Source organism: Lagenorhynchus albirostris, chromosome 2 (assembly GCF_949774975.1).
Source record: "Lagenorhynchus albirostris chromosome 2, mLagAlb1.1, whole genome shotgun sequence".
Taxonomy (NCBI): domain Eukaryota; kingdom Metazoa; phylum Chordata; class Mammalia; order Artiodactyla; family Delphinidae; genus Lagenorhynchus; species Lagenorhynchus albirostris.
In genome coordinates, this window is record NC_083096.1 from 127307122 (window position 1) to 127379210 (window position 72089).

Below are 72089 nucleotides of genomic sequence, written 5' to 3' on the forward strand. Positions count from 1 at the left end.
GAGCTGTTTAGTGCAAATTATAACACAAACACCAATCTGCTTCTATGACCTCCTTCAGGAAAGAACTCACTTTCATTAAGAAACGTTCTCTAACTCATCAGCAATCTCCCTCACTCTAGAATTATTCTGTCCTTCTTGTGTGGTTTATTTTATCATGTGCTTATTTATAGTTACAAAACTTTTCACTCAAGTTAAAGGTACAAAAGTAGAAAAGGTTTTAAGTTATATATCAAAGTGAAGTTTCACCTTCCTGTTAGCACCAAACCAAACTAAATGTGTGCCCCCATGTAATTTGTTAACCTCTCCAATAACCTGATTGAATATTTTACATCTAGGATATTCCACAGTGCCATCTCTCACCACCAGCAACAACTGGCCAATACTTTCAGAATCACATTTTTCAGGATGCACAATAGCATTTCCAGGAAGTTGGTTTTGTTTATAGGGAATCAAAACCTCCTGGTTTCAGGAAAAATCCCTGCAAGAGATAAAGCCTCATGAAAGAAAAAAATGGAAACAAATGTCTCCACTTTTGCCCTAAGAAGCCCACTTCCCTCTATCCAACTTTACCTAACACCTGATTAGAGCTGGGCCATGGTGCAACCTTCCAAACACACAAGTCCACCTTGCCTAGAATTCCAGGCCAACTGTGAGCACACCATGCTGGACACTTTTCAGTGCCATCTCCAGACACCCAGTGAGGTAAACTTTGCAGGTTAGAGGATCCAACATCAACAGGTCTTTTTCCTTTGCTGCTGTGGCAGGAGCTTCTTATTTTCTCCAAAACTCTTTTCCCTGTATCTAGGGAGTTCCTCTACATCAGGTACAGGTAAAATGAATTACAAGCATTTCGCAGCTTAAGCAAAACTTAGTTGATTCATATATCATCTCTACTCTTTTTTAAGGTTTTACTCCCAGTTCATTGTCCCAGATTTGCTTTCCCCTGTCTTTTGGTGACTGGTGTGGTGGGAGGAAAGGTGAAGAGGAGACAGTGACACATAGTCCACTAACTCCACAAGGGATCCTACCTCAACAGGAACATTACAGAGATGCTAAATCGCTAGGTTGTTAGCACCGCAGTCCTTCAATTGTAATCACAGTGCCCCATCTTTGAGTTACTTCTCTGGCATGAAGCCATTTGCCAGTGCTTTCAAAGTCATCCAGCCTTCCAGTATAGTCATTCTTACCCCAGAGTACACTAGTCATCTCTTACTATTATTGCAGCTTCTACAGAGTATATAGTCAAGACTCCCCAAAACTGTGCTCTCTTTCAAAAGGCAGGAAGCTATTCCTAGAGAAGACAGCATATTCCAGATAAGTTTAAGTCTCTCTTACGTGCACCTACAGCACACTGTGCATGCCCTTATTAAAGCACCTATCACAGCATTGTATTGAAATTATCCATTTTCACAGTTAAAGTGTAAACTCTTTGAAGACACATACCAGATCTTAGCATTCTTTTTTTAGAGCTATGCATCTGTCTTTTAAACTGAACTAAGTGAGAGCAATGTACTGGGAAGTTGTAAATCTCTGGGTTATCCTTGCTATATTTCATATGATCAAGATAGAAAATGTTCCTAAAACCCTTGTAATGAAAATTTTCAAATATAAAATATGCTCTAGGATATTGAATTTATAAATGTTAAAATCATTTTTATTCTTTAATTTTTCTGTCATTAAGATTTTCAAAAATGTGTATATTTCTTAATATTGATATATATTAAGATTCTAATTCTTTGGCTTTAACTCAATGTTGCATTATTCAACTACCATAATAAGATACTCTCACCAAAACAGAAAATCTAATACTTCCCATTTATAGAATATGATAGTAGTACAAAATTGGATTATAAAAGATTGTGAGTGCTTGGATAAGCAGTGATTAGGAAGTAGAAATGTATCAAATTTTCTATATTAATTATGATTTAAGGAGATAATAAAGTCTTGAAACTAAGCAACTGAGTAATTGCATAACAGATTAGAAATTGCTTTAAGTGAAAAGCTAGTCATCTCATTTTTTGTTTTAGACTATTAATCAAAGGGTATTCTTACTTTTTGCTTTATATTAATAGATGGTATCATAGTAATAAAAACAACATAAATTCAGCTCTGTGATTCCTGTAGGCCCCTTGATTTCAGAGTAGACAAATCTCAGTCTCTGTAAAACTGGCCATGCTCATAGGCACCAAGTGCTATCCAAGTGTATTTCTCTCTCCAACACTGCCCCAAACCACCCACCTAACCACAAATACACATAAAGAACCTCCACAGGTACAACTTTTATTTTATTTCACATAAGAGTAAACCTAGCTCTCTCTAAAGAGACAAAGCTTGGTATTGCAGCATGCCATGTTCCTTGACTCAGTCCACAACATTTACTGAAGAGCCACACTATGTCAGCCAACTCCTTCGTTGAATGTGCAATCCAATAAGCATAATCCAACACTCAAGCTCATCACATCCTTAAGACTCTGGCCATTCAAGCACAACCTAAGCAACTTCAATTATTCTTCTCTACATACTTCACTTAGTAGAAGCCCATCTACTTGTACATTTTGTAATACCCAGGTTCTCCATCAGAGTATCTAGGTCCCCATGTGCTGTCACTCTCCCAGAGGTCTGGAGTTCACTTGAAAATAACCTGGAAATAAATTATCTTGACCTCTCAAAGCCCTCTTGTCCATAAAGATAGAAATACTCATTGCCACCATAACCTTTAAGTCATGCTCTTTCTCTCCTGAAGGCTTTGGATTCTACAGTCTATTCTCCTTTAATTTTATTCAATCATCCATCTTGTCCAGCCAAACAAGATTATTTGTTTTTATCTCACTATGCTGTAGGAAAATATTAAAACACTAACTTGAAGGAATAAACTCAGAAATGAAACTTCCAGTGATAAGAGGAGAAAAAAAAGCAAAAGATATCTGAGAACAAGGTAGCAGAGACATTAAATTAACATATACTATATTGAAAGCCATGCTGATTTTTTTGGAAAACTGAGGATAAACTAGGTAATGAAGCTAACAAAAATGGGATTGACATTTCACAAGGACATTTCTTATCCCTTATCATTAAGGGATAAGAAAGAACGGAAGCCCTCTGGAAACAAAACTGCAAGACAAGCAAATAGATACATGAATCCACTGTCAGGTAAGAAAACAGTAAAGGAAAGCTGCTGACAGATTTCATCAAGAATCATTATAGAATGCTTGGTTTATGACGCTTTACCCATATAGAATTATTTATTAGTAACTGATAATTATGCATGATAACACTTCTTTATGATCAAACATTGTTTCATTCATTTGTATCTGATCAGGATTATATATTAATTAGGTTCATGGCATCATTTAGAGTAGAGAAAAAGTATATGAACTTTTCTACATACTGATTCTTTAGGAGATACAGAATAATATTGAAAGGGAATAATAAAGCATCACTATTTACAGACAGGTGTCAGGAGATCTCCTTGTGCAAAGTTACTCAAAAATCAAAGACAGCTTCAATCATCTCTTCACTTGGCTGATTTGCTCTTGGCCTTGAGTGTTATTCTAGGCCTTCTTTGAGTTAGATGTTCCTCTTATGTACTCCTATAATATCTCATGCTTCTATCACAACACCAGTTAAACTTTATATTATTGGCTTATATTTCATGCTAGATTTCAAATAAGTTTTACTGACTAATATAGCATTATCTAGCAAAGTCCCAGAACACAGTAGGCAGTCAATAAATATTTACTGAAGCAATGTATGAAAGCTTACATAGGAATGATTACTTACCAAAGAGTCAAGAATATGTAGTCTAAAAAAAAGTTTGTCATTTCCTGATAGGTACTCCTGGAGAATCTTAGAGAGAATTAATGTTAACATTAAGGCTATGATTGAAAGCATCATGGTCCCTAGGAAATGAATGCCTATTAGAAGCTTGGGATTTGAGGAAGTAGGCATCCAACCTAATTATAGTCTCATGATGATGACAAGAGAAGGCAGATAAACTAGACTCATTCCTGCCCTAGCCTGATTCTCAGAGTCCTGTAGTTCATTTTACAGTGTTCATGACACCATGTTTCCTATATTTAGAATTCCTTGTAATGACTAAATTCCAATGAGACTAAAGTCTCTGATATGCAGTTGAGATAGAACAATATTAAATGTTCACGAGCTTTAAAGTACCAACTACAATACAATCCCCTTGCAATTGCTTGTAATTCCAACTTACATATGTTTTATAAAGGGACAACCCAGAAATAAATTAGAGTTTTAGTAATTTTGATACAAGTAAACACTTTTTCCTCCTCTATACTCAATAGTTAACATGTGTCCTGAGAAGTGGTTTTGTAATTATAAATCCTTTCATTTAATAAACGATTAAAGAATGATATTTACTCCTATGACCACTTACACAAGAATTTCATTTTAAATTTATTTTTTAAGTTATAATAATGAACCTAATATTTTAATGAAAAGGGAAGCAAGTATAGTAACACAAAATTTCATTTATTGCATCTTAAGTTTTCAAAGAACAAATGCTATTGAAATGGTTGAGACTATTTGATTGATAGGATATTTTGTACTATGGTGGCTGGTTTTATATAGTTTAACATTTTGACTGTTTCTTCAGAAACACTTAGGCCTTTGTTTCATTTTGAATTATTAGAACACATTAAGATCTACAAACACTGTGCACTTTAAAATAGTAATCAGACTGAAGAGACACATAAAACATATTTTTTTGAAAATCAGTAACATACTAAACCTGTAGCAAATACTTTGTGGAGTAAACAATGATGTGAAGAACATTATTTCTTTCAGGATAACAAAAGACAATTTAGTTTAATATCTGAAAGAAGACTTTTACAAGAGAGGAATTAAACTTCCCCTAATAAAAGAAAACAGATTACTTCTAAAAAGTATTTCACTGAAAAATTCCTAAATTGAGAAGCTATGATAACCTCTCATCCATAATGAACCAAACAATTATTTATTAATAATTCACTACTGTACCAAATACAGCTATAAAACCTGAACAGAATGCATAGGGCAGTTACTTGAGGATTCTAAGAATTAAATTGTAGCAAGCAGACTGGGAAAGAAAAAACAGAAATCAGAGTGCCACTAAACCGACATTGAGTTTTAACTTTTATTTTACTCTGGCATCTCGTGTCTGGACTCAATTCAGCCTGAAATTCAGAAATGAAATTTGGTCAAGAACAGCAAATGCCAAGAAAATTCCTGCAGTTCTGGCTCAAGAACTGAGAAAGGCGTCCCCTAACACTCAGAGAGAGAGCAAGAGCTCTATTTTTCTTCCTTTTTCTCCATTCTCTCATGCCCCAGATCCAAGCAAGCCAATGGTGGCTCAGTGACCACGGCAAAGGTGGCAATGAGAGGTATGGGAGCCTAAAACTCTAAGTGAGGAGAATTTTCATCTCCTGTAGATGAGTTGTGGTCCAAAGAGGGTAAGGCAACTCCTCCCCACCCACCCACTTTTGTCTTCTTGCTACTTTGCATCAAATGTCATATTTATAATTCCTCCCTATGATAGAGTCATAGGAAGTATGAGAGTAGAGTAAATAAAGACATATTTCTGGCCAGAGGACCAAAAAGGGGAGTCCCAGGAAACAGGTAAGTACAGTAAATACTGCAGACTAAGGATTGTGGGAAAGTGACATCACAAATTGTTTATGAACTACAGTGCTCAACCCTAGCTACATATGTGTGTACTTGACCTTAAACAGCACACTAACAACTCTGAGAATTGAATCAGTATTTAAACCACTGCCCAGATCCCATACTGGCCATTGTGAGTGGTACACATACAAAAAGGATCCTTTGCACTATAAAAACTTTGAAAACAGAACTGACCTTGAAACCACATTCTGCAGAAAGCTGGTTATAATTCGTGGTCTGAACCCAACTTGACCAACTGCCAGCTAAAACAAAAATATCAATATTTTTCATAGGATTTAAATAAGACCCAGCACCTCATAACATAATATTCAAAATGTCCTAGATATAACCCCAAATTACTTGGGGTTACCAAGAAATCTCTCACAGGGAAAGAAAATCAATAAATGCCAATGCTGTAATGGCAGATTCTGTAATTATCTGACAAAGATTTAAAACCATTATTATAAAAACATTCCAACAAGGTCAAATACCTTGAAATAAATGGAATGGTAGAAAATCTTGAAATAAAACAGCAATTATAAAGAACCACCAAATGGTAATTTTAGAACTAAAAATACAATAACTTAAAAATTTACTGAATGGGATCCATGGAGATGACAAAGGAAAAAGATTAGTGAATTTGAAGATAGAGCAATAGAAACTATGTAATCTGAAAAACAGAAAAATGATTTAAAAAATTAAATGGAACCTCAGGAACCTGTGGTACAATAATAAAAGGTCTGATATTTGTGTCATCTGAGTCCCAGACAGAGTGGAGAAAGAGTACATTAATAAAACATATATATATATATATATATATTTGAAGAAATAATGGTTGAAAACTACCCAAATGTGCAGGGAAATGCACAAACCTGAAAGTTCAAGAAACTCAGTAAACCCAAACAGAATAAACACAAGAAAAATCCATGCCCAGACTCATCATAATTGAACTGCTGAAAACTATAGACAAAGAAAATATCATGATAGCAGCCAGAGAGAAATAATGCATTACGGATAGAGAAACATTTATTCAAATTAACAACTGTCTCATGGAGGCCAGAAGGAAATGGAACATTTAAAAATTGCTGAAGGGCCTCCCTGGTGGCGCAGTGGTTGAGAATCTGCCTGCCAATGCAGGGGACACGGGTTCGAGCCCTGGTCTGGGAAGATCCCACATGCTGCGGAGCAACTGGGCCTGTGAGCCACAACTACTGAGCCTGCGTGTCTGGAGCCTGTGCTCCACAACAAGAGAGACCACGACGGTGAGAGGTCCACGCACAGCAATGAAGAGTGGCCCCCACTCACCACAACTAGAGAAAGCCCTCGCACAGAAACGAAGACCCAACACAGCCAAAAGTTTTTTAAAATAATTAATTTTAAAAAATGCTGAAATAAAATAATTTTTAACCCAGAATTCCATATCCATAGAAAATATCTTTTAGGAATGAAAGTAAAATAGTCTCAGATCAAGGTAAATAAACTAAGAGAATTTTCTTGCCAGCAGATCTGTTCCAAAAGAATTGTTAAAGGAACTTCTTCAGACAGAAGAGAAATAATACCCAAAAGATGCCTGCAGCATTGAAAATGAAGAAAGAGCAACAGAAATGGTAAATATATGGGTAAACATAATAGACTATTCTTATCCCCTGTAGTTCTTTAAAATATGTTTGATATTTGAAAGCAAGAATTATAACACTGAGTTTTAAAATGTGTGTAGATATAATACATAAGATAGTTACAATACAAGGCAAGATAATAAAAACTATATGGTGGAAAAGTAAGTGGGTGCTTTATAAATGATAACCTATAGGAAGACAAAACTAAATATAAAGATTCCAAATGCAGTGTGACTGTCTACAGGAAAATGACTTCAAAAGTCAGAAGCAAGGTTAATCAGAAATAGATTGGGGAGTGGTATAATATGAAATCCTCACACAGCATATAAGTATGCTCATGATCTTGACCCATCATGAGGACTGCTTACCTCTCCAGCTTCATCTCACTCTTCATTTCCTTGTACTATATACCCTAGTCATATAAAAATTATTTGCAATTCCCCAAATATTCCATACTAACAAACCTCCATGACTCTGTATAAGCTACTCCTTCTCACGAGACTTCCTTCATTCCTTTCTTCACCTGGCTAATTCCAATTTATTTGTCAAGATTAGCTCAGGTGTTTCCTTCTCACACAGGACCCAAAATTAGGTTTCATGACTTTCCTATGCAGTCCACATACATATTATTATATGCATATGTATATTATTATATACACATTATATATGTATATATACATATCATATACACATATACATAATACATATTATTATATACATTATTATATACATATTAATTATATAATACATATATAATATGCTAATATATACATAAATATTAATTATTTGGTTTAAAATTTCTAACAAATGCTAGCAAATTAGTACATAATAAAATTATAAAGCAATAAAACTATTTGGGGAAATAACAAAAGTACTCTTAAATCAATACATCAGTAGAATAATTGAAAAATGAACTAATTTAAAATCATTTAGAATCAGTAAAAAATGCATTTAAAATTATCTCTAATACACTCTTATTTAGTTATCATCTTGCTACCATTATTAGAATGATCTTAACTAATGTATTAAACTAAATGCCCTAAGGTAAAATTACTTTTATGAATAATATTTAATGATCCAGAAGAACAATATTAAACCCACAAAAATGTTTTTCAAAACCCATTTTTAAAACTCCATATTAAAATCACTGTTAAATAAATGTGTGTTCTGGCATTTGATAAATTTATTACAAGTTTGCTGGAACTGAATGAATCTAAGAAATCTACTTCAACTTCTCTATTTTACAGACAAGAAAATAAAGAACCAGGGAGGTGACTTGGGGAAGTTACATAGCTAATTAATGGTAGGGCTACATTAGAATCAATATTCTTTGACTCCTTCCTAGAGCAGAGTTCTTTTTTTTTTTTTTAATTTGGGGGTATAGTTGCTTTACAATACTGTGTTAGTTTCTGCTGTACAGCAAAGTGAATCAGCTATATATACACATATATCCCATCTTTTTTGGATTTCCTTCCCATTTAGGTCACCACAGAGCACCAAGTAGAGTTCCCTGTGCTATTCAGTAGATTCTCATTAGTTATCTATTTTATACATGTAGTGTATATATGTCAATCCCAATCTCCCAATTCTTTCTAATACGCTACCAAACCTCTCATAGATACAATAAATTCTAAACTTATGAATGGATTGTATTTTAAAAATTCATTTATGATTCACTTTCAGTTAGAACTGGGAATTAACTTTTCCCCTAGAATAATTTTTTATTTGAGTTGAATTCCTAAATTAGTCCCCAGATATAGGTACTCTGAGGAATTAACAGTCCTTTAATTCAACGATCTGAACAGAGAAAAATTAAGTTTAAAGGAAGGGCTATTTTTATGTGTAGATCTTTGACGCTCATAAATTAAACTCCTTGAACATGCCACTAATGATTATTGCTATAGTTGAAAATGCAACATGACTTTCTAAACAGGTATTACTAGGATTCTAGCACAGCTTCCTGACTTTCATGATCCAACTTTGTAAAATTATATTTGGGGATTTTCCCCCCTTCCTTATGGTATCTGCCAGATGTTTTGTAGTTGCTAGCCATCTTCAGCTGTGTACCTACCTGACTTCACAACCCTCCTATAGGAGCTGGAAGGATTTTTATAGAACATGGCAAATTCAACATACTCATTGGCTTAAATCCAACCAACACTAACTGCATCCAGGAGAACTGAATGTTCTTATTGGTTTAAGGCAATTCAGGGCTACCCCCTGAGCTGGCAGTAGTATATCTCCCTGAACTTATGGGCCATGTACCAAAGGGTTGGATGGTCTAAGAAAAATCTGGGTATTATAAGGAAGGTGGGTAAGGGAAAGAGATGTTATGTAATCAATCAATAAATGTCCACTACACTAGGAGATAATGTTCCTTGTTCTATGAAGTTCCTTCAAGGCAGAGTCATTTATAGTCTTCATGCAGTCTTTAATGACCAAAAAATACACAAACTGCCCCTCCTCTATAAATTCCCTTCTACTAATGTTTTTGTCATACCCTGAGTTTACCAGATTTCCCATGTACATAATATAGTTATGGAGCAGTCCACCAAAGGATTTTTTCTGATTTGGGAATTCATACATACATACATACATTCATACCTTAAACATGTAGAGTTGTACAGCTAAAGACCAATTGATTATTAATGAATCACTTTTAATTGAAAAACACAAAAATTCCATTAAACAAAGGGGAACCCAGATATTTGATGGTTATATATTACATTAGCATTTTCCACATACACTGACTAAAATTCATTATTAATTTTTACTCCCTGCAGGATATTAAAAGCCCCGACTAAGCAGAGTTAAAAGAGAATAAAGAATTAGCACTAAAGTTCAAAGAAAAGTAGAAGTCTATAAAATGACATATGATATGAAGACTAGAGTTCCCTGTAGACTCCTTCCTTACTGCTACCTCACCATCAGATGAGACAAAGGATGAAGGGGAAAAAAGTAGATAGAATAAAAGAAGACATAAGGGAAAACTACTTCATGTGAATGGCTGTAAGGAAAAAACTAAAGTTCTGCATTAATGGCAGAATATAATTTATAAAACTGTATTGCCTATTGTCATGCACTAAACAAACACATAAACACACACACACACACACACACACACACACACACACACAAATTAGAATTATTCAAAGAGAAAAAACCCAGGGAGGGGGACTAAACACTGTAACATTCAAGTATAGTAAAACCCTAACCGAAACAAAATTAAAAATTACTTAAAAATTTTTCCATATAATTTTAATATGCTTTTTTTTTTTTTCTTTTTGCAGTACGCGGGCCTCTCACTGTTGTGGCCTCTCCCGCTGCGGAGCACAGGCTCTGGACGCGCAGGCTCAGTGACAATGGCTCACGGGCCTAGCCGCTCCGCAGCATGTGGGATCTTCCCGGACAGGGGCACGAACCCGTGTCCCCTGCATCGGCAGGTGGACTCTCAACCACTGCGCCACCAGGGAAGCCCTTAATATGCATTTTTAAGCATTAACACGGCATCAAAGGAAAGTGATTTATTTTGGAAAGATGTTCAACAATAATATTGAAACCAATAGTATTCTGATTAAAGAGACAATTCTGATTAGCTAGTATACCCCACATACATTCAAGATTTTTTTATCTGAATTCCAATTTTATATACACACATGCACATTCAACACACGATACCTAAGATATAATTTTCACAGAGATTAGCTTAAATTCTAAAATGCAGAATTTCCCCTTGAAAGCTATTAGATATTGATATTAGTTTTTAAGGAAATGTTCAATTCCTTATCTCTGAAGGCTTCTAAAATCTGTTGTGGTTTAGGAGCCATCAAGCCTAAATCAGTACACTTACGTGCTGCTAAACAGACAACTCCAAGGACAGTCCACTAAACAGCTAATATGCAAATATGTGAAAACATTCACATAAACCACAGGAAGAAATGTAGAAAAGGATTCACCGTCACCTTTTTACTGTGTTCTCCCATATATGAATGAGGTGTCTCAGAATCATCACTGCTATTTTTATTATTATGGCTATTGTTAACCAGCTCAATTGCAAATTCCTGCTTTTCCTTATAGTTTCCATTAAGTCTTGGCTAAGAAGCCTTCCCTGTCTCCCCTCAACAGGCCTGGGTCCTTCTTCCTTCTATGATCCAAAGCACTTTGAACACATCTTGATTATCAACATTAAATTATTGCATTTTAATTACTTAATTGCATGACCATTTCCGAAGTAGGTTTCTCCTAGAGAAAGGTATTCTATCACTTTGCCTAAGTAACTTCTACTTTGTTGGAGTTCAATATATGCCTGTCGAATGAATGGTCAATCAAAATCTGTATCAGAGATTAATTCCTTCAGCTAATTATACAGAGTAGGAGTTGAGATGGCAAGACAGTTTTTCTGACATGTTTTCCCTTCCCACACTCTGTATTACTAAAGAAAAAGCCTAAATTGCCTTCTTAATAGAAGGGAGGGAGTATTTCCTGCTCCCATCAAAGGTCAGCATATCCACTTCTATTCCATTCCCTCTCAGTCTCTCATGGGGTTTGCTCCCACAATTATCCCTTTCCTGCATCATCAATTATTTTCTTGAGCTTAATTATTCCCATCAGCTTACAAACATAGCCTTGTATCCTGTATCTTAAATTTTTTAATTATAAATACATCAAATAGAAACCCCCCTGTTGCCTTCATATCCTCTCCCAGCTATCTTCACATTTCTCACCTCTTCTTCACTGCAAAACTTCGTGAACCTGTTAGTGATGTCTGTCTTAACTTCCTCATTCCCATTCTCTTGTCAAGTCACTCCAATTGTCCTTCATTTTTCCCACACTACACTAAGACCGCTCTCATGAAGGTGCTGCTGATCTCTGTGTCTCCAACTCCCACAGACAACTTCTCTGCCATCATCCTGCTCAGCCTCTCAGGTCATTGGACAGCGTGGATCACTCCCTTCTGGAGAGTTTATTCTCTTGGCTTCCTTAACACACAGGCTAGTTTCTTTTCCTATCTCAATGACTGTGCCTTTTCTGACTTCTCTGCTAGCTCTTCTTCCTCTCCTCAATGTCAGGAGTGACTCAGTGATGAGCTCTATTCTCTTCTCTATCTACATCTCTTCCTATAATTTTAAATAGAATCTATATACAGATGCCTCTCAAATTTCATTCTGTAACTCTGACCTCTCTCTAAGACTCAAAAATCTTATGTCCAACTGCATATTTGACATCTGCACTTGAATTTCTACTTGGCATCTCATAATTAACAAGTCCAATGCAGAAATGTTGGTTTGTATTTGTTCTTCCCCTAATCTTTTCCATCAGGATAAACTCTACTACCATTTATTCAGTTGATTTCTTGAGAACAATGAAGATCTTTATATTAATCATGTATTGATTGCTGTGTAACAATTCTCCCAAAACTTAACTGCTTAAAACAATGAACATTTATTGTGTTGAACAGTTTCTGTAGGTCAGAAATCCAGATATGGCTTAGTAGCTCTGGCTCAGGGACTCTCATAAGACTGCAGTCAAGATGTTGCCTGAGGCTGGTCGTCCAAAGCCTTGACTGGGGCTGAAGGATCCACTCTAGTGGCTCAACAGTGCTGATTGTTAAACAGAGGGTTTCAGCTCCTCTCCACAGGGACCTCTCCAAATGCCTGCCTAAATGGCCTCAGAATATGGCAACTGACTTCCTCCAAAGCCAAAGATCCAAGAGATAGCAAGACTGGAGCAGGAATTTCTTTCTGATCTAGTGTCAAGAGTCACAATGTCATTTCTGCAATATCCTATTGGTTACACAGGTTAGCCATACTTGGTTTGTGATGGGATGACACAAGGACATAAATACCAGGAAGCATGAATCATTAGGGACTCTCTTGGAAGCTGGTTAATACAATTTTGCATAGGGGAAAAAAAATCACATAATTGAATCCTTCACAGTCTTTTCAACCCCAAATGTTTCTTTCCTGTAAATTACTCCATCACACACAAACACAACACAGAAAAATATGGAATACGGCAGCCTGACTATAGGTCCACATCCTCCTCCTTCTCCTCTCAAACCTCAGTAGACTTGGATAGTGCATTTGAAACCATGAGCTTTACTAGAGGCTTTGGAAAAATAAGTTAGGGACTTCCATCTACTCTGTACTAGGTAGGAGATTGAGGTCTCATGAAGTAAAACTCCCCCCAAAAGACAAAACACTATAGGTCACAGAAATAGCTTAGTTGTCAAACACCTGAGAAGCTCTTCAGGAAGACCAGCACCTGATTGTCAGCAATCCGGATAATCTCCCCAATGTAGTCATATGGCTTCTGTTACTATATAGAGTTCTGTAACATAGTGGAATGATACAAAACTTACCAAGGAGTTAAGTGGCATCCTCCCTAAGAAATATCAACATCATTAGTGTTCTTGAAAAATTCTCTTTTACTGGAGATCTTTATGTAACCGAGCAGGACCCTGTGGGTACTTCCTGGGACAGGAACCCCCCTCCAACCCCATGTCCTCTGCCTGCCTCCTGTTTGTAGAAAAGCCATAGTCTCCCAGGACTCCCCCTGAGTCACAAAAGCGTGGCTCAAGAATTAATGATTGAAAGAATGTGAACATGTAGTGACAAAAATATTAGTTGGGCCAGGAGAACTGGTAACAATTTAAACAGTCAATCTGCCATATATCAGTCACAGAATTTTTAGTTCCTCCCTGAAGAACATAGGTAACAGTGTCTGATGCACATTCCTGAGTCATTTTACAGATACTAAAACTCCCACCAAATGGAAGTTAACTACTTGATGATCATGAGCACAGAACCCCCAGATCAGCTGGAGCCTGAGGATTGATGATGTTAACCCCTGTGACACCACACTGTTACCTCACCATCAACCAATTAGAGAATTGTGCATGAGCTGGTCACTCACCCTGCGACTCCCCACCCTCACCTGGCCTTTAAAACTGCTTCCCTGAAACCCATCACTGGAGAGTTAGGGGGTTTTGAGTATTAGCTGTCCATACTCCTTCTCTGGCACCTGCAATAAACACTGCACTTTCCTTCACCACAACCCAGTGTCAGTAGACTGGCTTTACTGCACACAGGCGAGTGGACTCAAGTTTGGTTTGGCAACATTTAGGTGGTGACAAATATCTAAACAAACTGAAAGAAAAAATTATGAATCATGTAATCAAATCATAGGGATATAACTAGCCTCAGAAAGACTAAAACTAGCTCTCTCTAGCTCTTTCTGTTTCTTCTTTGGCATCAGTGCATTTTACCAGACCAGAAGTCTCCATTCAGTTGTAATTATAGCCACCACTGCCTCCTGGCTCATATCTTCTCAGTTCAGTCACAAGAAAGAGAAGGCTCTTCTGACCTCTTGACCCAGTTTGAAAAAAATCTCATAGGACTCTGCTTGACTCAGCTTGGTCACATGACTACCTCATTGAGTCAGGGGAGCAGAATGCTATGACTCAGTTGGACATATTGTTCATTCCTGAGAGCAAGGAATATGGAAGAGTTCATTCAGAATACATGCTACAGTGGGAGAAGTAGTGTTCCAAATGAGGAAGTATGCTATTCTCAAAAGAAATAAGAGTCAGTTGCCAGACAAAACAATGAATGTCAACCATACTTCCAACCCTAAACTATAGCATCTGTCTGCATACCTGAGGATACAGGAATTGAGAAATTAATGGTTGAAAGTAAAAAGTAGTTATTTTTAAATACTTGCATGGACTTATCCAGTCTTCACAGGGACTCATCTCAGTTACCGATGGTAAATATTTTTAAAGTCTCTTATAAGAACACATAAATTAAAGAAAATTAATGTATGCAATGAAAAAAACAGCAGTTCAAAGAAGAGGGTCCTTTTTGAGCATACAGTGAGTTACTATAAAACATAAGAGAGTAAAAGAAATTGGACCAGTGAATTTAAAGTTCAGTTGGAAGAATTCTCTCAGAACTTAAGGAAAAAAAAATAAAATGAAAATTATGGAAGGAAGGACTTTAGAAAAATAAGATAGGGCTTCCCTGGTGGCCCAGTGGTTGAGAGTCCGCCTGCCGACACAGGCGACACGGGTTTGTGCCCCAGTCCAGGAAGATCCCACATGCCGTGGAGCGGCTGGGCCCGTGAGCCATGGCCTCTGAGCCTGCGGGTCCGGAGCCTGTGCTCCGCAACGGGAGAGGCCACAACAGTGAGAGGCCCGCGTACCGCAAAAAAAAAAAAAGTTTCCTAGGAAAGATAACTGAATTACATCACCTATAGATAAGCTTTCTTTTTAGTAATAAGAAACTCATCCATTCACCAGATATTTACTAAATTCCTACTACGTACTGTTTAGCAGCTGGAGATAGAGCAGTGAACAAACTACACAGTCTCTGCCATAGAATCTTCATTCTAGTGGGAAAAAAATTAAACTGCAAGGCAAAGTGGAGAAAGCTTACCAAGATAGATAATCTCTGTCAAGGTGGAAAAATTTTGTTTCATCATATTTTATGTCTCACCATATTTAAGAAGTGATGCATACATTTCATTTTACTTTGAGATATTCATTCTGTCAATTAGGATTAGGTTCAGTCACAAGAGTAAATTAACAGAGGCCCTTATTTCTTTCACATATAAGTCCACAGTTAGGCAGTCTGTGGGCATTTTAGCAGATCAGCTCCATGAAATACACAGAGACTCAAGACTCCTCTATTCCTAAGAATGTACCCTGTACCACCCTACCATGCCCACCCACATACATACACTCCCCCAAAACTGTTTGGGGAATCTAAGGAATCTGCATTTTAACAGGTATCCCAGGTAATCGAAATGCAGGTAGTTTATAACCCACCTGAGGTATCCTGATATAGAAGACTGAGGAAAAAGATGATAAAATGACTCCTAAAACCTTGGTAATGAGAGAAATAAAATTACTTCTAAGAATCAAACTGTGAAATCAATAAATAGTTCCTAAGAGCAGAGATAAGTAAAGTCACCTTAAAGAAAGCCAAACCACCCACATTTGACAAAACCTCAACTTTTAGGTATTTTCTTATCTAAAGAAATTGTCGGAGTGAAGGTGGATGGTGCAGAGTGAGCCCATAAACAATATGGAAGCAACTAAAAGATAGTCTCAGAGGTCTTCTGAGACTACATGCCTACATCTTATTACACACATTTTCAGAACTCCTCCAACCATTCTCTTATGAAAAGTTTGGATTTACTTTTATTGTTACCTTTTAAAATGTTTCACATGAAACTTTATAATTTTAAATTAATTTTGTGCCATTAATAGTATCCCCTGTCAGGTTATGTCTTGGAAACATAGGTAATACTAGGCTGTGGCTACTCATACCAAAGGCTGTATATCAGATAATGTTCAACTACGGAGCTGGGCAAAAATGCAAGATAAATTTTGGCTTCCACGTTCTCATCTTCATTTCATTCTAAAGGGAAATAAGAAATAAAAGAAGAGAGAAGAAAACCCTAGAACAATGTGTCATAAAGCCAGATTTAAAAAAAAGGGTTAACACTATTTTGTAACATCTATCACTGTACTTCTTTTCCATAACACAAATGCAAAACTGAGTTGATTATTCCTGTCCACCAAGAACTTTTTAAAAATTCCTGAAAGAATTTTAGGTCCTGTTCAGAAAATATATGTATCTCCAACGAAATAATCCTAAATTCAATAGGTAAGGTAAACTGCATGCCATTATACTACTCCACCCTAAAAAATTTTCTCTTACCTCTCCTTTTTACTAAAGCCTATCCTTTCAAATTGCTGTTTAATTTCCAAATTAATTCTTCCACAGCTTCACATCACTCAGGTAACCTCTCAGTCTCTGAATTAAGGGACTCCCACCACCAGTTTCCGGCTGGAGATAGAACTTTTATTAAAAGTACGAAGTATGAGGTCAGCCAACAGGACCTGAGATTTGGGGCAAGTTCTTCAACGCTGGGAAACTTAGCTTTTTCACTTGAAAAATGACGTTTGATGCAGATTTCTAAAATTCCCTCAAATGTATAACGGTGATTTAAACATAACCAGAACTCTTGTTTGATATGGCAGTAGATTTTCTTAAGGGAAGCAATTTGGCAAGTTTTGTATCACCTGTCCCAAGCCCCTTATTGTGTGCACTTACGGAAAACTACTTAAGCTCCATTTTACTACCGAATTAACCGGTGGGGAAGTGGAGCGGGGGGCGGGGATGTTAACCTACATTTTAGCACTGGGGAGAATGGAACTGTTGCCCCTGCAAAAATCTACGAAAGGGACAGCACTGCAACATACACCCAGGAAGCTTTCCAGAAGCAAAACCAAGGGATCTGTCAGGTGAAAAGTACGCCCCAGGTTGGTTTCACATGCTAACCACTGCCTGAGATCCCCTAAGGCCAGGCAGAAAACGCTTGTCTGTTCTTTTTTTCTTTGCAAATTTCAAATTCCTTCAACCCAAAGGCTTGGCTCCAAACCATGCTGTGGGGAGCTAAACCGCCTCACCCGTTCTGAATGTGGAAACATGACTCCGCCTCGCCAACGACCGCAAGAGGGAGAAGCAGCTACAGGGAAGCCAGGTTAGGCCGGGCGCCTGTCTCGTCGGCCCCGCCCGGGAGTAGACCAGCCGGCGCAAGCCCCACAGCCCCGCGCGAAAGCCTTAAGAGTCCACAGCCCACGCCGACGGCGGCGGGGTCAGGGCGGCGCGTCACGTGGCCCAACGGCGCAGCCAATCAGCGCAGCCCTCTGAGGTATTCAAATCGATGGCGGGGCCGACGGTTGTGGGAGGCTGCGCTGCCGCCGGCTTCTCGGGGTCTGAGTGTCGCCTTGCGCCGCCATGCCGGGCACCGGGCGCTGACAGACCTTCGGGCCCAGTGGGCGGAATGGAAAATCAGGGTGTGCCTCCCGGGCCTTATCGGGCCACCAGGCTGGTAAGACCGCGCGTGAACGAGACTGGCCAGCCGGGGTGATGGCTGCTTTTACGTGGAACGTTTGTAGCTTTCCCTCGGGCGGAGGGATAGGTCCCAGAACCTCTTGGGTGGCTGAAGAGGAGAATGAGGGGAGTTCACGGATATCGCGGACCCTTGCAGGACACGCCTGTTCCCCTCCTTTGCTCCGGGCACCCCGGGTGGGCGCATCGGAATCAGCTTCTGAAGCTACCCCTGTTCTTGCTGCTGTCGGCGTCCTCTGAAATGTCTTGGAATATTCTGAGTTTAGCCGCTCCGCACGCCTGATTTTCTACCCGCATAAGGATTCGAGAAGAGTTTTGAGTTCCAGTGCTTTGTAGGGTCAGACTGGGGGCAAGCCCGATTGTTTGTGACAGCTTCGTTTAGCCGGTCCTGTAGAATTTAATGCAGGATGTACCGACTGAATGCCACTCAGTAACAGCTATTTCATAACTAAGAATGTTTTAAATACCCATCAGGAACCACTGTTGGTAGTCACTGGATTTGTACTTGCATAGAGTGGCTTGTGTATTTGGATCAGCAATCCAAGAGGATACTGTGCCACTGGTTATGTGACATTAGGACAGTCACTTCTGTGAGCGTCAGTTTCCACCTTGGTAAACTAGAGCTAATGATACATGCCCAGGCTAAAAGATGTCCTAGAGTAGACATACTGTATGTGAAAGTGTGCTGTGATCTGTAGAATAACAAACAACTTATTCTCTGGATAAATTGCAGCTCAATATAAGTTTCTCAAATAATATATGAAATGTGGAAATGTGGAAAGAAAAGAATACAGTTATTGTGTTTTCAGCCCTTAAATTCTGTGTTGTGATGTTGGGACCACATAGGTTAGATAAGTGGTAGCATAGCGAGTAGTAGCATAGTTGGGGTTACAAATCAGATTTCTTAACCTCTAATGTAAGATTTTTTAATTAAAAAGTTATATGTTTATTCTATACCACTCCCCGTAGACCTGCCACGAACCCAAAAGTTTGGGTAATTTGAAAACAGTTTTGGAAAGTGTATCTTTTGAAAATGTAGATATATCACAGCGTCATTAAACAAACAGTAGACTTAAAACTTAACTTACCGCATATGTTCTATGTAAATTATTGGGATCTTCACTAGTAAATATACTAAAGGTATATTAATACTTTAATACTAAAGGTATTTTACCAATAAAACTATTGCCTGCAAAGAGTTTTGTTTGGCCTGCATAGTTAGTTATGAGTACAGGTTCTAGAGTCAATCCAATGCCTGGGTTTTAGCTGTGTGACCTTTGTCAAATTATTAAATATCTCTGTGCTTCATATTCCTTATCTGAAAATGGGATAGTAATAGTACCTGTTCATAGAATTGTGAGAATTAAAGTGAAATAATGAGTGTAATGCATAGTGTCTGACACAAATGCTACTATCATATTATTAATATTAGTTGAGGTTAAAGAAACAGGAAGAAACAGGAATAAATGCTTTCTCTGTTGAGGACTAAAGGCAGGTTCATTGTAGTTCTCCTTTATTCCTAGGTTTCCTAAGTAAGCCAACCAGCCAGTGAAGTGCTTGTAGTCCAAAACTATTACATAAAAATATTATTACAATACTAGAATTAATAAAAAGAAATCAGTATGGGATGTAAAATTTTCTTTAGCACAAATAAGACAAGTGATTTCTTCATGAATTTTAATGATTTAACAAGATGCGAATGAGAGAATTTTCTTTGTCTAATTAAAAAAAATTTTTTTCCTTTCTATTTGCAGTGGAATGAAGTTACCACATCTTTTCGAGCGGGAATGCCTCTAAGGAAACACAGGCAACACTTTAAAAAATATGGCAATTGTTTTACAGCAGGAGAAGCAGTAGACTGGCTTTATGACCTATTAAGAAATAATAGCAATTTTGGTCCTGAGGTTACAAGGCAACAGACTATCCAGCTATTGAGAAAATTTCTGAAGAACCATGTCATTGAAGATATCAAAGGCAAATGGGGATCAGAAAATCTTGATGACAACAGTCAGCTATTCAGGTACTAAACAAAGAAATAACTGCAAAACTGAATTACTTAACAATGAAGTTTCACTCCACTTCTAATACTTTTACTAGAACAGCAGCCTCTTCAGGGGAAGTAATATTTTCTGCAGAAAACTTACTGCTCTTAGTCCAATTAAAACCATTTAAAAGTTAAAGTTAGTTAAAGGTTATTGCTGCACAATTAAAAATTATAATAAAATAAGGAGTTGGGAGGAAAGAATGAGATAGTGTCACTTTTACATATTCTGAAAGCTCTGTAATATGTCAAGGACAGAACATTATCAACCTTTAGTTTCACAGATTTAAGAATTACATGACAAGTTCTCACAGGTCCTTACCTTCAAGTGATATGTAATCTATATAATCTAAGAACACATGTGATGAAATAAATAATAGCAAACTTTATATAATAACTAACAAAAGAAATATACCACAGGTTGAAGAGATTATTTATTAAGAATTTATCATATACCAGAAGCCCTACTTTATGAGTTACATGTTTTCTTTGTTTAATCCCTAGAATAGCTCAGCAAGGAAAATATTAACTCCTTCTTACAGGTGAAGAGCCTGAGACTATGCGTCAACAAATTTTATTCCCTTGGTCTGAAATATGTTCATGTGCACATTCATCAGATTAGTAAACACGTTTCTTCTCATGTCAGCTGTATTGTAGCATCTGTGGGGCCTTTCTGACTCCCTCAGGCCAGCATAATTGATTTTTCTCTCTCGTACCCGGAGTTCTTGATTATATATCCCTTAAATTAGGTCTTTGAATTCTAATACCCATGTGTTTTTTTGTGGGTTTTTTTTGTTTTGTTTTGTTTTGTTTTTTGCGGTACGCGGGCCTCTCACCGTTGTGGCCTCTCCCGTTGCGGAGCACAGGCTCCGGACGCGCAGGCTCAGCGGCCATGGCTCACGGGCCCAGCCGCTCCGTAGCATGTGGGATCTTCCCGGATCGGGGCACAAACCCGTGTTCCCTGCATCGGCAGGCGGACTCTCAACCACTGCGCCACCAGGAAAGCCCCCCATGTTTTTTTACTCTGCAAAATTAGTACTTTTCAAATGAAATGTAGAAATTGATTCTTGCCTATGTGTCAAAGATGATATGTCATACAAGTAAACTGCAATAACAAGCATATGAATATCTTGTATAACACCCTACAAATCTTTCCTCTCTCTACTACTCATCAGTCACCTTTTGAGTTCCTATGCTGCTGCTCATCCTTTAGCTTTTACTGTCCTCAAGGTCCTAGGCTTGTCTACCCTTCACCTCTCTCCCTGGGCAATCTCATACCATGTCTCCACTTACTTTTCTTATGATTTTCAAACCTGCAACCCAAATACCTCTCCTGAGCTTTAGGCCCACTTTTGCCTATTAAACAGGCACTTCAAATATAGTATATGGAAAATCACTAACATCTCTTAACCTAAATTCTGACCTCTTATATCCATATCTGAATGAATGGCACAGTCTTCCCTGTAGTTACCTTCATTCTTTCCCTTCTCCCCTTTAAATATGATGTAATTATCAAACCATGTCTATCATGCTGCCTCAGTATTCTCTGATCTGTCTACTTCTCTTAATGAATGTTCTTTTCGTGAGACTACTATTCTCTCTTACCTGGAATTCTGCATAACTCTTCAACTAGTCTCTCTACCTCTAGTGCTTTTATAGTGGTAACAAAACTATGACGTAGTTAAAAATAAAGTATAACAAAAATGTGTAAGACCTTACTGGAGAAAATTATCAAATTGTATTTAAAATAATAAGTGGAGAAGGATATTCTGTTCATGAATGAAAAGACTTAGTGTCATAAAAATAAGTCACTTCTTCCCAAATTGATGTATAAATTCAGTGCATCTTCATTCAAAACCCCTACATAATTTTTTGTAGGATTTAACAAGCAGATTTTAGAGTTCATTTGATAATGTAAAGGTCCAAGTCAATTTTGAGGAAGAGAATTGCCTTACCTGATTATCTGGGCTTAATTAAATTTAAATTAAGACCATTAAGTGCTGAGAATATAAACCCTTACATATAAAGAAACTTGGTGTGAGTTATACATAAATTAAATACCTAAATATGAAAATAAAACTCTTCTGAAAGAATATAAGAAACTATTTTTAGGACAGAGGAATAAGAAAAAAACTTCTGAGGTGACTAAAAACTTATGCATAAACTTGATGTATGTTAAAAGATACCATAGAGATATTGTTTATGTATATTTATTTAAAGTATGAAAACATGAACAAGAAGGAAATACACTAACTATAGGTTAATGATTTCCCTTAGGAAGAGAGAAATAGAATTAGCAAAGAATTTCTTTCATTAATAAAAAAGATAATGGGGCTTCCCTGGTGGTGCAGTGGTTAAGAATCCACCTGCCAGTGCAGGGGACACAGGTTCGAGCCCTGGTCCAGGAAGATCCCACATGCCGCGGAGCAACTAAGCCTGTGTGCCACAACTACTGAGCCTGCGCTCTAGAGCCTGCAAGCCACAACCACTGAGCCCACACGCTGCAACTACTAAAGCCCACGTGCCTAGAGCCCGTACTCTACAACAAGAGAAGCCACTGCAATGAGAAGTCTGCGCACCCCAATGAAGAGTAGCCTCCACTCGCCACAACTAGAGAAAGCCCACGCGCAGCAATGAAGACCCAACGTAGCCATTAATTAATTAATTAAATTTTAAAAATAATAATAAATTAAAAATTTTTTTTAATTTAAAAAAATTTAAAAAGATAATGAAGTCTTGGTAAAATGTTAATAGTTGCATTGGTTGATGGTTACCTATGTGGATGTTATTTTATATTATTTTCTGTACTTTTTTGTATCTTTGAAATACATACAGTTTACTAAAGAAAGCAGGAAACTATTAAAATTCTTTTAAAGGTTTAATGGGAAAATTAATTTATGTAGAAGATTCATTCCTTGATAATGTAAATAAATCCAGTTTTTTTAAGTTATTTTTAAGATAAATGGCACTAAAAGTTTGTTTATGATCTCACATTATTTAATTGCATATTATTCTTAAACCAGATTTCCTGCAAATTCTCCACTTAAAACTCTTCCACGAAGGCATCCAGAATTGAGAAAATACAGAATAGAGAACTTTTCCAAAGATAAAGATAGTATTTTTAAATTACGAAACTTATCTCGGAGAACTCCTAAAAAGCATGGATTACATTTCTCTCAGGTAAAACATCCTTTACTAGTTTAAATATAATTACTATGTGCTTAATAATAGAATCATTAAAAGTGAATGATTAATATTTGAAGCCAATACTTGGAATCTCTTAACTATATTATATTCTAAAAATGTATGTGTAAATTTGTTTGGAACTCACAGAAACGAAAATAAAAATGGTAGTGGGACGTACTTGAAATAGTATTTGTATAATTTAAGCATGTTTTGTTTTAAATTAATTTGAGGGTGGTGGAGGAAGCTGCAAAACCGAAAGCTCTATTACAATATATTGCATTATTTCTTCAAGTGACACCTTACAGCTCCACAATGGGCTGATACTAATAGAATTACTAAATATTAGAAGTGGTGTCAGTTCATTATCTCCAAAATGTGAGCATACCATATTAAACCAAAGTAATTCTTTTTTCAGGAAAATGCAGAGAAAATGAACTGTGAAATAATCAATGAACATCAAGAAAACTCCATTGATAATAGAGAAATAAGCCAGAAAGATGTTGAAGAAGCTTGGAGATATGTTATTCTGATCTAGTAAGCTATAACTAAGCTATAAGCAAGTTCCTGAGGTGTTTAGAATGTTAATTTGATATTTTCATCAAGATATGCAGTTGAGGAAGAACAAATTAATTCGCAAAGCTTAGAATTTAACCTGTATATGTGTTTCTTAATAAATATTCTTGCGATAGTTCTGGTACAATAGAAGTAGAATGTTTTCAATATAATTTGCTTTTTCTTTGACTCAAAGTTGTAGCTCTAGTTTGGGGTCTATATTGGAATCCTGCAACGGTTATTAAGATATTTTAAAGTAAATACTAATATAAGTCTTAGAGGTTGATTTAAGAAAAATATTCCAAAAGCTTTGTTTGTTTTCCATTCAAACTCTTTCATATTTGTATTCTATTCCACTTATTTTATGGAGGAAAAACAGTTTGTATTCTTTCTCCTATTTAGCCTGCAAACAATTTTAGGTGTGTCATCCCTAGAAGAAGTCATAAATCCCAAGCAAGTAATTCCTCAATGTATAATGTACAACATGACCAATACAAGTAAGCACGGAGTAGTTATACTGCAAGACAAATCAGGTTGGTATCAATAAAAGAAGTTGGAATCATTTTAAACATGCTAACAAAGGTTGCAGCTATTGTGGGGATAAAGAGAGACCAAAATGTAGAAAGTAGAATACTTCAGTTGAGAGAACGTCAGGGAGACTACTGATTTATCAGAGGCGCTTTAGTAATCATAGTGGGCTAATTTTTAAATGAATATTATTCACACTTATTTTAGCTCTTAAGGTGGATTCCTGAATGATTTTTTTTTAATGACAGGGTTAAGCATCCAAAAGATATGCAAATATAATTAAAACTATTGATTAATCACATTTTATTGAGGACCTACAATGTGCCAGGCACTATGCTAAAGATTAGTGATGAGCAAGAGAGAAATGGTCCATGCCTTCCTGGAGCTTACATGAGAAGTTATATACAAATTTAAAGGGGTCAAGACATACATACAAAACCAAAGTAACACCCTATAAAATAAGTCAAAACTCTCATGAACAGTATTCTAAAGAAATCTGGCTTTGTATTATATATGTGTTTATATAATATATTGATTTCAGATATAAGATAGGAAAATTGGGGAAATAATTTAAGCCAGATGTATTGGAAAGCTTATAGGAAATGTATTAATAAATTTACTGAAAATGTTGGCTCATTTTTTTATAATCAATTGCTGTCTGTAGAATTAATTGACATGCATTACTTTGAGTTTCTTTTTGTGGGCAAGAACTTTGAGGGTTTAATTGTAGGAGCAAAAAAGTAAATGTTAAAACTTAAGAACTATGTTGTGTATGCTTGTAGCTTTGGACCAGTTGTATCTTTCATTACCTAAAATAACTTGATTATATGCTCTCCATCTAAGCTTTCTATTCTTTATAACTATTAACTTTTCAAGTCAAATGTATGTGTGGTTTTTGTGTTTGTGTCAAAAAAATGCTACACTTATGTGTCATGTTTCACATAGTGGCAATTGAAAGATTTTAAGCAAGCCTCACTGCGAAAGTACCTTAATATTCAAATATAGCTTGTTTCAATCATAGGTCTCACTCAAATCAGTAATATTCAAATAGCATAGCTAACTTTTTAAACTTGTATTGTAAAATACTGTCTTGGCCCTATGTCTTATTAAATATGTAATCATTTTTAATCCTGCTGGTACACATACGTGTGTGTGTGTGTGTGTGTGTGTGTGTATATACACACATGTATGTATAATTATATAATATAATAAGTGTTAAGTTTTAAATATACTATCATCATAACTGTATGATTGAACACTATTAATTTTTTGTGTAGATGACCTTCCTCACTGGGTATTATCTGCCATGAAGTGCCTAGCAAATTGTAAGTTAAACAAACTGTGTGTGTGTGTGTGTGTGTGTGTGTGTATTATATTGATAAAATATTTAATAAGAAGCAAGGAATTATTTTTAATAATTTATAAAGTCCTGATAAAATTAAATTATATTCTTTCTGTTGATGTTTAAATGAATATCTAGTAGAACTGATTACACTTCTTTGCATGTGGAGTGTGTTATAGAGCCCTTAACTTTTTCTATGCAGATAGTGATTTTATAATCCAAGCCCGTCATTTATGACTCAGTTCTCATAAATCATAAAATCATAGGCTAGAGGATCTCAGAGGATTTTTAGGTATAATCTACATCAATTGCTTTAGTGAGTCCAGAGAGTTCAAATAGCAACTTCTAAGTAATGCAGCTGGTAAGTTGAAAGTTTCCGTCAGAAATGAAGTCTTATAAAACCCACTTCAGTCCCCTTGCCATTGTACACGGCTTCAACATTTGGTGTTTCATGACATGCTTCTACTCCATAGGATATATTAATGGGACTTTTATGTTTATGAAAAAAAATGGTCTGTCATTAATCAGATCATTTTTTAGCATTTCATTCTTCAAGTTTTTTCCATAGTGATCAGTGATAAGTGAGTTTTATAATTTAAGACCCTAGTTCTAGTACAAAACCCTAATTGCTCTCGAAAATCAGTTTTTAAAATATGCAGAGGTGTATGCTTCTAAATCATCAAAAGTTAAATTATATTTTAATAATTTTGTTACAAAAGTATTTTTCTAGTTTTTATAAAATTAGTATTTTATTAATGTTCAGGATAAGTATATATTCCCTTGTTGTCCACTGGGTGTCAATATGACAAAATAACAGGATAACTAGCAATAAGTAAATAATATTAGTTATAGAAAAAAGTTATCAATTCAAGATAAAGATCTTGATCAGAAGCTAAAGAGTTCTGAGATTCTCTTTCTACCTTCTCGCTACGTAACTGTCCTTCTCTCTCATACCTTGGCTCATGATTAGCAACTCAGATAGCATACTTCCAGGGATTTCTCTGATGCCCCATCTTTAGGGATTTGTTTCTTTTTCTTCTCAGTCCACATTACACATAAATGATACCAAGATATAGCTTACTAAATTCCAGTTTAACAACAATATGTCTAGCCAGAGGCAATATTAAGACTTTTACTTAACTTGTTTGTTATTTAATCCCCCACTGTAATCCTGTGACATACAGGAATCAAAGATCAGTATACTATTCATAATTTTTTTTCTAGAAGAGAAAACTAAGGCTTAGAAAATCTTTTTTTCTGATACATAAGGAGCTATGTATTCAAACCTAGATTCTCTAACTGTAAATTCTGTGTTTTTAATTCCAGTAAAGTATTTTCTATCTTAGAAACTTTTAATGATTATCAATTTTTTTATTCTACATATTAAGAATATTTCTTATATCCTCCTCAGAAAAATTGTCTATTTGTTCCACATAAAATCCTTATTAGCCTTTAAGCTATTAAGTGTGTATATGTGTGTTAACTTGAAAGATAACATAGTAACTCTCAAATCTGAGTGCATATCACAGTCGCTAGAGAAACTCAGCAAATATTCAGATTCAGTCGATTCAGTATGTCAGGATTTTTTTTTTTTTTTTTTTAAATCATGTCTCAGAAGATTCTTACAGCAAGATGCCCAGCTCCGTGTTAGGAAACTACTTAATTAGTGAACCAGAAGCAAACATTTCTAGATCAGTAATTCCTAGCTCCATAGGAATTCTGATAGATTCTGGACTGTTTAGAGGAGATTATATATACTTTTAATATGTACACTGGATGATTCTGATTATGTAGTCCATGGACCACACTTTAAATGCTATTAAACCTCAAGATCCTGTGACTTGCTCTCGCTTTATACTGCTCTAGATTCTAATTTTAGCTTTGCCACCAAACCTCTTTTACCTTGAGCAAGTTGCTCTGAGCTTCAGTTTCCTCACCTGTAACATAAGATCAGAATTTATTTCTGAGGAAAATACTAATGAGTAGACATGATTATTTCAATAATGTTAAGCTAATGGAACAGCGATGTAAAGATATTATTTAAACTCATTCAGGGTATATGCTTCACGTCAGGCAAAATTTACTCACAAAAATGTAAATTTACAAAAGACAATTTGAAAGAATTATTTGCATAATCCAAATAATCTTTGCTTTATAAAATGAATTGTGATAAAATCCCATTAAAATAAGCTGTCCTGATGCTTTTAAAATATATTTCAAATTTTGCTTTATATACAATTTTTCAGTCATATAAATATTAAAATTAAACAAAATGCTAATAGTTGCAGTGATTTCTAATGAAAAGATGGTGAGAAGGAATGAGATATGCACAACCCTTTAAATTTTTAAATTGTGACAATTTGTTAAACATAACTCCTTCATGAAATAAGTATATGTTTTATGCTTTTTATAAGTATCTTTAAAAACTATATTTAAAATAAATTATATTTCATCTTTTTTTTTTATTTTTTGCCTCTACTTAGGGCCAAGAAGTAATGATATGAATAATCCAACTTATGTTGGATTTGAACGAGATGTATTCAGAACAATTGCAGATTATTTTCTAGATCTCCCTGAACCTCTACTTACCTTTGAATATTATGAATTATTTGTGAACATTTTGGGTATGTATAGATTTTTATTTATTATTTAAATGTATTTTATTAGTTTCCAAGTCCCCCATAATTTAAAAGATCTAAAAGTATAGGTAAACATGAAGGTGGCAGGCTATAAATTATTTTAAACTTCAGGAATACTCTGGTTGTTGTTATGTTGTTTTCCAGTAATTCAAATATACCATTCCAACACCAATTCTCTACACCAATAGGGTGTCTTACAATTCAGTTCATTTCTGACACTAACTACCCAGCGTTAACCCAGACCCCAAAAAGTTGAGGACAAAGTCTTTCAGCTCTGATACTAACTACCCAGTGCTAGCTCAGACCCCAGAGATCAAGGGCTCAGTTCCACAACGCTGCCCTCACTTCATTCACCAGCTGCAAATGAGGTCCTCAGGTTTACTGACATTTCTGCCTGGCTAACTACCAAGTTAGGGGTTCCCACAACCCCCTGAAGTTTAATAATTCACTGTAACGGCTCACAGAACTCTGGAAAGTGCTTTACTTAATGATTACCAGTTTATTATAAAGGATACAAGTCAGGAACAGCCAAATGGAAGAGATATATAGGGCAAGGAATGGGGGTAAGGGTTGTGCAGAGCTTCTATGTTCTCTCCAGGAATGTCATCCCCCACAAGCGTGTCCATGTATTCACCAACTGGTAAGCTCCCATAGCTGTTTTGTTTCAGAGTTTTAACTGAGGTTTCATTACATAGGCATGGTTGATTAAATCATTGCTCATTGTTGACTAAGTCTGACCTCCACCAACCACCACTACCCCACCACCCCCTCCAGGGAGGTCTGAGGTAAGGCTAAAAGTTCCAACCTTCCAAGAAGGGCTAAGCCTAAGTCACCTCATTAGCATAAACTGAGGCTAGCTCTAATAGGCTCATTGTGAATAACAAAAGACTCTTGTCACTGGAAATTCCATGGGGTTTAGGAGTTCTATACCAGGTACCAGAAACAAAAATGATATATATGTTTTATTAAACTACAGTTGTCTTATAATTAAGAATTTTCTAATACTTGTAGACTGAAAGTAGATATTTTTTCATGTATTTGACTGAATCCATTTAATTAGATTGTTGAAATAAATTTTAAAGTTATTTTCATCACAAGTTGGAAAACCTCGAGTCTTGCACTTTGTAACTGAATGTTGCATGTGTCCTATTTAAGTGGCTTCTGAATTAAGCAACTGCTATTTGTACTATACTAACAATATGTACTATAGTGATGCTTTGTTTTTTTAACGTTACTCTTGTTTTTGTTTTATTTTTGTCCACTGTCATACAGTTGCATCTTAATTTTTGTTTCATTTCCTGGTAGTTGTTTGTGGCTACGTCACAGTTTCAGATAGACCCAGTGGGATACATAAAATCCAAGATGATCCACAGTCTTCAAAAATCCTTCACTTAAACAGTCTGAATTCCTTCAAATCAACTGAGTGTCTTCTTCTCAGTCTGCTTCATAAAGACAAAAACAAAGAAGAATCAGATACTACTGAGAGACTACAGATAAGTGATCAAGGATTTCAAGAAAACTATGCTAAGAAAATGCAGCTAGTTAATTTAAAAAACAGAAGAGCCAGTGTTAATGACATAATGGGAGGAAGTTGTCATAATTTAATAGGCTTAAGTAGTATGCATGTTCTATCCTCTAGCATCAAACCAAGGTGCTATTCATTAGAAGGAATTATAGATTTACCAGGGAGTTCAAGTAAAGAGGTCTCCAGTGTCTTCCATCAATCTGTTCTGAACATAAAAGGACAAAATAATAAACAATTTTTAGAGTCTGAGACCAAACAGGAATCCCTAATGCATCTTCATTCAGAGGAAAGTATTCAAAAACCACTCTGTGTTGGTTTTAAAAGAACCTCTACTTTGACCGTTCAAGACCAAGAGGAGTTATGTAATGGAAAGTGCAAGTCAAAACAGCTTTGTAGATCTCAGAGTTTACTTTTAAGAAGTAGTACAAGAAGGAATAGTTATATTAATATGCCAGTGGCTGAAATTATCATGAAACCAAATCTTGGACAAGGCAGCACAAGTGTGCAAACAGCTATGGAAGGTGAACTCGGAGAGTCTAGTACCACAGTCAATAAAAGACTCTGCAAAAGTACAATAGAACTTTCAGAAAACTCTTTACCTCCAGCTTCCTCTATGTTGACTGGCACACAAAGTAAGGTTGATGCTTTCAACGCATGTAATGTTAACTTTTAGTGTTTACTAACCCTGTTTCACTTACCTGGCTTTTCTTCTCTGAAATTGCTTTACTTTTTCCCTCCAGAAGGAAAGTTTCATATTGTAAAAGACTTGTCATGGCATAACCAAGATTTATTCTACTTACCTAAAGCACTCCTTTTCTTTCCCTTAAATTGCACTTATTCTGAGTCACTTTATTTGTAATAAGTGAAGGATTTTCAATCCTTCATAATCCAATGGGTTATGAAGAAAATAATGAGTATCTTACCATGCTTTTGAAGAATGTGGAAATTTCTGGGAATAGTCAAACGAAATATTAAAATATTATTTTGCCTTCTTTATATAACTATATGCTGGTAGTATGAAAGCAGCTAGTGTCATTGATGATTTTTTTCTGGGGGGTAATTTGCCTTCTAGGTTTGCTACAACCTCATTTAGAGAGGGTTGCCATTGATGCACTACAGTTGTGTTGTTTGTTACTTCCCCCACCAAATCGTAGACGGCTTCAACTTTTAATGCGCATGATTTCGCGAATGAGTCAAAATGTTGATATGCCCCAACTTCATGATGCAATGGGTACAAGGTCACTGGTAAGTTGATTTCTTAAGGAAAGAATAAGTCCAGTTCATAAACTGCACCGCACCCCCCCCCGAAAAAAAAAAGAAAGAAAGAAGACCAAACCATCTAAGCATACTACTCAAGTGATGTCATGGTCTTGAAATCCTAGATTCTTGAGTTAAAAAAAGGCTTTTGAAAGTCTAACCTTTCCTAGCAGCAGAATACTGGTGCATTAATCCTTTGTGCCCAGTCTTTTATACTTTCACATCTTGATCTTTACCTAAGGACTTTGCCTATCCACTCACGCTGTATCACTTCATAGTGGTTAACTGTCAGACCATATTATATTGCCTAGAGCCAATTCTGTTTGGTGGGGAAGGAAGAGGAGATGTAGGCACTGTTGAAAGCCAAAGGGCACTATAACCCTGTGAAATAAAGAATTAATGGGAAATTCATGTGTAGTAAGTCAAAGTGTTTCAGATATTGTAGTAGTGGGAAAATTGTATTTGATGTGTTATGTGAATTAGGATAGCTTGTCATTGTGGGCAGGAAGTTGGGAGAGGTACTGTGAAGCAGTCTTAGGCTCCATATGAAGATGAGGGAAACAAGGCATTTATATGCAGATGTTGACTGGAAATGAACTCTTGAAATAGTATCTCTAATATCTCTTTCCCTCACTCTCTTTATCTCTCTCTTCCTCTCTCTCTCTCTCTCTCTCTGTCTTTCTATAAAGAGCTGCCACTTCCTCAGAGCACAGCTTCAATTTACAGATTGTTCTTGTAGCAAGGAATCTGTAGCTAAGCTCCGTTCTTCCACTTATTAAGGACAGTTTTTTAATAAAACGACATACCTAATATAAAGAGGAAGAATTATTCTTAAGTAACTGTGGCATCATTAAAAAGCATAGGGAAGTTTGTAGGAAAAGATATTTAGAGAGATATGAGTAAGAAGGAGGTAATTTTGATTTTACACTTTTTGAGATTCAGGTTATAGAATATCTAAGTGAAATTTATCCTACAGACAGAAGGTTGGAAATGAATCTGGTGAAGAAATATTAGGGCAGAAAGTATATTTTTTGTAAAAGTGGTAGTTGAGGCTATAGGAGTAAATGAGTTCCATAAAGCTGAGCAAACAAAGAATAAAAGCTGAGGACTGAGCATTGGAAGAAGATAGGAAAACCTGCCAGGCATGTAGGAATAAGACCAAAAATATTTCAATTCAATAAATATGCTCACCATCTATTATGTGCAAAATACTTAAAATACAATTCTGATATTCAAATTATTTTAGAATGAGGTGTGTGAGTGTTTATGTGTGCGTGTGTACATGTGTGTGTCTTATATTTGGTGGGTTATATGGACATGAATGAGAGTAAATTAGTTTTGAAACACAAAATTTACCCCAGGATTTGAAGATTGTCATGATGGAATTGAAAAATACAATGTACTAATTGTTTTTAAAGACTAATAGAATAGCATTAAAAACTGTTTTCCAGTTTCAAAAGATAAATGATGCCAACCTTGTAACCACTTGTGTTTATATATTCTCCTAATCTGTGCTTTTATGGGGTTAATTTAATAAGTCACTGTTCTCTAACAGTCTTTAAGCACCATATTTGTATGGTATTAATGGAACCTAGGTGTTTAGTGATAAAATTGAGACAAAACTGAAGAAAAAGCTAGGCCTTCTGTAATCATTTGGAATTTATATTAAGGAAATACTTAACAAGCACTATAAAAAAATTGGCATTTTATTCTTTCTAATGTAATAAGTTATTGTCCTCATTTTGTAAGCTGAAGTCTGCTTATCACTTTATCTCAATCCTTTAGCATAATACTACCTAGAAATTACTGGTATTCTAATTTATATAAAACCTTAAGTTTTTAAATTCACATCTTTTAACGTTTCTAGATGATACATACTTTCTCTCGGTGTGTGTTACGCTGTGCTGAAGAAGTAGATCTTGATGAGCTTCTTGCTGCACGATTAGTTTCTTTCTTGATGGATCATCAACAGGAAATTCTCCAAGTACCCTCTTACCTACAGACTGCAGTGGAGAAACATCTTGACTACTTAAGAAAGGGCCATGTATGTATTCTAAGTCTTAAAATTCTCTGCATTAGTCAGTTGTAAGTGGCAAACTCATCTTAAACTAGCCTAATCAGAAAGGGAGACTTTATCAGCTCACATAAATAACCTCCAAAAGTCAAGAATGTAGACAGAATATGGATATTCAAATAGCAATAGGACTGTTTCCATCCCTTCATCACTTATTTCCATTTCGGTCCTATATTTGAAAAATGGCTCCTTCACATGATTGGATATGGCTGATTAAAGCTCTTGAGTCATAGACTTATATTTGCCATCCAAAGGCAAAAAAAAACCATTCCTCACCTCCAATTTGAAAAGTTAATGGTATATACATAGAGTGGCCAAATCTAGATTAAATGCACATTCTTTAGGTGGTTGAGGGTGAGTGGGTTGAAGAGAGGGCCCATTCTCTGAGTGGCTCTACATAGATTAGAGAAGAATCTGTTCTTCACGAAAGGTAAGGATAGTTGGAGTAGAATGGGAAGAACTTTTATAAGGAGAGAAGGAATCTAAGCAACCAAAAACAACAGATGTCTGCTATATTCAGTCCTTAGCTGCCCAACACACATATTCATATTTCTTCCTATACATACTATTCTAATATTGCCATGACTTACTGTAATTATAACTATCCCCTACAATTCTTTCTCTTGTCTACATATTTTTTTTTTCCTACAGCAGGTCCTAATTGGTCATCAATTTTATACACATCAGTGTATACATATCAATCCCAATTGCCCAATTCATCACACCACCACTCCACCCCCCCACCGCTTTCCCCCCTTAGTGTCCATACATTTGTTCTCTACATCCATGTCTCAATTTCTTCCCTGAAAACCGGTTCATCTGTACCATTTTTCTAGGTTCCACATATATGTGCTAACATACGATATTTGTTTTTCTCTTTCTGACTTACTTCACTCTGTATGACAGTCTCTAGATCCATCCACATCTCTACAAATGGCCCAATTCCATTCCTTTTTATGGCTGAGTAATGTTCCATTGTATATATGTACCACATATTCTTTATCCATTCATCTGTCAATGGGCATTTACATTGCTTCCATGACCTGGCTATTGTAAATAGTGCTGCAATGAACACTGGGGTGCATGTATCTTTTTGAATTATGCTTTTCTCTGGGTATATGCCCAGTATTGGCATTGCTGGATCATATGGTAATTCAATTTTTAACTTTCTAAGGAACCTCCATACTGTTCTTCATAGTGGCTGTATCAATTTACATTCCCACAAACAGTGCAAGAGGGTTCCCTTTTCTCCACACCTTCACCAGCACTTGTTCTTTGTAGATTTTCTGATGATGCCCATTCTAACTGTTGTGAGGTGATACCTCATTGTAGTTTTGATTTGCATTTCTCTAATAACTAGTGATGTTGAGCAGCTTTACATGTGCTTCTTGGCCATCTGTATCTCTTCTTTGGAGAAATGTCTGTTTAGGTCTTCTGCCCATTTTTGGATTGGGTTGTTTGTTCTTTTTAATATAGAGCTGCATGAGCTGTTTATATACTTTGGAGATTAATCCTTTCTCCGTTGATTCGTTTGCAAATATTTTTGCCCATTCTAAGGGTTGTCTTTTCGTCCTGTTTATGGTTTCCTTTCCTGTGCAAAAGCTTTGAAGTTTCATTAGGTCCCATTTGTTTATTTTTGTTTTTATTTTCATTACTGTAGGAGGTAGATCAAAAAAGATCTTCCTGTGATTTATGTCAAAAAGTGTTCTTCCTATGTTTTCCTCTAAGAGTTTGATAGTATCCAGTCTTACATTTAGGTCTCTAATCCATTTTGACTTTATTTTTGTGTATGGTGTTAGTGAGTATTCTAATTTCATTCTTTTACATGTAGCTGTCCAGTTTTCCCAGCACCACTTATTGAAGAGATTGTCTTTTCTCCATTGCATGTCCTCGCCTCCTTTGTCATAGATTAGTTGACCATAGGTGCGTGGGTTTATCTCTGGGCTTTCTACCCTGTTCCATTGACCTATATTTCTGTTTTTGTGCCAGTACCATATTGTCTTGATTACTGTAGCTTTGTAGTATAGTCTGAAGTCAGGGAGTCTGATTCCTCCAGCTCTGTTTTTTTCCCTCAAGACTGCTCTGGCTATTTGGGGTCTTTTGTGTCTCCAACCAAATTTTAAGATTTTTTGTTCTAGTTCTGTAAAAAATGCCATTGGTAATTTAATAGGGATTGCATTGAATCTGTAGATTGCTTTGGGTGGTATAGTCATTTTCACAATATTGATTCTTCCAATCCAAGAACATGGTATATCTCTCCATCTGTTGGTATCATCTTTAATTTCTTTCATCAGTGTCTTATTATACTTTTCTGCATATAGGTCTTTTGTCTCCCTAGGTAGGTTTATTCCTAGGTATTTTATTCTTTTTGTTGCAATGGTAAATGGGAGTGTTTGCTTAATTTCTCTTTTAGATTTTTCATCATTAGTGTATAGGAATGCAAGAGATTTCTGTGCATTAATTTTGTATCCTGCAACTTTACCTAATTCATTGATTAGCTCTAGTAGTTTTCTGGTGGCATCTTTAGGATTCTCTATGTATAGTATCATGTCATCTGCAAACAGTGACAGTTTTACTTCTTCTTTTCCAGTCTGTATTCCTTTTATTTCTTTTTCTTCTCTGATTGCCATGGCTAGAACTTCCAAAACTATGTTGAATAATAGTGGCGAGAGTGGACATCCTTGTCTTGTTCCTGATCTTAGAGGAAATGCTTTCAGTTTTTCACCATTGAGAATGGTGTTTGCTGTGGGTTTGTTGTACATGGCCTTTATTATGTTGAGGTAGGTTCCCTCTATGCCCACTTTCTGGAGAGTTTTTATCATAAATGGGTTTTGAATTTTGTCAAAAGCTTTTTCTGCATCTATTGAGATGATCATATGGTTTTTATTCTTCAGTTTGTTAATATGGTATATCACATTGATTGATTTGTGTATATTGAAGAATCCTTGCATCCCTGGGATAAATCCCACTTGACCATGGTGTATGATCCTTTTAATGTGCTGTTGGATTCTATTTGCTAGTATTTTGTTGAGGATTTTTGCATCTATATTCATCAGTGATATTGGTCTGTAATTTTCTTTTTTTGTAGTATCTTTGTCTTGTTTGGGTATCCGGGTGATGGTGGCCTCATAGAATGAGTTTGGGAGTGTTTCTTCCTCTGCAATTTTTTGTAAGAGTTTGAGAAGGATGGGTATTAGCTCTTCTCTAAATGTTTGATAGAATTCACCTGTGAAGCCATCCGGTCCTGGACTTTCGTTTGTTGGAAGATTTTTAATCACAATTTCAATTTCATTACTTGTGATTGGTCTGTTCATATTTTCTATTTCTTCCTGTTTCAGTCTTGGAAGATTATACCTATCTAAGAATTTGTCCATTTCTTCCAGGTTGTCCATTTTATTGGCATAGAGTTGCTTGTAGTAGTTTCTTAACGATGCTTTGTATTTCTGTAGTGTCTGTCGTAACTTCTCCTTTTTCATTTCTAATTTTATTGATTTGAGTCCTCTCTCTCTTTTTCTTGAGGAGTCTGGCTAATGGTTTATCAATTTTGTTTATCTTCTCAAAGAACCAGCTTTTAGTTTTATTGATCCTTGCTATTTTTTTCTTTCTTTCTATTTCATTTATTTCTGCTCTGATCTTTATGATTTCTTTCCTTCTGCTAACTTTGGCTTTTGTTTGTTCTTCTTTCTCTAGTTCCTTTAGGTGTAAGGTTAGATTGTTTGAGATTTTTCTTGTTTCTTGAGGTAGGCTTGTATAGCTATAAACTTCCCTCTTAGAACTACTTTTGCTGCATCCCATAGGTTTTGGATCGTCATGTTTTCATTGTCATTTGTCTCTAGGTATTTTTTGACTTCCTCTTTGATTTCTTCAGTGATCTCTTGGTTATTTAGTAATGTAGTGTTTAGCCTCCATATGTTTGTGTTTTTTACGTTTTTTTCCCTGTAATTTATTTGTAATCTCATAGCGTTGTGATCAGAAAAGATGCTTGATATGATTTCAATTTTCTTAAATTTACTGTGCCCTGATTTGTGACCCAAGATGTGATCTATCCTGGAGAATGTTCCGTGCGCACTTGAGAAGAAAGTGTAATCTGCTGTTTCTGGATGGAATGCTTATAAATATCAATTAAATATATCCGGTCTATTGTGTCATTTAAAGCTTCTGTTTCCTTATTTGTTTTCATTTTGGATGATCTGTCCATTGGTGTAAATGGGGTGTTTAAGTCCCCCACTATTATTGTGTTACTGTCGATTTCCTGTTTTATAGCTGTTAGCAGTTGCCTTATGTATTGAGGTGCTCCTATGTTGGGTGCATATGTATTTATAATTGTTATATCTTCTTCTTGGATTGGTCCCTTGATCATTATGTAATGTCCTTCCTTGTCTCTTGCAATAATCTTTATTTTAAAGTCTATTTTATCTGATATGAGTATTGCTACTCCAGCTTTCTTTTGATTTCCATTTGCATGGAATATCTTTTTCCATCCCCTCACTTTCAGTCTGAACGTGTCCCTGGGTCTGAAGTGGGTCTCTTGTATACAGCATATAGATGGGTCTTGTTTTTGTACCCATTCTGCAAGCCTGTGTCTTTTGGTTGGAACATTTAATCCATTCACGTTTAAGGTAGTTATCGACATGTATGTTCCTATGACCATTTTCTTAACTTTGGGAGGTTTGTTTTTGTAGGTCCTTTTCTTTTGTGTTTCCCACTTAGAGAAGTTCCTTTAGCATTTGTTGTAGAGCTGGTTTGGTGGTGCTGAATTCTCTTAGCTTTTGCTTGTCTGTAAAGCTTTTGATTTCTCCATCGAATCTGAATGAGATCATTACCAGGTAGAGTAATCTTGGTTGTAGGTTCTTCCCTTTCATCACTTTTAAGTATATCATGCTACTCCCTTCTGGCTTGTAGTTTCTCTTGAGAAATCAGCTGTTAACCTTATGGGAGTTCCCTTGTATGTTATTTGTCAGTTTTCCCTTGCTGCTTTCAGTAATTTTTCTTTGTCTTTAATTTTTGCCAGTTTGATTACTATGTGTCTCGACGTGTTTCTCCTTGGGTTTATCCTGTATGGGACTCTCTGTGCTTCCTGGACTTGGGTGGCTATTTCCTTTCCCATGTTAGGGAAGTTTTCAACTATGATCTCTTCAAGTATTTTCTCGGGTCCTTTCTCTCTCTCTTCTCCTTCTGGGACCCCTATAATGCGAATGTTGTTGCATTTAATGTTGTCCCCGAGGTCTCTTAGGCTGTCTTCATTTTTTTTTCATTCTTTTTTCTTTATTCTGTTCCGCATCAGTGAATTCCACCATTTTGTCTTCCAGGTCACTTATCCATTCTTCTGCCTCAGTTATTCTGCTATTGATTCCTTCTAGTATAGTTTTCATTTCAGTTATTGTATTGTTCATCTCTGTTTGTTTGTTCTTTAATTCTTCTAGGTCTTTGTTAAACATTTCTTGCATCTTCTCCATTTTTTCCTCCATTCTTTTTCCGAGATCTTGGATCATCTTCACTACCATTATTCTGAATTCTTTTCTGGAAGTTTGCCTATCTCCTCCTCATTTAGTTGTTTTTCTGGGGTTTATCTTGTTCCTTCGTCTGGTACATAGCCGTCTGCCTCTTCATCTTGTCTGTTTTTGTGAATGTGGTTTTTGTTCCACAGGCTGCCAGATTGTAGTTCTTCTTGCTTCAGCTGTCTACCCTCTGGTGGATGAGGCTATCTAAGAGGCTTGTGCAAGCTTCCAATTGGGAAGGACTGGTGGTGGGTAGAGCTGACTGTTGCTCTGGTGGGCAGAGCTCAGTAAAACTTTAATCCACTTGACTGCTGATGGGTGGGGCTGGGTTCCCTCCCTGTTGGTTGTTTGGCCTGAGGAGACCCAACACTGGTGCCTACCTGGGCTCTTTGGTGGGGCTAATTGTGGACTCTGGGAGGGCTCGCACCAAGGAGTACTTCCCAGAACTTCTGCTGCCAGTGTCCTTGTCCCCAGGGTGAGCCACAGCCACCGCCCGCCTCTGCATGAGACCCTCCAACACTAGCAGGTAGGTCTGGTTCAGTCTCCCCTGGGATCACTGCTCCTTCCCCTGGGTCCCAGTGTGCACACTACTTTGTGTGTGCCCTCCAAGAGTGGAGTCTCTGTTTCCCCCAGTCCTGTCGAAGTCCTGCAGTCAAATCCCACTAGCCTTCAAAGTCTGATTCTCTAGGAGTTCCTCCTCCCATTGCCAGACCCCAAGGTTGGGAACCTGACGTGGGGCTCAGAACCTTCACTCCAGTGGGTGGACTTCTGTGGTATAAGTGTTCTCCAGTCTGTGAGTCACCCACCCAGCAGTTATGGGATTTGTTTTTACTGTGATTCTGCCCCTCCTACCATCTCATTGTGGCTTCTCCTTTTTTCTTTGGATGTGGGGTATCTTTTTTGGTGAGTTCCAGTGTCTTCCTGTCAATGATTGTCCAGCAGCTAGTTGTGATTCTCGTGTTCTCTCAAGAGGGAGTTAGAGCACGTCCTTCTACTCTGCCATCTTGGTTCCTAATCACCTTGTCTACAGATGTTATGGGCCCTGCCCATGCTCTTACATCTCAAAAATAGTAGATGAACCCTTTATTACCATTTCAAAACGTTAATGTTTTAAGATGAATTAAAATATCACTTTGTTAATGTTTTGTAGTTAAAAGAATAAAATCCATGGTTATTGGTTCTAATGGTGTTAGCTACCTTTATTTAATACTTGTGTGCTAAGCATTTTATATACATTATCTCACGTACATTCACATTTTACAGGTGAGGAGACAGACCAAGACCAGTTTAAATAACTTTCTGATGGTTATAAAGCTAGTAGGTTGTAGGGCTGGGATTGAGACCCTACTGACTTATTGCTACTCTGCTGCATAATACAGTTTTCTTAAAGTGTTGAATGTTTGGTGGCAAAATAATAGGTATTAAAACCCATCAGAAGAACCCTTTACCAAATAGGAACATGACCAGAATTAATAGATTTGACTGTATGTATTATTTTGTTCATTACAGATTAAAAATCCTGGAGATGGAGTGATTGCTCCTTTGCCAACTTATTCATACTGTAAACAAATTAGTGCTCAGGAGTTTGATGAACAAAAAGTTTCTACCTCTCAAGCTGCAGTTGCAGAACTTTTAGAGAATATTATTAAAAATAAGAGTTTGCCTGTGAAGGAGAAAAGGAAAAAACTAAAACAGGTAAGGGAATGAACAAGTTTCAATCGTAAATATTTTCTAATATGCTATTGCTGATTGTTATTTAATGACATTTAGAATCGAATTTCTCATTTTAATATTTTGAATTTTAAATATCATATATGTAGGCTATGTATGACTACCTGCCTGGTTTTACTCTGTCCTGAAATTTTCATAATAACCATAATAACAGATACTCTCCTTTACTTCCAGTGTTTTATGTTTAAAGCATGCATTACCCTGGGAAAATAATTATAAACTTAGGACTATAATATGTAACTTTTAGTGACTCATCATTACCATTTAGAATTTTTAGCTCTACATCAAAACCCTGTAGCCACATGATTCTGGCAAGTCCAATTCCTGGTCTGAGACACTCAAAGAAGTATGAAATGTACTAACTAGATCCTTGCGACCTTCATAGGCTTTACCAATGAGAAGGAAGAACATCTGGAATTTAGGAGAATTAACAGCAGAAGAGAATCCTAGATATTAATGCTAACTGGAATCTAAGAAATACTACAGGGTACCTTTCATGTGTGAGAAAGTGGAGGGAGAAGCAAGAATAAAGTGAAAGGATACTGATCTCTGTAATACATCTTTGAGAAAGGCACTGAATCCTTATAAAATGTTGACCAGTGGCTTCAGCTCAGATAATAATGTTAAATACCCTCTAATTCCTCACCTCATTTTTAAGTTTCAGAAGGAATATCCCTTGATATATCAGAAAAGATTTCCAACCTCTGAAAGTGAAGCAGCACTTTTTGGTGACAAACCTACAATCAAGCAACCAATGCTAATTTTAAGAAAACCAAAGTTTCGTAGTTTAAGATACTAATTGAATTGAAAATTATGTAATACTTGTGGAACTTTGGTAAGTGAAGCCATATCTAAGAATTCAGCTACTAAAAAGGAAGTCTCTTTATCAATAAGGTTTTTCTAAATAGAACATTATGTAACGAAGTGCCAAAATAGTTTTTATCAATGTGAAACTGCTGAAAAACTAGTGAATCTCAATGGAGAGCAAGTGACAATAGGTGATACCAAATATTTTAATCAGAAATAATCTTTTGTTTTTTATACAACTATCTGGAAAAGCTATCATAATGTGTGCTAAAGTTTCATTTACTTGAATTTTGAAAAATGACATTTGCTCTTCAAGATTAAGCTGTAATTCTTTAAAAAAATAAAAAAACAACTTATCTGCATGTGCTTATGGATGTTAGCTTAAAGAACTAGTTGTTTAGGATTACTTTTGTTTCTAAGTGTAAGAATGTGAAGAATATTTGAAAATTCAATGAATTAATTTTCAACTGCTAAATATTGCACTCATATGTTCTTTTGCTACTTTTTATCTATTTATATATGTATGTGTTTGTAAAATATGAATATATATTATAAGACTTTGGTTTGCCTTAAACATTTACCCTAACTGCTTCAGTCATTCATTTTTTCAATAAATATCTTTTGCATTCTTATCTTCATGAATCTACTAGAATATAAAGATATGAAAGAAGTATAAGGCAATCACGTATTCATTTAAAAGATATTTATTTAGCAACTACTATGTGCCTTTCATTCTTCAAGATGTGGAGAGAAAATGACGAATAAACCAGAAAACCTCTTCCCTAAAGTATTTGCTTCCTAATCAAGGGAGATATACCTACCAGATACTTAAAAAAACAATACACCCCCTGAAATCAAGTCATGAGGATTCATTCAACTGAAGACTAACCTTTTTAATTATGCAACAATTTCCTAAGCTAGTGTTTTCAAATTGTTGCATAATAGAATCACCTGGAGAGTTTTAAAATAATACATGCTCAGGCCCTACCTTATACTGATTAAATCAAAATTTTAAGGGATGGCATATAGGCCTCAGTATTTTTTAAACTCTCTAGGTGATTCCAATATTCAGCCACCTTTGAGAATCAGTGCCCTAAATACTTTTTATAAATAAAATGTCAAGCTGGTTTCACACTGGCTTTATTATTTCATTGGAAGAAAATGCCAAGTGTAAATCCCTCTCATCTTAATAGAAGGTTCTACAAATTTCTGCTTGACTAACTGCGTACAAACTTGAAGCAGCTATTCTTCCACATTTTTCTGAAGATTATTTAATATCTATTTGGTAAGTGTAAAGATATACATAATGCCTGGGATGTAATAGACACTTATTGTTCAATGACTGTTTTGATTTTTCAGTGTAATGTTGTACTGTAAAATGACAATGTTCCATTTGGAATTAATATTTTTATTAAAAATATGGACAGAAAATAACTATATCTTTTGCCCAGAAACCTTAGCTATAAAAATATTGAAGCGAATTACAATTCTTCCCAAGGTGTTTGTATACTAAAAGTTTTTCTGTTTAAAGGTATGTAATAATGTGAATTATGTTGCATATTGAGATAAACACTATTGTGGGTTTTATAACAATTTAATTTTATATTTATTGATTGATATTAAATATATAAATATTATAAAGACATATAAATTTTGATCTCCCTTAATGTGCATGCAATTGAGGTTACAAAATACATGATGTAACACTTTAATAATGTGAACTCTGAAGTCAGATTTGAATCCTACTGTGCTGTTTACTGTGTAACCTGAGACAGGTTATTTAACTTCTCTAAATCCCAGTTTTCTTATCTGTACAATAAAGATTATAATAGTACCTGTTCCTTAGGATTGTTGTGAGTATTAAATAGAATAATTTGTGAGAAGTTTTTAGCACAATGTCTAGTATAGAATAGGCACTCTATTAAATGTTAGAAATTAATACTAGAAATACCTAGAATTATAACAATAGAAGAGATCTTAGCAAAAATACAGTCCTCTCAATTGCTTTGAGCAGAAAGGAACCAAAACAAAATTGTGAACAACTGGTGAGTCTTATTAAACTATTTTTTAGTCATGAAACACAGCTTCTGATTGTACATACTGGTTGAAAATACCTGGTCTAATATAATGAGAAAATTTGATGAGGAAGGAAAGTATTAATATCTTCAGAAGCAATATCCTTGAATATGTGAAAGCATACAGGACACATTACACAAATAGAAGCCTTATTAACCTTTGGCTAGAGCATGGACAGATACCGTTGTATCAGAAAAAAAGGGCAGAGTCTTTAATTTCAAATATTGATGGGTTGATTTGATGTTGAGTGCTTATAAAAAGTATCTTCTAGTTGCTTTTGCCTTCTCAGGAAATAAGAATCAGAGTCAACACTTGAGAGTAAAGCATGGTGGGGAAGATATTGCAAGTTTGAAGGGAGAGGGTGTGAAATAGTATATCTGTGGCAATGCACAGGGAATTGTAGTTCTGGTCCCAGAAGTTATTGCCACCAACCATTCCCAACAGCTTCTGCTAATTGTTGTCATTTAGTGATCCACTCTTCTCATATACTGTCTAGTTATCTAGCACTCAGTAGTGGAAAGTATCAATACAAGGAATTTCCTACTGACTAGCTTCTGTCCTTGGAAAATGTAAATTCTGAGTTTTCTCATCCATAAAATATGAATAATAACATCTACCTAACTGGGTTGTTAAGATAATTTAAAGCAGCAATATATTTAAATCTTGACCTTAGCAAGCCCAGGCTCAATTTCTAAGTCCTTTCCTCTGATAATGAGTTTAATAAGATTTCTGCTGATTAAAACTCCTTCCCTTCCAAATCTCTGTCCTCATATCTCACAATATATTTTCTTTTCTATTCTATCAGTGGCGATATTTTTTACCCCATCTTTGGAAGAATTAAAAATAGATCCAGAATTTTATATCCTGACAGCCTGTGTATCTCTCCCAAAGATATATCTCCTTTTGATTTTGAAGGTAAAGCACATATGTGTATATGTATATGCATGTGGTGTTATTGTTGAAATGAAACTTCTAGGAGAGAAAGGATTGCTGGTTTTAATATTAAACTCTAAATTTAAAGAAATAAAGTCAGTTCACTGGAATAAACTTAATAGTTCTAAATACAATAAAGTATAGCAACTAAGAATCTTTTGTTATCTCAGAATTAGCTTTTGTATTAACTAAGAATCTTATTTTCTAAGAACTGGGGGAAAAAATGTACAGAGTAGCTGTTTTTAACTCTCCTGAAAACCTCTCAGAATGTGTACTGAGGGAACACAGAATGTATAAGACATTTGAAAGTAGTTTTGACTTTTTGCTCATTGTAAAAACAATTTTTGTATCATTAGTTGGTCTCTAACTTATCCTTCTATAAGCAAGTAGAAAACCAAAGTATATGCAACAACTGTTTCTAGGCATCGAACTACAGGTAATAAAAGACTGATTCCTGAGAAAAGGAAAACAAAGGAGGTAAGTCCTATGATTGTCCCCAGATTACTGCCTACAGGCAGTTGCCAGGCCACAGTGCAGGGAGGGGCAGCCAAAATAAAGCCCAGTGTCTCACTGCATTAAGGAGCTAGAGATCAGAGTTCAGGATGACTGAGAGAGATAGTAAAAAAAAGAAAAGAAGAAGAAGAAAAGAAAAAAACCTTCAGAGATCTGCAGTGGTCTAAAGGTTTTGTTGAGTACTAATTGGCATGGAGCACAGTGAAGTAAGTCAGTTGAGTACTAAAAAAAAAAAAAAAAAACTAGCCAAGGAAAGAATGAGAACGGACTGGAAAGCAGTAAACCAAACAATCTCTGTACCTCATGGATCTGGGAATAATTCATATTCCCACCAGCCAAAATATAGAGAACTTCTAATACTTGGGACATTGGGTAGCATCTTCAGAAGAGTTGTGCTTCAGTAGTGAGGCCAAATTAGCCCTAGAATAAAAACTGCTATAAACTCACCCTAATAAATCTTAAAAACAGCCTGAAAATGTTCAAATTGCTCCTCAAGTAACTTCCTGTATGCCAGAACAAAGTTCAATACTTTAAAGAAATACAACAAAATCCAGCACTTAACAGTGTAAAACTCACAATGTCCAGCATCCAATCAAAAATTACCAGTCATACAAAGAAACAGAAAAAAATATATAATCCATAACCAGGGGGAAAAGCGATCAATAGAAACATACCCAGAAGTGACAGATAATGAAATTAGAGACACTTTAACAGTTATTATAAACATTATAAATATATGCTAGGATATAAAGAAAATCAGGAATATAGTGATAGAAATGAAAGATATAAAAAAGATTCAAAGAGAAATTCTGGAGGTTAAAAATACAATACCCCAAATGAAAAATACATGGAATGAAATTAAGAGCCAATTAGACACAGCAGAAGAAAAGATTCATGAACTTGAAAACAGCAATAGGAACTACCCAAAATAAACTACAAAGGAAACAAAACTGAAAAAGACAAAGAACAGAGTCTCAGTGAGCTATGTGAAAATAACCGAGTAACATGTGGATTGGAGTCTATGAGAGAAGAAAATGAGAAATGAGAGAAGAAAGAAAAAGGGAGGGCATAAAAGTTATTGACCAAAAATAATGGCTGAAGTTTTTCTAAATGTGACAAAGACCATAAACCCACAGAAGCTCAAGTAACCACCCCCCAAAAAACATAAATTTGCAACAAGGCACACATAATCAAGTTGCTGAAAACTAGTGATAAAGAGGAAAATCTTAAAAGCAGAGAAAAAGCAGTTTATACAGAGGAACAAAAATAAGAATTATAGACTTCTTTTAAAAAACTGCAAACCAGAAGACAATTAAGTGATATTGTTTTAGATTTGTTTTCTTGGCTGAGAATTGGTGCCAATTCACCACTAATAAAAATTTTGGCAGGGACTGTCAGTACTCTACCAACCACCAGTGATAGTCTCCTCATTACAAGCCAGCCATTGATTGATCCAGATCCAAAATTCTATTTTAGTCAGCGTCCTAAGACTAGTCTTAGTTCTACCTAAGGTCATGTTACCCATAATATTGAGACAAATGTTTGTGTACTGGATGGTACACTTAGGAGCAATACTTAAAGTGCTGCAGGGGATGGGGCAAAAGAAAAAGTTGAACTACCACAGAATTGTAACAGAGGCCTCAACTGATCCAGTGAACAGGCTGTGGAGCTGGGATGGGCCTTCAGAATTGTCCACAATAGAGAAAAGGAGCTGGGCCTTTGTACCTTCATGTAAACCAGTCACTGAATATGGGTTGATTCGGGAGGAAGTGTAACCTTGGGTAAAGCAGTTCCCTTCAGCCAAGCACAGTTCCTAAAGAGGAGTGCAGCCAATATTCCTGACAGCTGGGAAATGAATGAGTGTGCACTGAGGGGTTCTATGGAGAACACCTCATATTCACTGCAAAGGATCCCTAGCATTAAAACGAACAAACTAGAAAAGGGATTGTGTTACTATGAGAGAGGTTATGAGAATTGATGTTTGGGGATTATTTTTTACTTTATTATTTGTTGATTTATTAAAAAGTAATGTCTGTTCATTATAGGTGATTTGGAAATGAAAAAGTTTAAATCACCTATAATCTTATCAACCACATAAAACCCTGTGAAATCTTGGAGTATTCTGTGTCTCAAAAACTCAAAAGAAAGTGGCTCTCTTTTTTTCTAAAGCTTATATGATTGACTAAGGTTAGAGATTAGCAATAATTTTTCTTAAAAGTTTATGGTGAAGCTAAAAATACAGTGAAAAGACCTACATTCTTATTTCTTATGTACGGTGTCTTCGACTTTTGTATTTTGGGGTTTTGATCAGCTTTCTGATTTATATCTTGGAAGTTCTAAAGACTGCATCCATCTTTAGATTTAGCAGTTTCAACCTGTCTCCTCACAATTAAGTGACCTGATTTGTCAGGCAGTACTTTATGCTAAAGCAAAGAGTCCAAATGTCTTTCTCTTCCCCAGCTTAATATTCATGTATCCCCTCCACTCAGATTTATGTTCCACCTATTGCTAGGCTGTAGGGCTATTAAGCATTGCTATTAAGTTCATTAAACAGAAAATTAAATTTCAACATCAAATCATAAATTGGAAGGAATTACACAATTTATAAATCACAGATGTTGGTGGAAGTTTAACTTTTGGAATCAGTGTTATATAATTCCTAAAATGACTGTGTATTTATTTTTTAAAAAAACTATTAGTAAATTAGATTTGGATGACTTATGGGCAGCAGTGCCATCTGCAGGCCTCCTCTGTTGTAGTTCTTTTTAGTCTGATGTTCTCTTTAAAAGGGATTTGACTCTACTGAATATTTATGGTTTTATAATGTCAGGTACAAAATGGTATTAATCACAGACTGCAGAAGGGTGAACTTATAGGTACAGATCCTCATTAGGGATTTTTAAACCACTGAGCTAATATCAACTCTCATATCCATATTTATAATTCAAATATTAAACATAATGTGTAAGATCTAGCATATATATAGAATGAGTGTGGGTATTGGAATCAGGCAGAACTGAGTTCTAATTGTGTTTATATTAGTTGTCAGCTGTGTGATATTAAAAAATTTACTTCTCTGAGTTGCAGGCTTTTTATTAGTAAAATGGGGATAATACTTCCTTCATGACATCTTTGAGAGCTCAAAATAGATAAAATGTATAAAGTACCTAGCACAAATGTGCATACAATATGCCTCCAATTGATAATAGTTCCCTTTCCCTTAAAATTAAAACAACAAAAATCTCAAGACCATTTATTGCCTTTGTACACAGTGCATTTGAGAATTATAAAATATATCATTACCTTTTTGGATAAAGTGGAGTTTGAAGGAACAGTTTTACTGGGATACTTATTATCCATCCTGTCCTGTATGTCTTTTCATTCTTATGTCTTTTATTTTATTTTATTTTTTTATTTTTTTGCTTTACGCGGGCCTCTCACTGTTGTGGCCTCTCCCGTTGCGGAGCACAGGCTCTGGACGCGCAGGCTCAGCGGCCATGGCTCACGGGCCCAGCCGCTCCACGACATATGGGATCTTCCCGGACCGGGGCATGAACCTGTGTCCCCTGCATCGGCAGGCGGACTCCCAACCACTGCACCACCAGGGAAGCCCTCATTCTTATGTCTTTTAAAATTTAAATGTAGATATATGTTAGAAGCTGCATAGAGTATTTCTGCGAGGTATTTACAAGAAATGATAAACAGTGATTGCTGAATTTTGGGGATATGAAGGAGTCTTATTTTTTTAATGTGTATACCCTTGGAACTGTTTTAATTTCTATCATGTACAACATTGCTTTTTCCAAACTAAAACAGTAATAAATATCAACATTTGGAAAAGGAAAATGTCTGAGATTATCCTTGTATTAAAAATGAATCATAGTGACTTCCCTGGCATTCCAGTGGTTAAGACTCCACCCTCCCAATACAGTGGGCACGAGTTTGATCCCTGGTTGGGGAGCTAAGATCCCACATGCTGCAAGGCACAGCTAAAAAAAAAAGAATGATAATTTGGTCTCCTCACCCCCACCTCCAAAAATCTTTGCTTCTAAATGAAACAAGACAGAAAGGAGAAGGCTAACCTGAGCAATTCAGATTTTGAATAAACTTTCTCTGAAATTGTAATATTGATATATACTTTCAAGGGAACCTGTATACAATTTTCTTCAAAATTGATAAGAATAGAATGAACTGCCTAAGATCTCTCCTCTCAGGAAGCAGAGGCTGACATATTATCTAACTGCTAGCTCTGTGATTATGTAGTAGACTATGATTTGAATCACCTGACATGCATGCTTCCAGCTGAGGTTGAGCAAGATGAGGCTCTACCTTCTTGTTTTAGCTCTCATGCTATGAACAAGTGTCCTCTTTGCAGTCTATGTAGTGCCATGTTTTTCTTATTTTTGTGCTTTTTATAGGTGATTTCACTGTTTAAATTGAACCCCAAGCATAGTGCTGAAGTGCTGCCTTTTATTCCTAAGCATAAGCATAACAAGGTGGTGATGTTCCTGACAAGCAAATGTATGTGTTAGATATGCTTCACTCAGGCATGAGTTACAGTGCTGTTGGCTGTGAGTTAAATGTTAATGAATCAACAATACATATTAAATAATGTGGTTTTGAACAGAAACATACATAAAACAAGGTTATAGATTAGTCAGTTCCTGAAAATATTATGACCAAAGGCTCGAAAGAACCTAACCCTGTAATTCCCCTAGGAGCAACGGTTCAGGATTTGCTATTTCAGTGTTTGTGGCGACTTTATAGAAACATCACTGCAAATAATGAGAATCAATTGTATTGCCATATGTGTACAAAAGAGTGGAGGTATCATGGCTGACTTTTTATTTCTCCTATACATTTCTGTATTTTCCAAATTTATTCTCATGAACATACACTAATTTTATTACAAGGAATAAAATTTTTCAAAATATATACATTCTTAGAGACAGTTTGATATAAGTAAAACACATTGATTAGCGGTCAGATGTGGATTTGAGTTACTGCTCTTCCATTTAATAGCTATGTAACTTTGGGAAAGTTGTTTAACTTTTCACAGCCTATATCCCCATCTATAAAACAGATAATATTATGTAACTTGGGAAGTTATTCTGAGGATTAGGAACAATGTATCTAAGTTGTCTAGCTCAATATCTGGTATAGGATGGAACTCAAAAAAATGTAACTACTAATATTAACTCCAAAAAATGTAACTATTGATATTAACTCTCTCCTAGGACTAAACTACAGAAGCCCAAGCCTCAGAGACTTACAGCTCTTTGGAAAATCATGATTTTTTATGCCAGCTGTTATCCCCATTCACAAGCACAAATTTTATAGATTCAGTGCTTCAGTTTCTCTATACTTATTCTTGTTCCATCAACTGTTTGTTGAGTATCCACAGTGTGCTGGAACTCTTCTAGTGGGGAATAAAACAGACAAGGTCTCTGCTGTCTGGTGTGTTAAATCATGTAATTTAGGCCTTTGTAGAAGAACTTTAATGACTTTGACCTCCACTGATGTATCTCATCGAATACCCGGATTTGGGGGCTCTGACAATTAACCCTAAAATACACATATTCTGGAAATTGCTTCCTTTCTTAATCAAATCCATCAGATATTTGCTTAGGTATTTTTAATCTCTAAACTGTTTAATATGTGTGGCATTATAAGGCTTGATTTTCCTTCTAACAATACTTAGATCAGACTTTATTGCACCTGCTCCTTTTTTTTGTTCTTTTTTTTTTTTTTTTGAGAGTTCATAATATCTCCTTTCTCTCTCTACCAATCTGAGGAGATTAAAGTTGCCGAACATTTACACTATGTTAGTTTGAGATGGTGAATAGAATCTGACTATTATACAAATTTAGAAAGTTTCTAAAATGGAAGCTCTATTTCAAAAATCAGTTTTTGAGAATAACTGAATCCACATCTCAGACAAATTTAATAAGGATGATTTAACTTGGGCATAATTCATAACAGAAGTTATGCTTCTAAAAATAAACTACACAAATGGGAGTTCTATTTGGCCTCCCATACACAAAGAGGTAGCAGTGTATGTCTGTGTCTCTTTGCCCTCAGTCATGATCTGCTAGCTGTGTTGTCCTTTTCCTTAGTATAAGGTGCTGGAATGTCATTACCTGTGTTCCCATGCATGTGTTTTCCAAGAGGCTGGCAAAATCTGTCCATGTGTGGTCCAGTGTCCCATTGTGTCCATTACTAGTACAGCTTAGCTGACCTCACCCATGTGCTGCTGCCCTTTTGCATTTTTCTATTTTATCTTGTCTCTGCTTTTATGTTGCATTCAGCTTTTCTCTTCTGCACACTGCAATGTCCTCTCTGTGCATCCTCTTTTCATCTGCTTCAGCTCTCAACCATGTGGGAGAGACCGTTTAACTTTGGGAAATGATTTTATTTTGTCACCGGAAAAACCAACCCCTTCCCCAAGTGCTTATTTTCTAACACACTCTGGATCTTGGAAACAGGAAACAGTAAGTAGTTTTTCTTCATTCCAGAACATCCTGGGCCATAGCTGCACAGCAGAGATCAAAGCAGGCACACATCAAAAGCACCCCAACCGAGAGGAGCAGCCCTGAAGCTTCAGTGCCTCCGGCTCTTATTATCATCACTGCCTGTGAGTCATGTATATCTCATCTTTCCCCTGTCTGCTATTCCTTTTCTAGGCTCAGCAAAGAAAGCTGCTCTTTACCAAACTTTCTTAACAACTCAAGATAAAAATTCCTTCAATTTTTCCCTCCCTCCTTCCTCTCATAATTATTATAGTTAAACAATTTCAGTGATACTCATTTATTTGACATTTCTTAAGCTCTTATTGTGTGCCAAGTACTATGCTGAGTGATGAGGCTAGAAAAAATGAATGCTACACTCCCTACTCTCAAGGAGCTTTCAACTAATGGAACAAGGCAAACAACACATAAACAGATAGTTCTAATATAGTGTGATCAAATCCACAGTAGAGGCAGGCAAAGGTCTTTTGCTAGTAAATGGAAGGGGCACCATTTCACTGGTAAGGTGATGTATTGGATGAGGGTTTTGCCAGGCAGGGGTTAATGGATGTAGGGACAGGGTATGGGAGGGCTAGGGTAGTGTAGACAGAGGCAAATCACAGGGGGTAAGATATAGCAGATGTGTTCTTGAGGGAAGGGTAATAGAAGCAGATCAGGATTGCTGAGCTATGTATTTGAGGCGGGGAGATACTGCTGGGAAGAACATCGTAAAACTTTCATTTTTTTTTCCCCTTTATTCTGTTCTGCAGCAGTGATTTCCACCAGTCTGTCTTCCAGCTCACTTATTTGTTCTGCCTCGTTTATTCTGCTATTGATTCCTTCTAGTGTATTTTTCATTTCAGTTACTGTATTGTTCATCTCTGTTTGTTTGTTCTTTAAGTCTTCTAGCTCTTCGGTAAACATCTTTTTGTATCTTCTAGGTCTGTGCCTCCATTCTTTTTCCGAGATCTTGGATCATCTTTACTATCATTACTCTGAATTCTTTTTCAAGTGAATTGCCTACCTCCACTTCACTTAGTTGTTCTTCTGGGGTTTTATCTTGTTCCTACATCTGGAACATATTTCTGTGCCGTCTCATTTTGTCTAACTTTCTGTCTTTGTGGTCTCTGTTCCACAGGCTGTAGGATTGCTTTTGCTGTCTGCCCTCTGGTGGGTGAGGTTGGTCCAGGGGCTTGTGCAGGCTTCACGGTGGGAGGGACTGGTGCCTGCCCACTGGTGGGTAGAGCTGGGTCTTGTCTCTCTGGTGGGCAGGGCTGTGTCAGGGGGTGTGTTTAGAGGCTGCTGTAGGCTCAGGACACATTAGGCAGCCTGTCTGCTGATGGGTGGGGCTGTGTTCCCACCCTATTGGTTGTTTGGCCTGAGGCGTCCCAGCATGGAACCTGCAGGCAGTTGGGTAGGGCCAGGTCTCAGTGCCAAAATGGCAACCTCCAGGAGAGCTCATGCTGATGAATATTCCCGGGGGACTCCACCACCAGTGTCATTGCCCCAACAGTGAGTCAGATCTGACCCTCACCTCCCCAGGAGACTCTCCAAGACCCAGAGGTAAGTCTGGCCCAGGCTATGGAGTCACTACTTTGCCATAGGTCCCAGTGCACATGAAACCTTGTGTGCACCCTCCAAGTGTGAGGTCTCTGTTTCCCCCAGTCCTGTGAAGCTTCTGCACTCAAGCCCTGCTGGCCTTCAAAGCCAAATGCTCTGGGGGCTCCTTCTCCCAATATCAGGCCCCCAGCTGGGGAGCCTGATGTGGGGCTCAGAACTCTCACTCCTGTGTGAGAAACTCCACAATATAATTCTTTTCCACTTTGTGGGTCGCCCACCCAGCAGGTATGGGATTTGATTACATCACAGAAGCGCCCCTCCTACCATCTCATTGTGACTTCTTCTTTGTCTTTGGATGTAGATTATCTTTTTTCGTAGGTTCCAGTCTTTTTTGTTGATGGTTGTTCAGCTGTTATTTGTTATTTAAGTATTTTCATGAGAGGAGGTAAGCTCAAGTCCTTCTACTTTGCCATCTTGTATCCTTCCTGAACATCATAAAAATTTATCTGACACACATTCAAGAACGTGGACTTTATTCTATAAAGGTGAACTTTACTAAAATGTGACTTCTTGTGTTAGGTTGAATAACAGGCCCCCAGATAAGTTCATGTCCTAATGCCAAAACCTGAGATTATAATGCCTTATATGATAAATATATATATATACTTTGCAAATGTGATTGAAATAAGGATCTTGGGATAGAGGGATTACCCTGGATTATCTGGATCATCTGTGTAAACCCAATATAATCACAAAGGTCCTTATAAAAGAAGATAGGAAAATCAGAGACAGAGAGAGATGTGAACATGGAAGCAGAAGACAGAGAAAATGCTGTGCTGCTGGCTTCAAGATACAGGAAGAAGCCACAAGCCAATGAATATAGGTGGCCTCTAAAAGCTGGAAAGGTCAAGGAAACATTCTCTGCTAGAGGCTTCAGAAGAAAAGCAACTCTGTGAAACTAGTTTAGACTTCTGACCTCCAGAAACATAAGACAATAAGTTTGTGTTCTTTAGTCACCACGTATGTGGTAATTAACAGCAGGAAATTAATATGCTCCTTGAGAGCAGAAGTTTTTGGTTTATTGCTGCTCTATCATCTTGAACAGTCCCAGAATAACTTTCAGAGAAGAAAAAGAAATAAAAGGAATCCAAATTGGAAAAGAAGTAAAACTGTCACTGTTTGCAGATGACATGACACTATACATAGAAAATCCTAAAGAGGCTATCAGAAAACTACTAGAGCTCATCAATGTATTTGGTAAAGTTGCAGGATACAAAATTAACACATAGAAATCTCTTACATTCTTGTACACTAAGAATGAAAGATCAGAAAGAGAAATTAAGGAAACAATCCCATTTACCATCACATCAAAAAGAGTAAAATGCCTAGGAATAAACCTACTGAAGGAGGTGAAAGACCTGTACTCAGAAAACTATAAGATACTGATGAAAGAAATAAAAGGTGACACAAACAGATGGGGAGATATACCATGTTCTTGGATTGGAAGAATCAATATTGTGAAAATGACTACCCAAAGCAATCTACAGATTCAATGCAATCCCTATCAAATTAGCAATGGCATTTTTCACAGAATTAGAACAAAAACTTTTACAATTTGTATGGAAACACAAAAGACCCCTAATAGCCAAAGCAATCTAGAGAAAGAAAAAGGGAGATGAAGGAATCAGGCTCCCTGACTTCAGACTATACTACAAAGCTACAGTCATCAAAAAAGTATGATACTGGCACAAAAACGGAAATATTGACCAATGGAACAGGATAGAAAGTCCAGAGATAAACACACACACCTGTGGTCACCTAATCTATGACAAAGGGGGCAAGACTATACAATGGAGAAAAGAAAGTCTCTTCAATAAGTGGTGCTGGGAAAACTGGATAGCTAAATATAAACAAATCAAATTAGAACACTCTGTAACACCATACACAAAAATAAACTCAAAATGGACTAAAGACCTAAATGTAAAACTCTTAGAGGAAAACATACGCAGAACACCCTTTGACATAAATCGCAGCAAGATCTTTTTTGATCCACCTCCTAGAGTAATAAAAATAAAAACAAAAATAAACAAATGGGACCTAATTAAACTTAAAAGCTTTTGCACAGCAAAGGAAACCATAAACAAAATGAAAAGACAACCCTCAGAATGGGAGAAAATATTTGCAAATGAAGCAACCAACAAGGGATTAATCTCCAAAATATACAAACAGCTCATGCAACTCAATATCAGAAAAAAGCAGACAACGCAATTAAAAAATGGGCAGAAGTTCTAGATAGACATTTCTCCGAAGAAGACATACAGATCGTCAAAAAACACATGAAAAGATGCTCAACATCACTAATTATTAGAGAAATGCAAAACAAAACTACAATGAGGTATCACCTCACACCGGCCAGAATGGCCATTATCAGAAAAATCTACAAACATAAATGCTGGAAAGGGTGTGGAGAAAAGGGAATGTTGGTGGGAATGTAAATTTGTACAGCCTTTCTGGAGAACAGTATGGAGGTTCCTTAAAAAACTAAAAATAGAGCTACCATATGATCCAGCAATCCCACTCCTGAGCATATATCTGGAAAAAACCATAATTCAAAAAGATTCATGCACCCCAGTGTTCATTGCAGCACTATTGACAATAGCCAGGACATGGAAGTAACCTAAATATCCATCAGCAGATAAATGGATAAAGAAGATGTGGTACATATATACAATGTAATATTACTCGACCATAAAAAAGAACAAAGTAATGCCATTTGCAGCAACATAGATGGACCTAGAGATTGTCATACTGAGTGAAGTAAGTCAGACAGAGAAAGACAAATATCACATGATACCACTTCTATATGGAATCTTAAAAAAGGGTACAAATGAACTTATTTACAAAATAGAGTTACAGATGTAGAATAGAAACTTATGGTTACCGGGGGTAAGGGCGGAGAGCAATAAATTGGGAGATTGGGATTGACATATACGCACTACTATATATAAAATAGATAACTAATAAGGATCTACTGTATAGCACAGGGAACTCTACTCAATACTCTGTAATGGCCTATATGAGAAAAGAATCTAAAAAAGAGTGGTTATATGTATAAATGATTCACTTTGCTCTACATCTGAAACTAACACAACATTGTAAATCAACTATACTCCAATAAAAAAAATTTTTTAAAAGAAATATTGAAGTAGAATCTACAACTTGGTTAGAGTCAATAAATAAATAAATAAAAATGAAAGCTGGAAAAGTCAAGGAAACATTCTCTCCTAGAGGCTTCAGAAGGAAAGCGACTCTGTAAAACCAATTTAGACTTCTGACCTCCAGAAAGATAAGATAATAAGTTTGTGTTGTTTTAGTCACTAAGTGTGTGGTAATTAACAGCAGGAAATTAATATACCCCTCGAGAGCAGGAGGTTTTGGTTTATTGCTACTCTATCTTGAATGATGCCAGAATAATCACCCCAAAATATGCTTCTTTGAGCTAAAGGCCAGTAGAACCTGGAACCTGGAACCTGAACACCCAGGAAAAGCTCTAAAACCAGGGCACAAGATTCCCTTTTGTAAAGGAAATTTACATTTATGAAGGAAACTTACATTTGTAAATAAGATGTCTTATTTTCCTATACCAGAAAGAGGAGGACTCTTTTAACTCTTGTGAATGGAGAAGGCACCAAAAAAAACTGGTTAACAAACTTTATTAAACAACTCTTGTTTACCATATTTTTCTGGCCGCCTTCCCCTAACTAACCTCTCTCAGAAGCCCTTTATCCCTTATCTTACCTAAGATGGTATAAAAACCCAGATTCTAACCACATTTTGGGTTACTCATCTTTGAGTACTCTCATGTGTACATGCACAGTGCATATTGATAAACTTCTCTTTGTTTTTCACTTGTTAATCTGTCTTTGGCCCGATTATCAGGGCCTCAGCCAAGGAACTTAAAGTGGATAGAGGAAAAGACCTTTTTCCTCCCCTAGACTTCTGGCAATGAGAATGGGCTAGCTGGGACACCCGACTTACTCTGGAGACTGTAGCTGAAATCCAGGACCCCTGACAAAGCTGGCCGAATGTAAAAATTCTTACCAAAGTCAGCCTCCCAGGTTTCTATCTGCAGGGTCCAATCAAATGAGGGTGGTAAATGTCTCTTTGTCTTATCTTTTCCAAATTTCGATTAACAAGTGAAAAACACTTGTAGAAATTAGTTATTTGGATTTTTACTCATGTGAATTTGATTCTGAGGGACTGATTATTGATCCTTTCCCTCCCAGGGACAGCTATTGCTTTCTTCTTTGTCTAGTTCTGTTCCCTGAGAGTTTGGCTTTCCTCCTGCCAGGGCATGCAGGTTGTCATACCTGCAACTGCAGGCAGCCACCTGTCAGGGAGGTGGGGTGGAGGCCAAGAGCAAGTGGATGGGTTGCACTGCATTCACAGCTGGTGTCTTACCATTGCCAGTTCTCAGGGTTGGTTTGTCCAAGTCTTTCTTGCTTTTGGCTACCTTTGGATAGATCATGAGATCTATCACGAGAGCTTCTTCTTTTGCACCTTCTATGGTGATGCCTCTTGTGTCCCTGGTTATGCTATAAGAAAGCTAATGTTTTTGGCTTGAGTCACAATTGGAATAGTATATCTTTGTTTTAAAAAGTCTCCAAGACCTAAAACAGTATCTGGAACATAGAAGGTCCTCAATAAATATTTATAGAGGGGTGAAATAGGACTTAACAATGAGGTACCCCAAAGAGAGAACCAGAGGCCTTGTGAATTTTTATCCTTTACTGTATCAACAGTATATAGAATTTTTTTTTTGCTTGACCACCTTAAAATAATGTGCTTTTCCAACAGGAGAGGTCATATTCCAGGGCATAACCAAAGACAAATAGGACTCATCTTTCTGCAGAGTCAGTTTGTCATGAAATTTTGGAGGAGAAAAATATAAATAAATAATCTATACTATGTGATAGGGTATATGAATATTTTACAAACTTAAAGGAAATTTGATCCTCCAAGCCAGTAGCCTCTGGTTATGCCTACAGATGCTTAGAGGGTGAGTTAATTCTCATCCAACATTGAGACTATTTGGGTGGAGAGACTTGATAGGCACATATCTACTGGTAATGATGCAAAATACCTCAGTCATGCAGAACTGCTCTCCTAAGCTTTCCATGGTCACATTCTCTTCTCTTTCATAAGAAGTTCCTGAGCACTTTCCTTTACTTTGCTTCCAAAATCAATATGCATTTGTCCTCATTCCTTTTTATTCTCCTAGCATTTTGCAAATCTAGCTTTACAATTACTTATATGAATGACATTTTACAAATCACTTTACCTCTTTGAGTTCCAGTTTCTTCATTTGTAAACTAAGGAGTTTATACCAAGATATCTTTAAAGTCTATACCAAGTTTAAAATTCTATGATAATATGGTTTATAGTATTAACCAGCTGCTAGTAGTTGGCTTAGAGTAGCAAATAAGCCAACATTTATCACTTGACATTTGTCCCTCATCTTTAATTACAAGATATCAAGTAGTTATTTTTGCATTAAACAACCACCCTCAAAATCTAAAAGCTTAAAACGACAACCGTTTATTTAGCTCACAATTCTGCAGTTCAATAATTTCAACTGGGCTCAAAAGGACAGTTTTTCTGATCTTACCTGATCTAGAATGGCCTCAGCTGAGATGACTTATCTTCATTTCATGCAGCCTCTAACCTTCCAGCAGGCTAGCCTGGGCTTTTTCTCATGGCAGAGCAAAGGCCCAAGACACAGAGTGGAATTGCACAATGCTTCTAGAGGGCTAGGCCTGGAACTGGCATACCTTCCCTTCTACTGCATTCTGTTGGTCTAAGGAAGTCACAGATCAGCCCAGACCCAAGGAGTGGGGAAATAGATTCCATCTCTTGATAGGAGGAGTTGCAAAGACACGTTGCAGAGGGCATGGAAAAAGGAGAAAAATTGGGGTCATCATTGTCCTCAATCTTCCACATAGTTCAATGATTCTTTTCTTTCTACCCCCAGCATCATAACTACTCTCCTTCTGAAGTGACAATAATAATAATAACTCACATTTATTAAGCACTTGTTGCCAGGCACTCTTCTGAACACATTACATTAACAATTCATTTTCTTCTCACAAGAACTTGTTGAGGTAGTTATTATTGGTATATTACAATGAGAAAACACAGGCACAAAGAGGAAAAATAATTTACAAGATCCTTTCCACCAGGAAAGAAAAGTTCTTAGAGGATAAGCCACGTGGTGTTGATGAGAATTAAGCCAGAATTGAACGGCTCTCCAGGTCATCTGAGGGCATAAACACCTTTCCATTGCTTTTCCAGAAGATTCAAAGGCTAGAGCACTCAGGAGAATGAAGTTGTCCCACCATTGTTAAAGAGGTATTTGTACATTTACAATCTCAGCCAATGATTTTAAAAAGGCAGATTTTAAAATCATCTTTAATGGAAAGAATTCCTCTGTATAAATTTTCTTCATATCCCTATGGAATCTATTTTGTTTTAATTCCAGCAATCTTTATCAAGTGACAGTGATGCCAGACACTGGGGATATCAAGAACCATGGGGTCTTTTAATTTAACATAACAAAATCAACTTCAACTAATTATGCAGTTCTAGAGGAAGCATCAGCTAGGTAATTCTAGAGCATTCAGCCTTTCCTCAGAGCCACTAATGTCACTCAATGACCTCAACTTTTAAGCACACTCTAACTAATATGACCAAAGATATCTGCCTCTATGTCTGAACTATCTCTGATCTTCCTCTTAAGTTTTTTCTCCCCTGGTACAGCCATCTAAGCTCTATTGTACCTGCCTTGCCTGTGCTAGCCCACAGACCCTATTTTAGTGTTTTCCAACGTTGCCTAATCTATCACATCAGACCTAATGAGTCTGAATCTGCAGAGAGGGAATCTGTATTTCTAACAAGTACTCCAGGTGATTCTTATGACTATGTAGGTTTGGTAAATGCTGCCTTATCTTTTATCTAGCATGATTTTAATTAGAATGATTAGTTTAATCTAGCATGATTATAGTCTAATTCTAATTGGCTTGACTGAATCCTAAAATCTGGGTTCATGAAAATTGTTTTCCATGGCAAGAAGTAAACTTTGCCTGGGAACTTAGTCTCATCATTCATACTGGGTATAGCCTAATAGGGAGACAAGATCTGGACCCTCCACCCATGATAATTAAAAGTGATGTAGAGAAGTACTATCTGGTATCCATTTGGGCCATACATGGGCTGTTGGAAGTAAACATTCTCTGGTGGGGAGAAAAGACTAAGACTGATAGATATGTAAAAAAAAATGTGCTTTAAATATCTCAAATCTAGTTGCTGTATCCTATACCAAGGCCATTTCAATTCTGACCTAATTGAAGATAAAAACAATGAATTCTTGGGCTTTTACTAATAGGTTAGGTAATTGATCTTTTTGAGTTTTAATTCCCTAACATGTAAAATGGGAAGCTTGTACTAGATATTCTCTAAGCTTTTTAAAGACTAGTGTCTTGGATTCTAAGAGTTAGTTTAGTCAAATAAAATATGACAAGTCATTAGATGACTGAAATGTTTATTGAATTTATTATAGCTTTACTATACTGATCTGATTGATTAATTCAATAATGACTAATAAAGCTATTTGTTTCTGTAAATACAGCTAATGTTTTTCACTTATTCCAAGTTTGGATATGGAGGAGAAAGGAAGAAGGAACACCTAGTCCCTCCCTTTTCTCTTCACCTCTTCTCTTCTAAGAACCTCTGAAAGGGTCCAGTGGTCCAATGATTGGTTGGAGTAGTTGCCACCCATTCCAAAATAGAGAAAATCACTTAATGCCCTTCAGAGAAGAAATGGTGCCCCATTTCTTCTTTTACTCTCTTTCAAATGTTAACTTTACTGATTCTTTCAAACCTAGAATCTTCTAGTTAGGAGCATCACAACCATAATAATCTAAGATAGATCTTTTGAATGTAACAGTTAAAATTTAATTTCAGTGTGGTTGGAACCTTTCTAAATTCAGTTGTTAAAAGAAATTCCTAATTAAATATAACATCTCTAATTAATGAATGCAAAAATAATACATTAGGCACTCAAAAATGTGTCCTCATGCAAAAAAAATAAAACAGAAATTTGACTCAACAGTAGATAATTCAGGCAAAAATTGAAAGTGTTCATTCAGAAATATGAACATTACAGGTCAAAGTAATTTTTTAAGACCAAGATTCTTTGAATAATTTCCTCAACTGCACACAACCTGGACAGACATGATTAACTTAGCTAAAGAATGATTATGAGGAATTTATGTGGGAAAAAATTACTTGCAAATCTGATTGAATGTGAATTTCTGCATTTACGATTAATGCCAGGAAAAGACATTGTAGCAGTCTCATGGAATATCTCACAGCTCTAGTGCACATTTTTGTGCCGTTATCAGCAGTTGCAAACTAATCGACAGAGCTTGCATGGTAAGCAATTAGAATCTACTAATCTCCTTTTTTTCCCACTCAGCTTTTTTTTTTTTTTTTTTTTTTTTTTGGTATGCGAGATAAGCAGAGTCTGGAAATAAATAACTCAACAAGTCTGATTTGGGCATCTTCAGTGGATTCTTTTCTGATATTTCACCTTTTCATAATTATATTTGATGTCTTATCAAATGTTTGGCCAAATTTTTAATTATAAAATATCATTAAAGCCCTATAACTTATGCACAACTTTACCACATTATCTTTGTGCATTGCTTTTTTTCTTCTCTTCCCCTGTGTGCCCTTTTACTGTCCTGCTGATTACGTAGAAATATCTTCTGAGAAGCAAGTTAAAACCTGACAGAGGTTTTCAATCTGACATCTCATTTTACAAACTTGATTGGAATTCAGGGTATTGAATCATGGCTTGAATAACTTGAAGATAAAGCTAAAGCCTTATATTCCACAAATATTCTGAAAAGCAATCTGCTCGCCCATTTTCTGCAGTGGGCCAAGGCCATTTGATTAGAAAATATCTGCTTTTTTGAAGAGGCAGCTTTAGAAGAAACCCTTTGAGAAATGGAAATTCTCTTCATAAACCATAATAATGCCATCCTCATCAGATATAGAAATTTGAAAATGAAGTCACCTATTTCTTTTTCTCAGCTATGCTCCCAGAGTCATTTTGCTGATAGTGAATTAGCCTTGAGAAGGATGAGATGTTGTTCATTCATCTCTTCATTCATTTCTAGGCATTGTTCTAGATCCTAGAGACACATACAAAGATCCTGCTGCTGTGGACATGAGCCACAATTGTCTGCTGCCTCTTTTTTTTTTTTTCTCTTTACGTTGACGATCACAGAACTGCATTTGTCATATTGTGAAGTAAGTACTGAGTAATACTCAAGTGGATACATGGCTAGCTTCTCACTTCTTTGAATTTAGGGAGTACTGCTGCTCATTTGTTTAAATTTGAAGGCAAAACAACTTGAAGTTGTCATAGAAGATTAGTATTAAAACTTTAGAAAAAATGTACTGAGCACTTAACCTGTTGTTATTATTACATACCAACCTCAGTTGTGCTTGAGAATAAATGTGTTGGCCATTTTGACTGATGGGTATTAGGGCAGCGGTCAGAAGGCCCATTTATCCAAAATAACTCCCTTGACAATCAACCCTAGTACAGAAAATTTGCACCGTTCATTTATCCATTTATTTATTCACTCATTAGTACCTGCTATGTGCTCTGCATTATGTACACAATGGGGTTAAAAGACTAAATAAAACACCCTAGTCCTGATATAGAGATGCTCACAGACTGGTTAGAGGAAGAGATGAATAAATTGCCAATTATAATGTAACAAGTGCTATAACAAAGGAAGTATAAGGCTACGAGGTAACATATCATATGTTGTGTATTTTTTGGATTACATCATCTACCGTAATTAAATAAAGCATCTCAATTAAGTGAATATAAAAATACTACATTAGGTACTCAAAACTTGATCTCATACAAACTGGGATGAAGTTTAATGAAGGAAGGGACTTTGTCATTTTATTCACTGCCATATATACCACAGTACATGACACTATTTGTATAAGTCTTAACAGAAAAGTCTTTCTTAAGTTTCTTGCCTTCTGCATTATTTGACTTCCAATACCACCATATCATATGTAATGCCTTCAGTCATGAAACTCCATAATCTCATTTTCTCACCTCTAAAAATGCACAACAGAAGCTCCCCGCCACTGTTCTGCATGTCACTCAGGCAGTTCTCTGAAATGTATTTCCAAAAAAATGTATATTTATCAATCAGTGAACTTTAGCTCCCAAACAAAATTAAGTACTAAGGACCAGATTAACCCTCCTATCTGAAATAATTTTTAAAAGAAACAACACTGTTCATGATATGGGACATCATCAATAAAAAAAACAGTGGCCACTAGACAAGGTAAACCATCCAACTGCACCAGCTTAATGCTATGAAAGGATTCTAGGCTGTGATGCCCAGAAAGTGAATCTAGATAGAGCCTAGAAGATTCCAAGTTAAGGAGATGGAGCTGAGAATTGAGGAAAACAAGGTGACTAGAGTTCATACGAAGGAGTCCTGTGAAAGAGGAAGTCTACAGAGAGAGAATTCTGAAGCTCTGCAGAGTGTCCCCCTTGAATATTCAACTGAAATACTTATTAGTGCTTCTGTGTGAGGAGATTACCCAAGGCCAAAAGAATCACCTGAGTGGATTAGAGGTCACAGTGCTAGTCACCCACACAGAGATGAGAATATAGTACCTATTCCCAGCACCCAAACTAGAAAGTCTCATGATTCATGGAGAATTTGGTAAAATAATCAAAAGAGTCTTGAACTCAGTATTAGACAGTAATACTGCATAATACAGTGTTGAGGAAAATTGGTCTTACACTGAGCACTGCTTCAATCCAACCTAACAAATCCTTTAAACAAAACTCAAAAACCAAACTGTTTCCAAAAACAATGAGTCACAGAATAAAGCTCAATAATATTTAAAGGAATACAAATAAACCTAGCAAGCAATGAAGTAAAATTTAAAATGTCTGGCACCCACAGAAGGGAGTGGCAAGATATATTCAAAGTCCTGAAAGGGAAAAATTTGCAACCTAGGATACTCTACTCAGCAAGATTATCATTTAGAGTAGAAGGAGAGATAAAGAATTTCTCAGACAAGCAAAAACTAAAGGAATACAGCAATACTAAACCTATCCTAAAAAAAATATTAAAAGACCTTCTCAAAATAGAAAAGAAGCAAGAATCTATAGGAAAAAGAAAATCACAGTTGGAAAGTAAATCACTTAAATAAGCCAGTATACAGATTTTCTTTTTAATCAAAAAAATTTCTGTGAAAGTGATGATAACCAAAATGAACAGAAAAGGATAAACATGAGGATGTAAAAGAGGAAATCAAAATTATAAAATGAGGGGGAGGAGAGTAAGAAAATGTAGTTTTTTGTGTTTTTTTAGAATGTGTTTCAGCCTATATGACTTTTAGTCTAAAACAAGTAGATATAGTAATGGGTTAACATACTTGAAAAACAGGGTGACCACAAATCAAAAACATACAATAGATTCACAAAAACCAAAAAGAAGAGAACACAAGCATAATAAAAGAGAAAATCATCAAACCACAAAAGGAAAAACAAAAAGAAACAAAGAAGAAATACAAAATCAACTGGAAAACAAGGTTTAAAATGGCAATAAATACGTATCCATCAATAATTACCTTAAATGTCAACGGACTAAATGCTCCAATCAAAAGACATAGAGTGGCAGATTGTATAAAGAAATTGAAAAGTAAGCCTACAATATGTCACCTACAAGAGACCCACTTTAAGGCAAAGGACACACATAGATTGAAATAAAGGGAATGGAAAAAGATATTTCATGCAAACAGAAATGACAAGAAAGTGGGGATCACAATACTCATATCAGATGAAACAGACATTAAAACAAAAGTCATAAAGCAAGATAAAGAAGGACACTATATAATGGTAAAAGGATCAATACAAGAAGAGGATACTACACTGGTCAACATATATGCACCCAATATAGGAGCACCCAAATACATAAAACAAATACTAACAGACATAAAGGGAGAAATTGATAGGAATACAATAGTAGTAGGAGTCTCTAACACCCCACTCACGTCAATGGACAGAAAATCAATGAGGCAACAGAGATCCTAAATGACACAATAGAACAGTTAGACATAATTGATATTTCTCAGGACATTACTTCCAAAAAAGCAGAATAAACATTATTTTCAAATGCACATGGAACATTCTCTAGGAATGATCACATACTAGGGCACAAAACAAGCTTCAACAAATTTCAGAGTATATAAATTATTTCAAGCATCTTTTATGACTACAACATCATGAAACTAGAAGTCAACCACAGAAAAAGACATGAGAAAAATAAAATAAAATGGCATCCAATCAAAAATTACCAAGCATGCAAAGATGCAGAAAAATATAACCCATAATTAAGACAAAAATCAGTCAATTGGCACCAACCCAGAACTGAGACATATGTTGTAATTAGCAGACAGGTACATTAAAACATACAGAAAGTTAAGCAAAGGTATGGGAAATATAAAAAAGAATCAAATAGAAATTCTAGAGATGAAAACTACAATGTCGGATATGAAAAATAAACTAGATGGGATTAACAACAACAAAACTTGATTTAATTCAAAAGAAGGCAGAAAGAAGGGAGAAAAAGAAGAAAGAACAGAAGAGCTGAACAAAAGACAACAAGATGATAGACTCACGTTTAACTACATCAATATTTACATTAAATGTAAATGGTCTGGTGGCTTCCCTATTGGCACAGTGGTTAAGAATATGCCTGCCAATGCAGGGGACACAGGTTTGAGCCCTGGTCCAGGAAGATCCCACATGCCGCGGAGCAACTAAGCCCATGCACCATAACTACAGAGCCTGCACTCTAGAACCCGTGTGCCACAACTACTGAAGCCTGCGCACCTACAGCCCATGCTCCACAACAAGAGAAGCCACCACAACGTGAAGCCCGTGTACCACAACGAAGAATAGACCCCACTCGGCGCAACTAGAGAAAACCCATACGCAGCAATGAAGACCCAACACATCCAAAAATAAATTAAATTAAAAAAAATGTAAATGGTCTACCAAATACTATATGATATCACATATATGGAATCTAAAAGAAATGATACAAATGAATCTATATACAAAACAGAAACAGACTCACAAACATAGAAAACAAATGTATGGTGACCAAAGTGGAGAGGGAGCGGAGGGACAAATTAGGAGTATAGGATTAGCAGGTATAAACTACTATACATAAAATAGATAAGCAACAATGATTTACTGTATAGCACAGGGAATTGTATCCAATATCTTGGAATACCTATAATGGAATACAATCTGCCAAAAAAAAAATAAACGTCAAACTAATACAATATTGTAAATCAACTATACTTCAATTTCTTTTTAAAGTATATAGTCTACATAGCCCAATTAAAAGGCACATACTGTCAGATTGGATAAAAGAGCAAGACCAAATCATAGTTGACCAGCAAGCACTGCAGTTTAAACATAAAGACACAAATAGGTTGAAGATAAAAAGATATTTCTTTGAGAAGATCAATGAATCTGATAAACCTCTAACTAGACCTACCAGTAAAAAAAAAAAAAAAAAGGAAAAAAGGTGCAATTACACAATACTAGAAATGGGAGATGCAACATAACTACAGATTCTATAGATACTAAAGAGATAATTTGGAATTATTATGAACAACTTTATGCCACTGTATTCACTAACCTAGGTGAAATGAACATATTTTTTAAAGATACAAATTAACGTATCTCATAAAATGAATATCTCAAATGAAATAGATAACCTAGAGTCATATATCAACTAAAGAAATAGAATTTGTAGTTAAAACTCTTTCACAAAAACAAAGCTCCAGTCTCAAATGGCTTCACTGGTGAACTCTACCAAACACTTAAGGAAGAAATAATAGTAAATCTGTACAAAGTCTTCCAATAAAGTTAAGAGCTGATAACAATTTCCAGTTTATACTTTGAATCCATCATTACCTTGATATCAAAGCCAGACAAAAGCATTACAAGAAAAAGAATAAAAAAACACTATAGACCAATATCCTACATGAACACAAAGGCAAAAACTCTTAAAATTTTAGCAAATAGAATCTAAAAGTTGATAAAATATGTTTTGGTTTATCCCAAAAATGCAAAATTGGTTTAATATTCTAAATAAATCAATGTAATTCACCATATTAACAAACTAATAAACAATATCCATATGATCATCTTAATGGATACAGAGAAAGCATTTGACATAATCTAACATCCATTCCTGATTTAAAGCCTTCAACGAGTAGGAAATTTTCTCAACCTGATGAAGGATGTCTGAAAAAGCCTACAGTTAACATCATCCTTTGTAGTGAAAAGACTCAATACTTTCTCCTTAAGATCAGGAACAAGACAAGGATATCCTTTCTTGCCACTTCTATTCAGCATTGTCCTGAAGTTCTAGCAGTGCAATAAGGCAAGACAATAAAAGAAATAAAAGGCATCTAGATTGGAAATGAAGAAGTAAAACTGTCTTTATTCATAGCAACATGATCTTTATGTAGAAAACATGATGGCTTATTTTAAAAACCTACTAGGACTATTAATGAGTTTAGAAAGATTGCAGGATACAAGATCAATATACAAAAATCAAATATATTTCTATTCACTAACATCAACAAGCAGAAGTTCATGTTAATAAAACAGTAGCATATGCAATAGCATAAAATGTTTAATTACTACTTACTAAATGCTGGGCTTTACGACAAAGTGACAAATAAACAGGGGCACCGTCCTCAAGACGCTAAGTGGGGAAACAAACATAAAAACAAATAATACACTCTGATAAGTAAAGGAATAGAGTTAAGTGTGGACATTCGGTCAAATATTCCTAACAACTTTCTCTTGTTAGGAAACCTATTCTCCCATTGTCTGAGAATAACTCATAAGCAATCCATTAATTCCATAAACTGGATCAGCACAGCCAGAATTCCTAATGTGATTAGAATAGCTCTTTTTTCTGATGTCCATGTGCCTGAAGTTAAGAGGATAAGTCTTCCTAATCCACATGTGAGGTTCTTTTGTCTAATAAACCAGTTCTCTGGCCCAGAGAGGGAGGTAAAAAGTCTATTCTAAAAGATTCAGTTGCCTTTTCTTTTCTTTTTTTTTTTTTTTTTTTTTGCATTTATACCAGCTGGCAGAACCTGAGAACTTAAAAGTGTACTGAGGCCTTCAATAGCGGAGGCACCATAATCCAATGAGGCTGGCCCAGAACCTTCTTTTGTGTGCCTTTTTTTCCTGTGAAGCAAGAGCTGATTAATTAAAATGAGTATAATCAAGATTTTCAAGTAAAAGTAAAATATTTCAAATTCTTTCAAGAAAACAAACCCAAATCCTTAAGCACTCATTTATAAATACAATTTTTAAATTATTCTTGTGTTCAGTTCATTAAGGCAGTTCTTCTAGTGGCCTCTATTAACTTGGTTGAAGAAACAGGTTTTATTGAGTTCTTATACTGATGCCCTGAGCATAATGATGCATAAGTGTCACAGTAGGCTGCTGCCAGACCCTAAGTTTTTAAGATATCAGATGTCAAAATACTCCACACTCAAACCAGAGACCACAAGCAATTTAAATTATTACTGACACAGGCATATGCAAAGAAAGGGGGATTTCCTGAGTAAGGGGCAGGACCCACCAGCAAGAGGGCACTCTGATATCCCCTGTAGGAGAGAGAGAGGCAGAATGTACATGGTCAGGAGGATGTATATACATATATCCCTCCTTCTCTGTGACCTTTTTGAATGATGCAAGGGCCAACTAAGTTCTGGTGATGGGGGAGGAGAAAAGAGGGGCAGGGTGAGTTGCCTCACATGTCATTTTTGGGGGTGCAGGAGAAGTAAGTGCAGAGCTTTTGATAGTCTATTGGTTTTCACCCTGGGGGAGCAGCATGATGGCTGCCAGTTTCCATCCTGACAGGTGTTGAATGATTTAGCCAAATGTCATTGTGCTAGGGTGATTTAATTCTCTCTGTCTACAATAAGCAAGAAGCCCACAATCAAAAGTGGAAGACAGACATGCTAACAAATGAAACGACATGATGTGATATATACAAAAATAGACTTATATGTGAGTTTCAGAAAAAGTACAAAAGAGAGCATCCTGTCTGAGGCATCATAGAAAAGCAATGCTCTATCAAGGTTGTGATAGAAACTGGGAATTTACCAGGTGGACAAGGGAAAGAAGGGAGTTCCAAGTAAAGGAGCTAGCCTGTGTGAAGAAAGGGAAGCATGAAACAGTTGACAAGAAGCAGTGAACAGCTTGGTACTGCTGGAGCACAGATGAAAGGGGAGAGTGGCAGATGTTGACACAGAAGTAGGCAGGGGTCAGGTGTGTGAGATCTTATATAGCTGTGCTAAAGTGCTTGGACTTTATCCAGTGGTCATGCAGACCTCTTCAACGGTGCCAAATATAGAAGGGACATGATCTGATTTTCCTTTAAGAGGAATGACTCTGACAGTATGGTTGGGGAATGGTTGAAGGCACACAGTAGGGGCAAGTCAGCTGAGAAGCTTCCAGGAGCATCTGTCTACAAGGAGCACTAAAATATCACTGAGCGTGTAATGAAATCAAGAAAATAACATTTACCGAAACTTCCATTTGTGGATGGAAGTAATACTTATAACAGTACAGACCTTAGAATCCGACTGCTTTGGTTTGAATCCTATTTCTACTGAACAAGTTCCTTCAGGGTAAGGAGGATCAGGGGGTGCTACAGGAGGGAAGAAGGATAGACAAGTAAGCCCCATGGAGAAGATGAACGTTTTATAGCATCTCAGATTTTACTGTGAATTCTTGATATACCCATTCCCACTCAACCTTTCCTCCTTTAGTCTTAAAGAATAGTGTACTATTCATTCAGCTGCTCAAGCAAAAACCTAGAAATCCAATTTGGTTCTCCCATGTGCCATGCTACAAAAATTGCCCGGGTTTTTCATCCTTTTCTATGTCTGTGGCCTTTGCCATGTGACACTGCAGTTCTCACTAATGACTAAAAAGGCAGAGGCTATTTTCACACCCCTTGATGCATGGACTGGACTCATGACTTGTTGGATTGACCTAATGGAAGATGGTAGAATTGACAGTGTATTTGTTCTGAGCCTTGGCCTTAGGCAGCTTTTCATGTTTCTACTTGCTCTCTTTCATCTCTGCCATTGCCAGGAGAATATGCCCAGGTCACCCTACTGGAGAGGAGACCTGTGTAGTAAAGCCAAGCTACCCCACGCATCTCAGCTGAGACCTGGATCAGCTGACAGGCAGGCAAAGGCCGGTTACAAGAGCAAGTCCAGCCAATATCAGCAAATCTACCTTAATGTTGTATGACACTGAGGTTTGGTGTTAATTTTTATGCTGTAATTTTTATGCTGCAATAAATAAATGATATACCCCATTATCCCATTTTCTTTCATCCTAGACATATCACATGAGTCCTATATTCCTACTTACAAAACAGATCTCAAATCCATTCACTTTTTTCCATCTTCATTGTCCCACTCTAGTTTAAGAACCATCATACCTCATCTGAACTACTGCTTTATCTACTTCCATGCCAGACACTTATAATCTATTCTTCAAATACCAGGGAGAGTGATTTTCCCCCAAATAACATATATTAGATCACCTCAGTCATTGCCCTGCTTAAAATCCTTTAATATCTTCTCATTGCTCTCAGAATATAATCCAAATGCCTCATGATGACCTCATGGTCTGCCTAATACCAAGATGAAAAAGTAGCTTTTATTTTACCTTCAGAAATGGTTTCTTCAAAGAAGTGTGGGATCAATTCTTATTTAGAAATCTCTGCTTGAAGAAAGTTGATTTACTGTTTCAACTCATGGAATATTATTTTGGTAAAAGTACCAAAATATATCAAAATGAAACAGTTTCTTTGGAAAACACAGAAATCAAAGATGATGATTTGATTTTACCAAATAGCAAAAAATTAAGGTGGAGAATAAGAGGAGAGGATGAAAGAAAAAATAACAATCCATTGGTGGTCCAGTGTATCACATTGAAATGACAAAAGGATACAATTAGACCTGAAAGAGAAGTCTACATTTGGAGCTTTGGAGAGTATATAACCCAGCTGTTCTCTAACTTCTCAGGGACCGGAGAACAGAGGAAATAAGTTACCCTGAGGTAGGAGGTATAAGCTGGAAGATTAGACATGAAATCAAACTCCCTCAGAATCAGCATTGGTAAGTATTACTTAATACTTACATACAGTACTTAGCTAAAAAGTGCTTTTGCTTATTTTGCTTCGTTTATACCTGAAGACCTTGGGGTCTAGTGAGGTTCAGTGGATAGTAATTAGTTTTCATTCTGACATTAGGTAACTTGACAATCCACACGATCCATGAGTCTGAAGCCTTCCCATGGTGAATTGCCATTATTTGTATTTTTAAAACAAATAGGCGTCAAGCAGCTGCCTCCTACGATTGAAGCAGGCTGAAGAATAAAGCCTACCAAAGATGCGAAATAAAATGCAAAGATCACTAAAATCAGTTCCTGTTTTTAAATAATGTGGCTACAGCCCCAGAATACCAAAGGCAGCACAGGAATACCTAAGACAGGCATTTGGTGCAGTTGTGGGCACCAGTAAGATTGACTTTAATCTCCCTGGAAGTGATATTCAGTATTAACTGCAGTTTGTCAATGCCCTGTCCCTCAGGGCATAATGTTGTGCAGTAGTGTAGTATAGTGTAGTGTAGTTTTCTGGCACCTGACTACCGCAAAGCCTTTTCCTCTGGCCCCTTGTAATGGGAGGTGTACAGGAAGAAGAGCAGCTGGGTCCTGGTATTCCTGGAATTTCTCTTCAGTGGACTGCCAGTGTACAGGTGTCACAACGTGGTACATGGCTGTACTCAAGGAGATGAGACTCCTTCTGAGAAAATGAAATCCAGCAGAAGTGGTACAGAAGACAGAAAATCCTTCTAACGTGTGCCTCCCAAACTGCC

General features: G+C 36.3%; 1 protein-coding gene and 1 long non-coding RNA gene across 3 annotated transcripts; one reads left to right on the plus strand and one right to left on the minus strand.

Annotated features, from left to right (window-relative positions):
• The first annotated feature begins 18017 nt into the window (after window positions 1-18017).
• On the plus strand, window positions 18018-41689 carry DEPDC1 (DEP domain containing 1). Of its 2 annotated transcripts, XM_060139769.1 has the most exons (12): window positions 18018-18185; window positions 19960-20225; window positions 23270-23426; window positions 23848-23966; window positions 24387-24517; window positions 25790-25837; window positions 28338-28478; window positions 29799-30650; window positions 31091-31263; window positions 33143-33319; window positions 40357-40542; window positions 41237-41689. In XM_060139769.1, exons 1-12 carry the CDS (start codon window positions 18018-18020, stop codon window positions 41375-41377), a joined length of 2559 nt encoding a protein of 852 aa, XP_059995752.1. In that variant the 3' UTR covers window positions 41378-41689. The 2 variants fall into 2 exon arrangements, with proteins under 2 accessions (XP_059995752.1, XP_059995750.1); XM_060139767.1 differs by lacking the exon at window positions 29799-30650 and having other exon boundaries at window positions 18031-18185.
• LOC132514697 (uncharacterized) lies at window positions 28726-58798 on the minus strand. Its single transcript, XR_009538900.1, has 4 exons — window positions 58642-58798; window positions 33154-33278; window positions 30177-30223; window positions 28726-29935 (listed from the first exon to the last, which is right to left on the minus strand). It is a non-coding gene; the product is annotated as an uncharacterized LOC132514697 (long non-coding RNA).
• Window positions 58799-72089: the final 13291 nt, after the last annotated feature.

Excerpts from the sequence above, each read along its gene's own strand:
- DEPDC1 (XM_060139769.1), top strand. The coding sequence starts at position 18,018 with ATGGCGGGGCCGACGGTTGTGGGAGGCTGCGCTGCCGCCGGCTTCTCG. Across the intron at positions 23,967-24,386 it reads AGATATGTTATTCTGATCTA|CCTGCAAACAATTTTAGGTG; the intron begins GTAAGCTATAAC and ends TCTCCTATTTAG. Across the intron at positions 30,651-31,090 it reads TATGTTGACTGGCACACAAA|GTTTGCTACAACCTCATTTA; the intron begins GTAAGGTTGATG and ends TTTGCCTTCTAG.